The sequence below is a fragment of the Triticum aestivum genome, chromosome 3B (genome assembly GCF_018294505.1).
Source record: "Triticum aestivum cultivar Chinese Spring chromosome 3B, IWGSC CS RefSeq v2.1, whole genome shotgun sequence".
Taxonomy (NCBI): Eukaryota; Viridiplantae; Streptophyta; class Magnoliopsida; order Poales; family Poaceae; genus Triticum; species Triticum aestivum.
In genome coordinates this window covers 645,168,798-645,240,886 of record NC_057801.1, presented here as the reverse complement: position 1 = coordinate 645,240,886, position 72,089 = coordinate 645,168,798, and the positions used below count along the sequence as shown (strand labels likewise).

At 46.2% G+C, this 72,089-nt stretch overlaps 2 protein-coding genes across 9 annotated transcripts; one reads left to right on the top strand and one right to left on the bottom strand.

The window, feature by feature from the left end:
* Nucleotides 1–25,464: 25,464 nt before the first annotated feature.
* Nucleotides 25,465–36,109, bottom strand: LOC123071445 (pentatricopeptide repeat-containing protein At3g09060). Of its 8 annotated transcripts, XM_044495006.1 has the most exons (9): nt 33,873–36,109; nt 33,055–33,139; nt 31,155–31,279; nt 30,496–30,634; nt 28,137–28,303; nt 27,177–27,334; nt 26,645–26,795; nt 26,201–26,420; nt 25,465–26,026 (listed from the first exon to the last, which is right to left on the bottom strand). In XM_044495006.1, the coding sequence occupies exon 1, from the start codon at nt 36,025–36,027 to the stop codon at nt 33,892–33,894; it is 2,136 nt and encodes a 711-aa protein (XP_044350941.1). In that variant the 5' UTR covers nt 36,028–36,109; the 3' UTR covers nt 25,465–26,026; nt 26,201–26,420; nt 26,645–26,795; nt 27,177–27,334; nt 28,137–28,303; nt 30,496–30,634; nt 31,155–31,279; nt 33,055–33,139; nt 33,873–33,891. The 8 variants fall into 8 exon arrangements, with proteins under 8 accessions (XP_044350941.1, XP_044350936.1, XP_044350938.1 ...); XM_044495001.1 differs by having other exon boundaries at nt 25,465–26,420; nt 30,736–31,279; XM_044495003.1 differs by having other exon boundaries at nt 25,465–26,420; nt 30,491–30,634.
* Nucleotides 25,838–27,100, top strand: LOC123071446 (uncharacterized). The gene is made up of 2 exons (XM_044495007.1): nt 25,838–26,287; nt 26,375–27,100. Exons 1-2 carry the CDS (start codon nt 25,838–25,840, stop codon nt 26,822–26,824), a joined length of 900 nt encoding a protein of 299 aa, XP_044350942.1. The 3' UTR covers nt 26,825–27,100.
* Nucleotides 36,110–72,089: the final 35,980 nt, after the last annotated feature.

Genomic DNA, 72,089 nt, shown 5'->3' with positions numbered 1-72,089 from the left:
TATGGTGTGATCTATGATGTCTCTTATCGGTTTACCAGTATCGTTTTGGGGTTATGCATTAAAAGACAACTGCATTCACTTTAAACAGGGTACCATCAAAATCCGTTGAGACGACGCCTTATGAACTGTGGTTTGGCAAGAAACCAAAGTTGTCGTTTCTTAAAGTTTGGGGCTACGATGCTTATGTGAAAAAGTTTCAACCTGATAAGCTCGAACCCAAATCGGAGAAGTGCGTCTTCATAGAATACCCAAAGGTAACTATTGGGTACACCTTCTATCACAGATCCGAAGGCAAGTTATTCGTTGCTAAGATGGATCCTTTCTAGAGAAGGAGTTTCTCTTGGAAGAAGTGAGTGGGAGGAAAGTAGAACTTGATGAGGTAATTGTACCTTCTCCCTTATTGGAAAGTAGTTCATCACAAAAGACAGTTCTAGTGATTCCTACACCAATTAGTGAGGAAATTAATGATGATGATCATGAAACTTCAGATCAAGTTACTACCGAACCTCGTAGGTCTTCGAGAGTAAGATCCGCACCAGAGTGGTACGGTAATCCTGTTCTGGAAGTCATGTTACTAGACCATGATGAACCTACGAACTATGAGGAAGCGATGATGAGCCCAGATTCCGCGAAATGGCTTGAAGGCCATGAAATCTGAGATGGGATCCATGTATGAGAACAAAGTGTGGACTTTGGTTGTCTTGCTCGATGATCGGCAAGCCATAGAAAATAAATGGATCTTTAAAGAGGAAGACGGACACTGATAGTAGTGTTACTATCTACAAAGCTAGACTTGTCGAAAAATGTTTTTGACAAAGTTCAAGGTGTTGAATACAGTGAGATTTTCTCACTCGTATCGATGCTTAAGTCTGTCCGAATCATGTTAGCAATTGCCACATTTTATGAAATCTGGCAAATGGATGTCAAAAACTGTATTCCCTAATAGTTTATTAAAGAAAAGTTGTATATGATGCAACCAGAAGGTTTTGTCAATCCTAAAAGTGCTAACAAAGTGTGCAAGCTCCAGCAATCCATTTATGGACTGGTACAAGCCTCTCGGAGTTGGAATAAATGTTTTGATAGTGTGATCAAAGCATATGGTTTTGTGCAGACTTTTGGAGAAGCCTGTATTTACAAATAGGTGAGCGGGAGCTCTGTAGCATTTCTAATACTATATGTAGATGACATATTGTTGATTGGAAATGATATAGAAATTCTGGTTAGCGTAAAAGGATACTTGAATAAGAGTTTTTAAAAGAAAGACCTCAGTAAAGCTACTTACATATTGAGCTTCAAGATCTATTGAGATAGATCAAGATGCTTGATAAGATTTTCAATCAGTACATACCTTGACAAGATTTTGAAGTAGTTCAAAATGGAACAGTCAAAGAAAGAGTTGTTGCCTGTGATGCAAAGGTATGAAGTTGAGTAAGCCTCAAAACCCGACCATGGCAGGAAATACAAAGAGAATGAAAAGTCATTCCCTATGCCTCAGTCATAGGTTCTATAAAGTATGTTATGCTGTGTACCAGATCTATTGTATACCTTGCTCCGAGTCTGGCAAAGGAATACAATTTTGATCTAAGAGTATATCACTGGACAGTGATCAAGAATATCCTTAGTGGGGACTAAGGAGAAGTTTCTCAATTATGGAGGTGATAAAAGAGTTTGTCGTAAAGAATTACATCGATGCAAGCTTTTACACCGATCCAAATGACTCTAAGTCTCAATCTGGATACATATTGAAAGTGGGAGCAATTAGCTAGAGTAGCTCCATGCAGAGCATTGTAAACATAGAATATTTGTAAAATACATACGGCTATGAATTTGACACACCCGTTGACTAAACTTCTCTCACGAGCAAAACATGATCATACCTTAGTACTCTTTGGGTGTTAATCACATATTAATGTGAACTAGATTATTGACTCTAGTAAACCCTTTGGGTGTTGATCACATGATGATGTGAACTATGGGTATTAATCACATACAGATGTGAATATTGGTGTTAAATCACATGGTGATGTGAACTAGATTATTGACTCTAGTGCAAGTGGGAGACTGAAGGAAATATGCCCTAGAGGCCATAATAAAGTTATTATTTATTTCCTTATTTCATGATAAATGTTTATTATTCATGCTAGAATTGTATTAACCGGAAACATGATACATGTGTGAATACATAGACAAACTGAGTGTCACTAGTATGCCTCTACTTGACTAGCTCATTAATCAAAGATGGTTATGTTTCCTAGCCATGGACAAAGAGTTGTCATTTGATTAACGGGATCACATCACTAGGAGAATGATGTGATTGACTTGACCCATTGCGTTAGCTTAGCACTTGACCGTTTAGTGTGTTGCTATTGCTTTCTTCATGACTTATACATGTTCCTATGACTGTGAGATTATGTAACTTCCGTTTACCGGAGGAACACTTTGTGTACAACCAAACGTCACAATGTAACTGGGTGATTATAAAGGTGCTCTAGAGGTGTCTCCGAAGGTACTTGTTGAGTTGACGTATTTCGAGATTAGGATTTGTCACTCCGATTGTCGGAGAGGTAACTCTGAGCCCTCTTGGTAATGCACATCACTATAAGCCTTGCAAGCAATATGACTAATGAGTTAGTTGCAAGATGATGTATTACATAACGAGTAAAGAGACTTGCCGGTAACGAGATTGAACTAAGTATTGAGATACCGACGATCGAATCTCGGGCAAGTAACATACCGATGACAAAGGGAACAACGTATGTTGTTATGCGGTTTGACCGATAAATATCTTCGTAGAATATGTGGGAGCCAATATGAGCATCCAGGTTCCGCTATTGGTTATTGATCGGAGACGTGTCTCGATCATGTCTACATTGTTCTCGAACCCGTAGGGTCCGCACGCTTAAAGTTAGATGACGGTTGTATTATGAGTTTATGTGTTTTTGATGTACCGAAGGAGTTCGGAGTCCTGGATGAGATCGGGGACATGACGAGGAGTCTTGAAATGGTTGAGACGTAAAGATCGATATATTGGACGACTATATTGAGACATCGGAAAGGTTCCGAGTGATTCGGGTATTTTCCGGAGTACGGGAGAGTTACGGGAATTCGTATTGGGCCTTAATGGGCCATACGGGAAAGGAGAGAAAGGCCCCAAAGGGTGGCCGCACCCCTCCCCATGGACTAGTCCGAATTGGACTAGGGAGGGGGGCGCCCCCTTCCTTCCTTCTCCTTCTCCCTTCCCTTCTTCCACTCCAACAAGGGAAGGAGGAGTCCTACTCCCCAGTCTCTTGTTACCATTAGCCTTAGACGCACAGTTCGGGACCCCCTACCCAAGATCCGCCGGTTTTGACACCGACATTGGTGCTTTCATTGAGAGTTTCTCTGTGTCGTTGATGTAAGGCTCGATGGCTCCCTCAACCTTCAACAACACAGTCCAGGGTGAGACTTTCTTCCCCAGACAGATATTCGTGTTCGGCGGCTTCGCACTGCGGGCCAATTCGCTTGGCCATCTAGAGCAGATCGACAGCTACGCCCCTGGCCATCAGGTCAGGCTCGGAAACTTGAATTACATGGCCGGTGTCCACAGAGACTTGATATTTGATGGATTCGGGTCTACATCGAGAGGGCCGGACAGTCACGACGAGCACGACTTAAATCTGCTGTTGGACAGTATTCGGGATATCGCCCCTGCAGCTGCTCCGGACCTAAACCCGGGACAAATCGCGTCATCCGAGGATGGGTGGATGGACCCCGCCACGGAGGCTGGATACTCTTCGGTGGTAGAGCCGAACACAGATTCCGCTGTTAAGGGAATCTACGTCACCGGATCCCCGGACTTGTGCCCAGATGTGGGTTCCGAACCGCACGCGCCCGGCCCCATCGAGTCCGATTGGGCTCCGGTAATGGAGTTCACCGCCGCGGATATCTTTCAGCACTCCCCCTTTGGTGATGTGGTAAATTCATTAAGGTCTCTCTCTCTGTCAGGAGATTCCTGGCCGAACTATGTCTGGCGAGTGGGATACGGACGACGAAGAAAATCGTGATCCACCCACCACCCACTTCATAGCCACTGTCGATGACCTAACATACATGATTGATTTCGACTCCGACGACATCGACGGTATGAACGTCGATGCAGGGGATGATCTGGAACCACCGCCCATGGGGCACTGGACCGCCACTTCATCATATGACATCTACATGGTGGACACGCCTAAGGAGGACAACGGTGACAAAAAGGACACAACGGAGGATAAACCCCCCGGACAAAAGCCAAAACGACGGCGCAGGCGGCGCTCTAAGTCCAGTCATAGTAAGAATAGCGATAACAGCGCAAGAAAAAAATGACACTCCGGTTGACTCCAAAGGCAACAATATGAACCCAGCAATGGAGCAAGAAGAGCCAGGCCACGCTGAACAGATGCCCGATCACAGCGATCCCGAGGGCCAAACTCATCAAACTGCCTCCGGAGAGGAGGACAGTCCAGTTGACGATGCATTCATCATCCCGGAAAAACATTTGGAACAAGATAACCTCCACAGAAGGCTTATGGCCACAGCGAGGAGCCTAAAGAAGCAGAAGCAAAGGCTTAAAGCCGTGCAGGATACGCTCAACCAAAGATGGAATAAGGTGCTAGACACTGAAGGAAAATGTGGCGACGATCGCCACACAAAGAGCTACCTAAAACGCAAGCTGCTGCCCGAATTTGACGATGAGGCTGCATAGCCTATTCCGCCAAAAAAACAATACGACCAATCGGCCGGACCAACCATTTCACGGCCGTGATGGAGCATCCACTGACACCGCACACGATTTGCGTGAGCTCCTGGACAAAAAGGCCGATGCGGCCAGGTCCATCTACGGATCCAGGGGACATGCTCCGACGCGGGATTATGGTCACCAAAACGATCACACTGATCGAATACTAGTTCGGAATCCACACCGGACACAACAACAACCGACAGCATGCCGCAGCTTGTCCAGATACAGAGGGGCTGTGCACCCCGTGTGCTTCACCAATGAGGTGCTGGATCACGAATTTCCACAGGGATTCAAACCCGTGAACATAGAGGCATATGACGGCACGACAGACCCTGGGGTCTGGATTGAAGATTTTATCCTCCACATTCACATGGCTCGTGGGGATGACCTCCACGCCATCAAGTACCTTCCCCTCAAGTTGAAAGGGCCAGCTCGGCACTGGTTGAAAAGCCTCCCTGAAAATTCAATCGGAAGCTGGGAGGAACTTGAGGACGCTTTCAGGGCCAATTTTCAAGGGACCTATGTCCGACCTCCGGACACAGACGATTTAAGTCACATAATACAATAGCCTGCAGAGTCAGCCCGCAAGCTTTGGAACAGATTTCTCACTAAGAAGAATCAAATTGTCGACTATCCGAATGTCGAAGCCCTAGCGGCCTTTAAGCACAGTATCCGGGACGAGTGGCTGGCCAGACACCTCAGCCAAGAAAAGCTAAGGACGATGGCGGCCTTAACAAGCCTTATGACCCACTTTTGTGTGGGCGAGGATAGTTGGTTGACCCATAGAGGCACCAGTGACCCAGGCACATCCGAAATTCGAGATGGCAATGGGAAGCCACGGCGCAATAAGAACAAGCGTCGGAACAATGAGGAAAGTCTAGACAACACGGCGGTCAATGCCAGATTCAGGGGCTCTCAACCCGGTCAAAAAAAGAAGCCATTTAAAGGCAGCAAAGAGGGGTCGTCCGGCCTGAATAAAGTCCTGGACAGATTGTGCCAAATCCATGGCACCCCCGAAAAACCTGCAAATCATACTCACAGAGAATGTTGAGTCTTCAAGTAGGCCGACAAGTTAAACGCCGAACACAAGAGAAGGGAAACACCAAGCGAAGACGAGGATGAGCCTCGCCAGCCGAACACTGGGGGACAAAAAAAATTCCCACTAGAAGTCAAAACAGTAAACATGGTCCACGCAACTCACATAGAGTCCGTCGCCCCCAAATTCAACCCCTGGTCGGCCTACCCGATCACCTTTGATCACAAGGACCACCCGGCCAGTGTCCGGCACGGAGGATCGGCTGCCTTGGTGCTTGACCCAATAATTGACGGATACCATCTCACTCGAGTCCTAATGGACGTCGGCAGTAGTCTTAATCTGATATATTAGGACACCGTCCGCAAGATGGGGATAGACCCATCCAGAATAAGCCAAAGTAACAGAACCTTTAAAGGAGTGATACTAGGCATTGAGGCCCGCTGTTGGGGCTCCCTCGTATTAGAGGTGACATTCGGTTCTCCTGACAACTTCAGAAGCGAGGAACTACTCTTCGACATTGCTCCCTTCAGCAGTGGTTATAATGCATTGCTCGGAAGAATGGCCTTCGCTTGCTTTAACGCAGTACCGAACTATGCCTGCCTTAAACTTAAGATGCCCGGTCCACGTGGCGTCATAACAGTTAGCGGAAACACAGAGCGCTCCTTATGTGTGGAAGAGTATGTGGCGGCTCTTGTAGCCGGACACTAAGCGGCTTCTCCCACTAGGACGCATGATCGGTCGTTAAGACCACGGACACGGTTAGACGAGTCCAGTGCACCACCGTCAACAATAGCCCGGATAAACCTGAGCTGGGTGCTATACATACATCCCCATAAATGGTACCAGGGGCTGTAAAACATGTAACAAATCCCACAATTCTGCTTGCCTTATTAATAGGCCAATATCTCATATTTCTAATATCCATTGAGAATAACCAACTTCCTGCACACTTACTCTTTTACATGAGTTTTGGTTTTTACAGACATTATTCGTGAGACACCCTTCCAGGATATGGCACAACGGAGACAAAGGCGCAGACGTGCAGCAGGGCCCCGCTCAAAGGTTTCTATTTAGATTAAGCCCCTGCGTAAACCTTCTTTACTGTCTTTTGTTGCTTGACATCCCATGGGTATTCAATACACCCATAGGGGATACTGGCGTTATAGGCATTTCGCCACGATAGATCAATGCACGTACCTAGAAATATAGGGTTCATAATCAAGGACGTTGCTCAGCCCAGTATATGTTATAAAGTCCGAATACCTTCAGGAGTGTTCGACGTCGCGAGTTTGGCCTTATATGCATCAACTTCGAATCATGTCTTTGGTATAATGTTGGGTTTGCCCGGCTCCTGGGTTTGGTGCCTTACGTTCCGTTCTATCGGCTAAGGCGGCCAAAGGGGAACTTGCGATTGTGCCCTGGTTATTCCGGATGAGCACCTCAGTAGAGAAAGCCGAAAACTGACTGTCATGATATAGCGAGAGACTGGTCAACCACTCGAGGACTCATCGGAACCTATAGGATTCCTCCGCATTAACGAAGGACCGTTTCCCGGTCACGTACATACGTGCCCATATCCGGATGCACGCGGAAGTACTAGGGGCTACATAGTAGCCCCACCGTTAAACTCCTATGGCTAAGTGAAAGTGTTACAGCTATATAGTCTGGTTGCCTGGTTCGACATGCCATCACCTCCTTAATGGACCAAGATGTTGGATCAAGTATGATTACGCATATTTTTTCGAACACCCCCGCATTATATGCGTGGGGGCTAAAGCCAACGACTGCTAACTTTCAAGTTATATGAATACATAAGCGGCCGCACAAGAGGCATTATAACACTTTCACGCGAAAATATAAACACAACCTCTGTAATTAACACATAATTGTTTACAATTAATCGATTTGTCACTCGAACATGACATTCTTCAAGCACTGAGCCTCTATCATATGGGGACCTTCTATGACCTGCTCAAAATAGTGCTCGGCTGGGACCTGTCTTCCTGCCGGACTCTGGGTTGCAATGACGGTGGCCTCCATATCTGCCCAATATCCGCGCACCCTCTATGCACGCTGACCTCCTCATGGCATCGATTCTCGATACAGCGCCAAGGAATTGTTGCACTAAACCAAAATAACTGCCCGGTCTTGGTCCCTTCGGCCATAGATGGTCTTGTACCGACCTCATGGCAAGATTGGACAACCTATGGAGCTCGGCCATAGCAGCCATCCTCTCACTCAATGGTAGCGGGCGCATCGGAGCATCAAATTGTGACCAGAACAGCCTTTCTATGTCATTATCTTTTTGACCCTTGAAAAACTTGGTCGCATCAGCCACGCTTTTCGCCAGATCCGCATACGCATCCGCAACGCTCATAAGCTGATCCAGAGGAGCATACTTGGGGTCTCCAAACTTCATCCGCAACAAATAGGGGCTTCCAGCCGCTATGTCTCCGGCTTGTCGAAGCTCCTCCCGCGCAGCTCTAATCTCAGAGCGCGTCTCCTTGGCCACATCCAGGGCCTTCTTCAGGCCAGCCGCCTTTGCCTGATTCTCCTTCTCGAGAAGCTCGTACCGGCCGGCGGCGTCCCTCAGCTCCACAGCCATCTCGGCTATCTTTTCTTCGCTTCAGCGATGAGCAGCCTGTTCAGCTCTCAAGTCTTCGGCTGCCTTTAGGGTAGCCGCATTGCTAGCCCGGGCTTGTTCCTTGGCTAGGGCAAGTTTCGCCCGCAGGGCCTCAATGGCAGCAGCTCCGCCTGCAGCCACATCATACCATATTAATATTACTATCCTCTTAATATTTCCTAAACAAATGAGGAAAAAACGAGCGCATACTCTGTGACTCGTCAAATCGCTTGTTTACAAGTGTGATGTCAGCATCCACCACATCAATCTGTCGCCTCAGTTCGGCAAATTCAGAGGACTGGTCTACCGCCGAACCCTTAGCCACCTGCGCATGAATGCAGTATGAGCATTACCTGAGAGTGTGATCCTCCGTTTGCCGCCTAGGGCTGGCAACCAGAGTCTCAAGGGCTACTATCTATACGGACCACACCTAGCGCGTGCGGTACAACCAAAAATTACATATTTATCACGTACCTCGAAGCCTTTCAGCAAGCTTCCAAAAGCTTCATTTAACCCGCTTGTGGCGGATGAAATCTTCTCCAACACCGTACCCATTAGCGTACGATGATCCTCAGAAAGAGCAACTTGATCCAGGAGGCCCGTTAGTATGTTCGGCCGGGCACCAGACTGTCCCGGACCCTTCTCATTTCCCTCCATGGGAGCCGAACGCGCCGGGCTCGGGGCGGCCGAAGTGTTAGCTTCCGGCCTCAGCGGATCTGGACTCCTCCGTGATGACACCTCGGGGTCGCCTGCCCCATGGGGCGGAGAGGCAGATGGGGTTTCACTCTCCATCATCTCCGGAAGAAGATCCCCCGAAGACGAACCCTCTTGAGACGAGCTACTAGCCGGACTGCAAAAAAATAGATCCTGATTATTGTTCTCAGAGGAAAAAGCAATAACTTCTTGTTTATTAACTTACAGCTCGGTGGAGGGCTGGCCCGTTTATGGGCATGGTGTGGTGAGCACGCCCTTCAGGGCAGGGCCCCCTAGTGAAGCTTTCTTCCCTTGCTTAGGCACCTCCGTCTCCAAGTCTTCGGAGGCAGCCCTTTTCTTCCCGCGGGGGGAGGGAACCTCAGAAAAACCTCCCCGATTATCCTCCTTCATGGAGACAGTAATTCCCCCAGTTTGGATGTGCAATGTGTCGAGTTCGGCTTCTCTACTCTTCTCTTCCCCTTTCCCTGAGGGCACTTGGCTTAGTGCACGTCTAAGCATCCTTGCTATTGCAGGACTAGGCGAGCCTTCGGGAAGTGGGGCCGGACACCTGATCCTCTCCGCCTTGTTGAGCCAATCCTGGCCGTGGACAACTTTTCAGAATAATGTTGTGTTAAGCATAAACGAGGTGTTCGGTTACAGGGTTATTTACTTGGGTATCTGAGCGGTTGCAGCTCAGGCCCGCATCCTTGGTGGTGTCCGGACACCTTACTTGTGGTCCGAAGAATAACTTATACATCCTTTCGATCGCGCCGAAGAAGTGCTGAATGGTTCGCGGACCTTCCGGATTGAACTCCCACATCCGGAGAGGCCGACATTTGCATGGCAGGATCCGCCGAACTAGCATTACCTGAATGATTCTGACAAGATCGATATCCCTCTCAAGAAGCTCCCGAATACGGCTCTGCAATGTCGGTACGTCATTAGCAGGCCCCCAGTCCAGTCCCACATTGGCCCACGATGCCAGTTGAGGTGGAGGACCCGGGCGGAAGGCAGGGGCAGCCACCCACGTTGTCCCTCGGGGAGCTATGACGTAGAACCACATCCGTTGCCATAGATCGGACACCTCTGGGAAGGAACCTTCTGGCCATGGAACATCGGTGTTTCTGCTTATTGCAGCGCCTCCGCACTCCGCGTGTCGCCCCTCAATCACCTTCGGCTTCACATTGAAGGTCTTGAGCCATAGGCCAAAGTGTGGGGTGATGTGGAGGAAGGCTTCACACACGACGATAAATGACAAGATGTGGAGGATGGAATCTGGAGCTAGATCGTGAAAATCTAGCCCATAATAGAACATGAGCCCTCTCACGAAGGGATCAAGAGTCAAGCCCAAGCCTCGAAGGAAGTGAGAAACAAATACGACACTCTTGTTGGGTTCGGGAGTAGGGATGACCTGCCCAGGCGTGGGAAGCCTGTGCTTGAGATCGGCGGTCAAATATCTGGCCTCCCTGAGCTTCGCAATGTCCTCCTCTGTGACAGAGGAGGCCATCCACCGACCTTGAAGGTTGGATCCGGACATGATTGAAGATCCAAAGTGCCTAAGCTTGAGCTTCGGGTGTTGGAACTCGAGAAGCGGGAAGGCGCAAGCGTGGTAAGAAAGGGACATGCCTTGACCCCTCTATAAAGGGGGAGAATATCAAGCGTCCCCAGCGTAACCATTTGGGACTTGACTAAAAACATGGAGTCATGCCAATAGGCGTGGTGGGGTTACCCATACCTGTATTGATGAGGATCCCATGATAAGGGGGACACGATCTCTGCTTCGACAAGACGTGCCAAGGAAACCGCCTCGTGATGTGTGCGGTAGCTGGTTGTAAAAAACGGTTCGAATAATGGCCAGATCGTGGCATGATGACACGCTACGAAGGATTGTCAGCAGATTAGATTTGTGAACTATGTTCTCTCTATAGTGGTGTGTGAAATTTGTCTTGCAGAGCCGGACACGACTTAAGTGTTCGAAAATTATCTTGGAGTATTCGGAGATGGAGCCCGCCTTGCAATGCCGAAGACAATCTGCGCGCCGGACTCATCGTCATTGAAGCCTGGTTCAGGGGCTACTGAGGGAGTCCTGGATAAGGGGGTATCCGCACAGCCGGACTATATGCTTTGGCCGGACTGTTGGACTATGAAGATACAAGATTGAAGACTTCGTCCCGTGTGCGGATGGGACTCTCCTTTGCATGGAAGGCAAGCTTGGTGATTCGGATGATAGATCTCCTTCTCTATAACCGACTCTGTGTAACCCTAGCCCCCTCCGGTGTCTATATAAACCAGAGGGTTTAGTCCGTAGGACGAGAACAATCATAATCATAGGCTAGCTTCTAGGGTTTGGCCTCTACGATCTCGTGGTAGATCAACTCTTGTAATACTCATATCATCAAGATCAATCAAGCAGGAAGTAGGGTATTACCTCCATCGAGAGGGCCCGAACCTGGGTAAACATCGTGTCCCCAGTCTCCTGTTACCATTAGCCTTAGACGCACAGTTTGGGACCCCCTACCCGAGATCCGCCGATTTTGACACCGACAACAGCCTCTCGGCGCCGATGCGCCCTACGCCAAGGGTTTGCTCAACCCTGGCAATAACATGCAGCACAACGTAGTCTGGTGCATTGTTGCCTCAGCCTCAAGGGGCAGTTGCGCCTACACCGGATCATTTTTCTCGTCAAGGGAGGTTGATGGTAGAGGCGGCATTCAGTGATTTGGCATGCTTTGGAAATTGTAGAAGAACTATAGGTTGCACTAGCTGTGCCTCCGCGAGTGTCGCGCGCCGCCTAGGCTTATGCCCAATCACTGGTGGAGAGAAACCGATTTGGAAGTGACGGGAAATGATGGCGTGTTCGCAAAATGCCATCAATGAAAAAATTAGGAAATAAGGAAGCTCAACGCCATTAATGAAAACTTAGGAAAGAAAGAAGCTCGAGCTAGCACGACGCGTGCGCACACAGTGCTTACCCACGGGTGTGATTGATATACTCGTGTGCCCGATAAGGCACACAATTCACACCAACGAATCGGCTATTTTTTTTAATAATACATCTTTTTTATTAAATTGCACAAATATTACGTTGATATTTTTATTTTCAAAAATATTACCCAATCGGCCAGCAGCAGGCCGACTGCGCCTAGTCAGCCCACAGCAGGCCGACTGGAGGCCTATCGGCTTGTTGCTGGCCGATAGACCTATCGGCCACAATTTCAGGTCCAGTCGGCCTGCTGTGGGCTGATAGGCTTGCTATGGGCCGATAGGCCTGCTGCTGGCTGGCTGCTGCATGCATTTTTGCCCCCATTCTCGCGCAACCCTTTCCCCTCGATATTTCCCGCCATATGTTCCCGCCAACCCTCCCCCCTCAATATTTTCCCGCCATATGTTCCCGCCAACCCTTCCCCCTCAACTTCTTCCCGCCACCTTTTTCCCGCCACCCGTTTCCCGCCATATGTTCCCGCCAACCCTTTCCCGCCATAGCGCAGTCGTTCTTTCCCGCCATTTTCTCCTCTCTACCTATAAAACCCCCTTCAGGCGGAGGTGGATAAGCATTCCATTGTAGTGTAGTTGAGATGTCCCATTATCCTTTCGATCGTAGTTTTCACCCTGGGATGAGCAGGACTCTTCTGAGGCTAGCTACCGATTTCAGGATTGACAATAGGATAGTTCCATGGGACGAACTCACCGGTAGTGACACCATAATGAATGAGTTGGCTCACGAATTATGTAGGTCTGGGTGGCCTGAAAGGACCTATGAGGAGGTACGTAAAGAACTTCTTAGGTTGCATGAAAGGTGGAAGAAGGTAGTGGTGCCGAAGAGTGAAACTTTCAGAAGGACTGCAGGAAATAATCCATCTTTATGGACTGAGGAGAGCGAGGACGAAGATGATATCTTCATGGCGCCGCTTCCGGGTTCTGCATCATCGAAGGGCAAGAGTTCTGCATCGTCGAAGGGCAAGAGTTCCTCATCATCGAAGGGCAAGAGTTCTTCATCGTTGAAGGGCAAGAGTTCTGCATAGATGGAGGATGACGATGATGACTTCATGTAGTTTTTATTATGTATGTTGTAAGTTCAGTCGTACGTACCGTTTAATTCAGATGTTCTTCAATGTAGTTGTTTGTACTGTCTTGTTGTACGAGCATTCTGTTCTATCTAAATATGATGTTGTAGTTCGGATAACAGAGTACTAAAATAGATAGGCATATGTCTCATACATAAGTACATAGTCATTTGTCTCATACATAGAATAGACATAGGTCTCATACATAAGTAGATGTTCATGTCTCTACTGATAGATAGAAGCGTCAATGACGACGTCTGGCCTGGCGGGGTGGCGGATCTACAGGAGGCGTCCATCCGCACCTATCGGGTGGCCTAATGTTACGAGGAGGAATCTCAGACTCTCCCTGGTCATGTTATGTATCCTATGTGGGGCCTGGTAGAGGAGTCGAAAACATGTTCATCCAGTGGGTTTGCTGCGACATCGGAGCCTGTATGTTCTCCTCGGGATGCTGATCACTCCCCCACATATCATGTGATGCCGACATAGACGCATGATATCCATAGGCTCCTGCACGACGGGACTTTAAGTCATGAAGAATGATGTGGCCTCAACTAATATTGAAAACAATAAATATGAAGACACACACCTGCTGGCTGTGATGGCTAATCTGGCTCAAACACAAAGCTCGATGAGGGACCGTGGTGCTGTGGCTGTGGAGAAAATACGAAGCTCGATGTGGGACCATAGTGATGTGGATGCTGCCACGATGAACTGCCAGGTTGTTCAGGATGGGGTGGCCTGGTCGTCGGCTGATGTGCTAGACGTGGACGTGGTTGATGTCGGTGCATGGAGGGACACGACTGCTGTAGCTGGTGTTGAACGACGTCGCTTCTCCGGGTGCACGTGATAGCCTCGTAGACAGCCCGTATTTTGTTCTGCATCCGTTCCAAGAAGGGTTGTATGACAGGACGGTGGTGAAGAAGAGGTCCTGACGACAATGGTCGTCCAAAGGTGGTCATGTCGTTGTAGAGTTCGTGTGTCAAGGTAGCCTGCACATTTTCAGGACGATTATTAAGTATGCACGCGAATATATGTGACAACATTGCTTAAAAAAATATTTCTTACTGCGTACTGCCTAGAGCCCGAAGTATCATAGCTCGGGTACGTATCCGTCGGAGTAGGATCAGGTATCTCCTCTGGATGAGAGTGCTCAACGATGTGTAACCGTGTTCCGGTCATGTAGCGCCGCAAATAGAGATTGGAAGCATTGAGTTCAAAATTGTGATTCTCGTGCCATAGATTTGTGTTTGCTGTCTCCCATTCTATAACATACGGCTCTAGTCTAACTAGCCACTTAGTAGTTGTCCTAGTCATGCCCTTCCTTGTCGTCCTAAAATTATGGTGTGTGTTCAGCAATTATGAAAGATAATTGTGGTGTCATGCCCTTCGAATTGAGCACTATGAAAGAAAATGCAACATTGTAAAACTGGTTAATACTTGTGGATGTGTGTTGTCACTGGGTTCTCTGTAAGGGGAGGTACCTCCAACTACCAGATGACCCCAGTGTACATATCGAACTGCTCTTTCAGTGCCGTGTATGCCTTTCCGGTCTGATCACTAGCAAAGCGTCTCTACAGAAAACAAATGTTAGTAGCCGCTAGCATTGAACTATCTATGGTGCACACAAAAAATGCATTAAACTATAACACGATACATACCTCGCGACGTGTCCAACACAGACCAAAAGTAGGCATGTCGATGCCATCAGCATCAAATATGGCGTCTATAGGTTGATTAACACGTACATCTGGTCGCCCTATAGAGAACCTCTCCCACGACCACAGCTATAGGAATTGAGGGCATCCAAGAAGGGCTGGCTTTCTCGATATAAGTTGGCAACCATTGCACATACCTCAGTATGTAGCTGCTAAGACCGCCGAACCCCAACTCCTCTGTCGGTTCTGATCTGCCGTCTGAGCACTCTCTATCTCGAGTGCCATAGGGATTTAGAGCGCGCTAATAGTGCTGGCATGGTTCTCTGTGAACATCACCTTGCCGAAAAGCCACATTAAGTAGGCCTCCAGGCTCCGAGTGATCTGTTCCGCACTCAATGGCGCCTGAAACTTCTGGATCTGCATTAAGCAAACATAAAGTTTTAATAAGTAAGCCGTAGGTATTTTCTGTAAAACCATATGCACGATAATTGAAGATAAGAGGTAGGGGAAATAACCTGGAAATTGAGCAACCAATCATACTTAGGTCCATGATGCTCCCATACCGGATCCGGAACATCCGGAAAAACACCACGAAAACGTTGTGTAAGACCTTGCTCCCAACCAGCCGGTGCGTCCAATGGTCCTATGGCATGACCTGCCAACGGTAGTCCCAGCAAAAGTGACACATCCTCGAGAGTAGGAGCCATCTCTCCCCATCTGAAGTGAAACGTGTGGGTCTCTGGCCTCCAACGGTCCACTAAGCAGCTCAACAAGGAGGAGTCGATGGCGAGGCGTTTGCAGCCCGGGATGGACTCAACCAGACGCGCGAAAGGTAATAGGCCAGTCCATTTCAACCTTCATGACAGAACTTTTTAGTTAGTGTCTCCCATTAATATTCATGTCAGTGTGCAAATTAATAAAGCACATACCGCTGAACCCATCCTTGGTGTATCATCCAGTTCTCCTTAGGAGTGCGAGTGACCAGAGGCTCAACCTTGCGCTCATGCCATATTGCAGCACGATGACCCCTATCAATGTCCCTATTCAGCAATCACATTCCCGACATTCCTGCACATAAAAATTCAGAACAGAGTGCCACACTTAATAAAAATTCAGAACATAGTGCCACACTTAATAAAAATTCAGAACAGAGTGCCACACTAAATACAAATTCAGAACATAGTGCCACACTTAATAAAAATTCAGAACAGAGTGCCACAATTAATAAAAAATCAAAACATAGTGCCACACTTAATACAAATTCAGAACATAGTGCCACACTTAATACAAATTCAGAACAGAGTGCCACACTAAATACAAATTCAGAATATAGTGCCACACTTAATACAAATTCAGAACAGAGTAACGCACTTAATACAAATTCAGAACATAGTGCCACACTTAATACAAATTCAGAACAGAGTGACACACTTAATACAAATTCAGAACATAGTGCCACACTTAATAGTACTGCTAGCTTATCTTCTTCCTCTCCCTGTTACTCCTCTAGTTCCTCTACCTCCTCTTCATCCCCGGTTGCCTCGTCCACGCCCAGTGATGAAAGTGGGACAATTAGTGTCCCTATGGCCAAATTCATTGCATAGAATGCATTGCCTAGTCGGACGTCCTGCTTCAGATTCATCCATATCATTCCAGATGCGCTGACACTGCCATCTGCCTCTACTTGTACGCATATGCTCTGGGTTTGGAATGTAACGCCTTTCAGCGGGATTGACGCTGTTGACGTTACCCATTGATTAAAAACCCATCAGCTCACCTGTCCAGGTATTGATGACATACTCTTTTAGTAGAAATGGAGACACAAAGGATATTGCGTCCATTCCAAGCTATCCGCGAGCAGCAAGTACATGTGAGCAAGGTAGGTGAAGCAATTTCGGTTTGTTGCATGTGCACTCACACGTTGGCCAGGCTTCATTACCAATTCTCACCTCATGCGTCCTCAGCTCATTTGCACATCTGAATTTGTTGTTGGCTAAGCGGACCTCAAACCTTCTTTCTTGGTTACTGATGGCGACTACAGTGTGTGACCTAGCTTTTTGCATCTTGTTGTCCATGTACTTCGTGACTCTTTCACAATAATGTGTATTCGGGTTGTTCAAAATATGTTGCTCTGCTTTTTGGCATCTATCTCTGAAATACTTCACGGTGCCATAGAAAATACACTCAACAATGGCTGTAAGTGGCAATGCCCGGTTTCCTCTAAGGACAAAGTTGTATGTTTCCGCGAGGTTCATTGTCATGACACCGTACCTTGCTCCAAATGTGTCATGTAGCAAAGACCACCTCTCAAGAGGCTCATGCTCTATCCACTGCTCGAAAGTTTTAATCATCCTCCCGAGCCTTCTCCTGGTACCAGGTGGGTCAAAGCCTGGAGGGTCACATAGCCCAACAGGCTCCTCCTCCACGGCCATTGTTCCTGTTGCCAACTGTACAGCTACTGCTTCAACATGTGCCCTCACCGCTGCATCTCTTGCAGCTCTCCTGTCCCTCACGTGTCTCTGCGTGCACACATTAAGTCTGTCACGTATCAAATTGTACTTCCATAACTGATTCTGCTTGCAGAGTTTTTTGAACAGATTCATCAGGTTCTTATTTCTAAACTGCGAGAAGAAATTAGCCCCCAGATGGCGCATGCACCAACGACTCTGCAAGTCCAGCCATGGAGTTTGTTCCTCAGGGCCTGGGTTTGTCAGTGTCCTTATCGCACTGAGTATACCTGCGTGTCTGTCATGAAGGATGCACACATTGGGCTTCTCCTTCACAACTGCTATTTTCAACTGCCTGAAGAACCATGTACAACTTTCAATGTTCTCACTCTCCACAAAAGCAAATGCGAGTGGGACAACTTGATTTTGGTCGTCTTGACCTATGGGTGTCAGGATCTGACCCTTGTACTTGCCTGTGAGAAATGTACCATCAACACATATCACCGGTCAGCAATGCCTGAAAGCTTCGATGCATACACCGAAAGAGAAGAAGAGACGATGCAGCACCCTCACAGGTGGGAACTCTGGCATGAACAGGTCTTGGATATCGATATAGGTGCCTGGATTCCGCTGCTGCAGGGTGTGGAGGAGCTGGACAACAAAGTCATATGCATCAAAATAAGTACCAAATCTCCTCTCAAGCGTCGCATGCTTAGCCCTCCAAACCTTGCCATAAGAAATTCTGTACTTGAACCTGGCGAAGACTTTTGTCTGCACTGTCTTCACTTCCATAGCTTTGCCCTGCACTATCTCATCGTAAAACAACCGAGCAATAAGCATCGATGAAAGGTTGGCATGATCTTGAGGGATGCAGGGAATAAGACAAGTGTGATTAACTAAGTCACTGATCACCCAACTTGTGCCATATTTAGGGAGAAAGCCGTGCACCCTGGCGGGACAATCTGCATTTTTGCATACCATTGTCAGGTATTTCTGACTGGACACCTGAGCAATGAAAACCCTTTGCGTGGACATTACCCAATTAATTATTGCATCCTTCAGGGCTTGCTTGTTCGGATACATAGCACCCGTCGCAATATTGTTTTGGTGATATTGCCAGGCTGAATCATGTCCATCATTCACGGTCATTGCAGATGACAAGTCATGATTCCACGATGCAGGATTTGGGACCTCCTCTGCATTTTCTTCTTCATCTGACTCGTCAGAATCATCGGCATGACCCCTTTCAACATCATTGTCTTCTTCTTCCATCTGGTCCTGCATGTGCCCATCTACCTCGTCAGCGTCCACCTCGCCATTGTAATCACCATCGATATTTGCTCCTTCTACCTGACTACTCTGCCCTGGTTCATAACCATAAGCATTTCCTCCTTCTACCTGACTACTCTGCCCTGGTTCATAACCATAAGCATTTCCTCCTTCTACCTGACTACTCTGTCCTTGTTCGTAACCATCATCTCCAGCATTTGACATAGATAACTGCCTCCCTACACTACTATGACCAGCATCGTAGCCACCCTCACCTTCATGTGCAGTGACCTCCTTCACGACGGGAAGCACTAAAGCAATAGGATTGCATCCCCTTCGTTCACAACCATGTAACCACCACCCAATCGGAGTCTCGCTCTATTGGCCTCAAATAAAAGTAAATTATTGAACTTGACCGTGTCCACAATGCATGAACACCGACGGTGTGTGTTTCAGTATCAAGACCTAAACTTGCCGCAATCCATTCTTTCAACTGACTGACAGACCATGTTTGAGGTGCGCTCATTGGCACCTCTATGTGAGTAAATTCACTCAGATATGCTCCCATCTCATTTGTTTGCACAGTACCAGGACCATAGTAAAATCTGAACTTCACTACATCGGACATCTCGGCTCACCTATTTTTTTTCAACAACGAAATACAAGTATTAAGCAACAACTTAAAATACCCCCACTAACAAATATTAGACATGTCTATATATTAGCTAGCTATATATTACAGAATATTAACGGAGCAACTAATACAATTCACACACCTACAAATATATTACGAATATTTGTCGGACTAACTACAAATATTGACAGATTTTAATATTTGACTGGACTGCCTATAATACGGATTTTACCAGAGCAACTACAAATACTGGCACTCCTAAATACTACACATCCACATATAGTCCGGAATATTACCGGAGCAACTACACATTTTTACGCAACTAATTAGTTGGCATCTAAATAAAATGCTCACCGAAACCGGAATGGGAAAATAAAATGCTCACCACGACCACCTAAATATTTACGTTTACTACTGGAGAAAATAACAATAATTGCACGCAACTTTGAAAAATAAATGTTTGTTGAAATATACCCTTGAAGCGTGCGCGCGAACGACGAACGGCGGCCTTCAATCACGGGAACCGGAGCCGGAAACTCCACCGAACTCCCGCAGCTTCACCTCCACCACCACCTCCACCTCCACCGCCGCCACAACCTCCACCACCGCCTCCACAACCTCCACAAATGAGCTGAAAAAATGCTCCAACAAAATCCTCACCACGACCACCACAAGCTACCCCATCAGTAGACCGAGGTCTCTTTTGGCTCCCCTAACTAAGTAGAACCCATTCACGGTGCCAAATCCGCAAAAAACCGGGTCATTTTGGTGTATTAATTGGAGCTATTTCGTGTTGGAGAGAGAAGGAAGGAAGAAGAACAGAGAGATGCTGCGTGCGGTGGGGAAAGGAAAGGAGAAGGAGAAGGGAAAGGAGAAAGGAGGCAGCGCTGCGGGGCCCGCTCCCTGTCGGCCTGCAGCTGGCCGATCGGTCGGCAGCTGGCCGACTGGGGCACCCGTGACCCAGCCCACGCCGACAGCCAGCGGAGCGACATGGCCCGGCCAATAGTCAGCCCGCACGTGGCCGGTTGACGGACTCTCAGCCCGCAGTAGGCTGATAAGGCCCTGTCGGCCTGCTGTGGGCTGACTAGGCGTAGTCGGCCTGCTGCAACCTGATTGGATAATATTTTTGAAAATAAAAATATCAGCGTAATATTTGTGCAAATTAATAAAAATGTATTATTTAAAAAAAATTAGCCGAATCGTATATGATGTCACGAGTTAACTCTGTGAAATGCGCGTGCAACTTTCAAATCATCACACATGAGTATTCATGTCACTAATCATGTGCATTGCTCCCAGCCATCACAAACATTCCGTGTTTGTACATCGTTTGCAACGAACACACACGGAAATGTATGCCAAAACATATGCATTATGAACACATATTGCACACGCAGAACAATAGATAGTTGTGTGCCCACTATCACACACAGTCTTAATCCCCAAATCGTGGCCGATGGATTGGTCGTCCCACATGTTTCATTTTCTGGCACATGATTAGCATATGTGATTTGTCAACGCACACAGTTTAGCCAAATGGTCTCCAATACATGTGTCGTCTTAGGACCTTCCTGCGGAAGTGTAGGTACAAGTCAAGATGTATGCAACCTTTGGGTGGTTTTTTTTTTGGAGCAAATGAGGAACTCACCTCCTAGCGGTGTCACCATTGTCGAATATGTGAGCACTCTTGTTATATTTTTCAACGTCACAACTGCTTATAATTTTGAGTATTAAATCAATGTCCATTTGTATGTTGTGGGATGAGATAGTCAAAGAAAGGTAGACGCAAATGCCCATGGCGAAGAGTAAAGCATTTAACCTCCAACATTGTTGAAAATAATTACACGACAATAAGAAGTAGAAAACGAGGAATGAGTAGGCTCCAATAAACTTGAGGTCATGTACCCCTTCCTCCCTAGAGTTTGATGATGGCGAGTAAGTAATGATGATGGAGATGAGAGGAGGCCTAGAAATTCTATTTTGGCATCAAGGATGGGGCAGCCTGACAAGAGGAAGAGGCTAAAGGCGTTGGTAAAGAGATGAGGAGATGTGCAGGCGATGAATGATAGTGATGAGTTTATCAAGTCGGTGGAGATGAAAAAAAATAAGAAAAGTTGGAGTTGGAGGGAGACTAACAGAGAAGATGGCACGATGGGAACAAATGCACGAAAGTAAAAGGCAGAGATGGAGTCACCGAGGAGAACCGGTTTGATGATGTTGTATCCAAATGCCATTGATGAGACGTCAACATCATTTTTTTAGAGAGACATCAATAACATTTTTGGAGGGAGATGGCGAGAGCGCCGATCATGCGTTAAAGGATGACATAGCGCCAATACACCGAAGTAGCGGGCAGTGCACCTACTGGAGGATGTGGCGCCCTCGGCGACATGTGATTATACATGTGGATAGGATGTGAGCACGGTGCTTCATTTCTTTTCATGTGTGATTATACATGTCGATAGAATGTGAGCACGGCGCTTCATTTTTTTCATGCGTTTGGAACCTAGAATTATTGCTTTTAGCTGAAGTTCATGTTATGTTTAAATTTAGGGTTTGAAACTTGAAATATGGTTTGTTTTCAATTGTTGTAAAGTGTGTGATGTTATAGACCAAAATTTTGACTTCTGTATATGCAAGTTGAGAACCAACTATGATGTACATGCACAAATATAAGAGAAATAGGACAGAGAACATTACAAAGAATGCACTTTTGGCGACTCTGTGTTTGAACTCCAAAAACATTTTGAAGGTTACTGATTTGACGGCTCCGCATGAACTGCACTGATCATTAACGCCACCCTCTCTCCTCCCTCCCTCGTCTCATCATAGTTGCGTGAAGAAGTCGTTTGCGCACAAAGTCTAAGGTGCGGTGTCGAGCCCTAGCAACATTCAAGTTTCTTTTAAATGTAACCATGATGGTGCCATGCTCGTTTAGAGCACGGCTAATATATAGCCAAGAGCCGGCTATATGGAGCTGACATGTCACTTATAGCCAACCTAATAGTCCACACATAAAAATAATTAGTCATACTAATATGCCATACCATTAATATATTAGCCACATGTTTCTTTCACAATGGTTATTGGGGCTCGTACTGTAGCCGGCTGTAAGCTGTGACCCGCTTCTCTCCTCTCTCTTCTCCTCTCTCCTCCAAGTAGACACAAATCTGAGGTGACATCTCTTATAACCCGCTTACGTCACTCTATTGTAGTACTTGCTACTTGCTTTTAAAAGATATGAAAATTAAATCAAATCTCGTGTAAAATTCCACAGAGTCGCCAAAAGTGCATTCTTTGTAATGTTCTTTGCCAGTTGTGAAATTCCACGAAGTTCGTACTTCCAAACAAGTGTTAACTTCAGTTAACTCCGCCAGATTCTAAACTGATTGCTTGGTTCCAGACTAAAGCACCTTTAAAAATTAAAATCCCAACTGATCAATCATCATTCGTTGGATGAAGCATAGATACCGAAAACCAAAGAAAGCAGTCCTACTAGCAGTCCTAGCCGGGGCCGGTGAAGGGCGAGGCAGTTGAGCTCGTGACCGCGCACCCAGACCGACGGTACGCGAGAGCGACAGCGGTTCGCAGCTGTTACGTCTGTTTCCCAACCTTGGAGGCTACGGAGAGATGCCTAGTACTTAGCAGTAGTACCACCACTGTACTGCCCCATCAAAATCGTCTGCATCAGCGTCGCGATAAGTTAAGAGCAAGTGCACTGAATTCGTAGACAGTGGCCGGCGCCATCAGGGAGAATCATTGACCTTTTCGAGGCACAGCACAGGCTCGTAGAACAAAAGAAATTGCCACCGCCTAATACTAGTATAATAATTCACTCCAGATATTTGCCGTGATCTTAATCTCGTCGGAGTAGTAGATTCCACAGCAAGTTCTTTCTGAACGTGTGGACGGCTGCAGTTGGACAAGCAGATCGCAGCGGCACGTCCGTCAAGAAACTGCACAGTGGGTTCAGATATTTCAGTGTACACAAAAACTGGATTACGACGCAACCTTTCTATACGATGCACGTACCGTACCTTGGGGGCGGAGACAAATATCTTGTGCAGTGTGGGCTGTGCCGGAGCCGGATCTCGACCGGGGGAATCCGGACCAGCGCAGGCAGCGGCACGTACTGCTCAGGTGCACCCTCCACCTGGAGGTAAGGTCCCCGTCGGTATACAACCGCTGCACATGGGCCCACGTGGCCCCCCGGGGATGAGGTCCCACGGAGGCCGACATGCGGGCCACGGTCCGCAGTCCGTCAGAGAGCTCGGCCGTACTAGTACAGTACGTATGGACGCACATAATTAAATTTGGCGAGAGATACGGGTACTGCACCGAGTTAATTCGCGTCTGTTGGTCGCTGGCAGTGGCTGAGAGATTTAAATCCCATCGTTCAAACTCGGAAGATTTACAGGGATTTGACCTCTTGGGCATCGTCACTCTTCTGAAACGGAAACCAAATCGGCTCGTCTACACTTCGGAAAATTAGCTAGTGGCAAGAAAAATAATGAAGCGTGCCGACAGTGCGTAAACAGCACGCGTGTTCCAGGAGATACGCATTGCCTTGATGCAGTGTATGCCGCCTGGAACGAGGGAATAGATTACTGGATCGCGTGTTAAACCACTAGTACCAATTCCTGTGGCGGAAAGTCTACGCAGGGTTGTGCGTCCGTACTCGGCTCGCCCCTACGTACGTGTAGACCTCCCTGAATGTGACATTCTGGAGCCATCATCGTCGAATAACAGTGCACAAGACCGTGACCTCTGGCTCTCGATATAGGACACATTACTTCTAGAAGCTGCACCGCTGCAACAACCGGCTTGCACTGCTGTACAAAACACAATTGGAGTACTAGTAATAAGGACGTAAGGTGACTTGTTCTCGCGCTCCCGATGGCGGCACGCACGTATCACCGCTCCATTAGCGTGGAACGGCCAAAGGGATAAGATCGGTGCGAATACGTTGCACCACTGCGGGAGGAGAGATGACGACGAGGCCTCACAGCTGAGGAACCGAATCGATTACTTAATTGTTATTACCCGGCCGTCCATGACTCCTGCGGCATCAAGTTGGACAAGGTGCAGTGCTGGGAGGCTCCATCGACGCGGTCCAGAGCCCGGAGCCGGAGCGAGAGCGGACAGCGACGCGTCGAGCGAGCCAAGCCGCCGCTGCGAATGCATGGGTGCTTAGATGAGTTACATTAAATAGCTTAACAACTATAGTCTTTAATGGTGCTTAGCTTATGGTTGTTAAACTTGCTTCATTTAATGATTTAGTAACTAAAGCTCTTCATGTATTGGTGGGCTTTCTTTTTTTAAATGTTTTGCCTAGATTCACGCGCTTAGCATTGTTTCTTTCTGGATCATCATACACATTTCTCTCCTTCTAAATAACTTGCCACATCAATTTTTTTTATCTACATGAAAAGTTTAGCACATGCACAAGGTGGTGCATTGGGAGGGGGCCTTAACGACGCAGCCGGGGATTTCGATTTTGGAGGTGTACCGAAAGCGTCTCCTGATGATAAGATTAAATACGGGCCTAGTTGCGGCACAAGCCCCCGGCATCTGCATGTTCGTTTGCTTCGCGTCATTACTGCTGTAGGCAGATAGGTACAGGTGGTATGTATGGGCGCAAGGCCGGGTCTCATGATCGTGCAGGCCATTTCTGCGCTTTCGACCACACGGCGCATGTGGTGGGGCGGACGGAAGGGTACAGCTCATGAGCACTCAGACGCGTAACTCTACTCTGGGAATTTGCTCGACAAAAGTAACTGCTTGATGTGGATTACTCGGAGAGAGAAGTTCTGGCATTAAAAGTTTCAAGGACAGCATCTTCTTCAGCTCTTGCTCGATTGCCTCATTGATGCAACCGATAGCTGTGGAATAGCGGGACCAAGTACGGATAAGGTTCCAAGCTTGATGGGCAGATTAAAAAGCACCATCCACCAGCAGCTCCCGTTTCCATTTCACAGGTGAATGCGAGAACGCACTACTGGTAGTTAGGTGCTCAAAGCATTTTCAGTCTATAATTGCAGAATAAATAAAAAGGATGAAACAAATCACACATGTGGTCGTTTGTGTTGTCCCGTGCAAATTTCTGAGAGCATCGTGTAGGTATATCTAGATATAAGGATGTATGCTGTCGTTTTTGGTGCTGCAGTTTGTTGCATCAGTTAAGTGTATAGTTGTCGAGTTGTCGGCTGGATGATGTATAACTCGATTTTCGTAAGGAAAATGGGGGCCGTGTGGCCCCTTCTATCGAAAAAATTTAACTCCAAGAGGCCACATGGATTCATCAACTAATAATTCGTGTCTGTGGAACATGGCCGTAGCTTCGTAGGGCGAATGATAAGTTGTAGGTGGCCATTCATTGTAGGCTAGCCCAGCTCTTCGTTGTAGTACAAAAAAACAAGTAGGCGCGGCCCAGCTAGCAGCTATATTTCAGCCCAGTTCATGATTGCACGGCTGCTAGTGGGGCTCCATCAATTTCACGGTGGCTACACACAGAGCACTACTTGGCTCAATGGATAGGAACCAAAACGAGGCAGGGTCCCATTCCCCGGGAAAGTGGCATGGGTTGAAATGGACCTGAGTGAACACGCAGCACGCAAGGGGCAACTTGGTCTTGTCATGTAGCACAGCAGCATGGCTTCGTGGATATCGTTCCCAGCTCCAGGCAACGAGAGGTGCAGAAACAAACTCCGCCACGGTTATTCTGCAGACCAAAAGCAGCAGCATACCAAAGACCCAGAGAATCAAGAGGAGATGCTTACTCTTCACACCGTTCAGACATCCCTTCCCTCGCCGCGCAGATCCTCTCTGCGCCAACATGCCCTGCAACTAAGCAGGAGATTTTCCATCTGTAAGAGCAGCTCCGAAGATGCTGGATCCGATGCTCCCCTGCCGCACGGCGGTGACCAACGCCAGCAGGAGGTGCTTGCGAAAATCGCCATGCTTCAGACGCAGAAGGTCCGCATCACAAACTTCCTGGATGAGCGGTCTGCTTACCTGACCAAGTTCACCAAGGACGCCGACACCGAGTTTGATATGATTGGGCAGAACGCCATGAAAGAGCTCGATCAAATTGGGGACCAGGTGAGCATCCCTTGTCATGGACGGATTAAACAGTATATTGCTTCTTCATTTAGTGTCTGACAGAGAATTGCATTTCTGATGTGGTAGATAATGGAGCGTCTTGACAGCAAGATGCAGTCCTACGAGGAGACAGCTGAAATGCAAAGGCAGGAGATAGAAATGAACGAGAGGGTGTTAGAAGACTTCGAAGATTGGATTGAAGAGGAGAAAAACGAAGGCATGTTCTTCAAAAGCCTTGGGAAGGTCCAAAAACCTCAAAACAATGAGGAAATCAAGGTGAAGGCTAGGATCGAAGCACAGAAGGTCACAGAGATAACAAAGGAGAGTGCAGGGTCAAAAGCTCGGATGAATATTTACCTTGCACTGATGGCGATACTCAGTCTTACAATCGCAAATGCCGTCTTTGCAACGCCAGAGGTGGAATGGAGGAAGGTTGCTGCTCTGGGTTTAATTTTCATTGGCCTGGTTGCTCAGGTCATCTATGAGAAAGATATATCCCCACCAGCAGCTGACAAGAATGAAAAAAGAGAAGAATGAAAGAGCTGTGCACCGAGTGAAACATCAAAAAGCAGCAAGAGCTTCATCGATATAGATGTAGGCTGTATAAAATCAAGATATAGATTGTGTAATCTTAGTTATCATTTAAGGTGTAGCTTGGCCTATAAACCACAGGTTTCTTACACCTGAGGTCTGATAAACTCAAGCTGTCTTCAATCTTGCATCAAAGATATGTTTCAGCAATGTAACCTTCAAAGCCAAACCAATGTAACAAAGTTACAATTTTGATGCACCCAACACGTCAACTTACTCAAATTTTGATTCGAAGAGGTTAAGAGTATAGAAGACAGCAAAAGAGAAGTGCAGGGTCAATGCCCAAATGAGCATTTACCTTGGGCTGGTGCCATTGCCAATGCCTTAAGTCTTACATTTCCAGATGCTGCCTTTGAAACAACTGGGTAGAGTGACAGAAGGTTGCTGCTCTGGGTTAATTTTTTGATCGCCTGGTTGCTCAAGCCATCCACGAGAAGGACATATCAGCACCAGAAGCTGAGAAAAAAAAAAAGAATGAAGGTCTGTGCACTTGAGGGTTAAAGGGTAGAAAGTTTAAGTAGCACTGCAGTTCAGTTAATATAACCAAGATAAAAGTGCATAAAATTGACATGAATGTACTATGTAGTTTTACAGATCAAGGATACCATTTATGGTATAGCTTAGCGTATAAACACAGAATTCCAAATGCACACAAATTTTGATTGAAAGAGAGTATCAAACTATTGTTAAATAAAAAGCACAAGTTCAAAAATGGATAATCAAGAAAATATACAATATTAGAAGAAGATAATTCTTGGTGAAGGAGATGGGGATAAAGTTATGGGAGGCCATTCTCTGCTGAGTACTCCCTCCGTCCGAAAAAGCTTGTCCCTCAAATGGATGTATCTATACTAACTTGGTACTAGATACATCCATTTGAGGGACAAGCTTTTTCGGACGGAGGGAGTATCATGTTAACTGGAAGACTATGTGTTGACCTTGAAAAATCCAGGCAGTTATGGTATTCATGAACAGATTGAAAAAGGACATGGTCCGGAAAAAAAAGTAAACTGCCACAACTACACATTAGTTCAACAGTGATGACTACAAGATGGAGATCTAGTTCTCAAGATGAATACAAATAGAAGCACATTTACTGCTGAACAAAAACAGAACAGGGGAAAAGGGATAGAAACCAACAACTAGATGGATGCTAACATGAAATTCGCAACATCTGACAATTTTGAAGAGCTAGTGAACTACTGGCATGCACACTGTAGCTTGTACATAGTTGTTGAAAATCTGAATCACCATTTACCTAGGGCTGATGGCAACACCCCATTACAATTGTGAGTGCAGTCTTTGCAACATCTGAGGTGAATTGGAGGAATGTTGCTCCAATTTTCACTCGCCTGGTTCCTCAGGTCATTTATGAACAGGGTATACATCACCACCAGAGGCTGAAAAGAGAGTAATGAAAGAGCTCTGCAGTTGATAAAACATGAAAAGGTAACAAGAGAGTTCAATCAATACTTTTCACTAGCAATGACAGCTACTAAAATTAATATGATGGTATAATCTTTATAACGAAACATGTTGTTGAAGATGTAGCTTGGCCTATAAATCACAGGTTTCTTAAGCCTGAGATCTGCTAAACACAGTCTGTCTTTAATATTGCATAAAAATGTTCCAGCAATACTACTTTCAAATGCGAAAACAAAGTAAGAGGTTACAATCTGATGAACTAGAATACAAACATGATACTAAAAAAAAGATACAGCCTGACACACTACTACAACCATGTTTCCAAAAAAATCAAAGATATGGTTAAGCAATACTCCCTCCTTTCCGGTTTATAGGGCTTATCTTAAAATTTTAGTTTTTCCATTTTATAAGGCTCAATTTGGTTGTTCCCCATCACATGTTCAGATTCCAAGGTGCATTAAATCATTGCATGCAAGTATTAAGAGAAAATTGACCAATGCATGTACTTTATGCATGCATGCATTGCAATTAATGCATTGGTAAACATAATATTTTAAGGAAAACAAGAACATTAATTGCGTGCTTTTGCAAACTACAAAAAATATTCCACCACTCACCATCTACCTTGGTTGGTGAGATTTTTGAATTGGGCCCTATAAACCGGAAAGGAGGGAGTACAACTTTCAAAAGCCAAAACAAGGTAAACGGATTATAGTCCTGACGTGCTCACAAAATCATGTTTCTCAGTTTCGATTGCAAGCGTGTATGAAAGAGATTGCAAAATATACTCCAGGGATAAAAACTCAAAACAACATCTAACTTGGTCTGGTGCCAATACTTGGTCTTACGAATCACAAATGTAAATGCAGTTTTCCAACGTCTTGGGTAGAGTGCAGAAATGTTACTCCAGGTCTAATTTTTCATGGCCTGGTTGGTCAGGTAATTTGTGGACAGAAATACCACCACCAGAAGCTGGCGAGCGGGATGAATTATATTTTATTATAACATTTGCAGTGTGGCTTGGCCTATAAACCATAGGTTTCTCGAACCTGAGATCTGATAAACTCAAGCTGTCTTCACTATTGCATCAGAGATGTTTCAGCAATTACAACTTTCAAAAGCCAAAACAGTGTAACATAGTTACAATTCTGATGCACCTAACACGTCGAGTTAGTCAAATTTTGATTCAAAGTGAGTATAGAAAAGATAGCAAAAATAGAGTGCAGGGTCAATACATTTCTGGATGCTATCTTTGCAACAAACCGGATAAAGTAGATGGAAGGTTGCCTGGTTGCTCAGGTCATCCATAAGCAGCATATATAAGTACCAGAGGTTGGAAAAAAAGAAAATGAAGATCTGTATACTCAAGACCTAAAAGTTGAAGAGTAGAAAGTTTAAGTAGCTCTGGAGTTATATTAATATTTTCGGTAGCAATAGAAAAGTGCATACATTTGATATGAATGCATGCAGTTTTTTGTAACCAAAGATACCATTTATGATGTAGCTTGGCATATAAACCACAAGTTTCTCAAACCTGAGATCTGATAAACTCAAGCTGTCCTCGCTCTTGCATCAGAGATATGTTTCACCAATTACAACTTTTAAAAGCCAAAACAGGTAACAGGATTACAATCCAGATGCACTAGAAATCCATGTTCACAAATTTTGATCGAAAGAGGGTATCAAACTATTGCCAAATAAAAAGTTCAGGTTCAAATGAATAATCAAGAAAATAGACAGCATTTGAAGAAAAATAATATTTTTTATCTCAAGAAAAAAATCTTGGTGAAGGAGAAGATGGGATAAAGTTAAGGGATGTCATTCTCTGCTGAGTATCTTGTCAACTGGAAGACTATATATTGACCTTGAAGTAATCAGCCAGTGTTACACTTTAGGCGGTTCTGGTATTCGAGTATATAGATTAAAAAAGGGCATGGCCGGGAATGACGTAACCCTGCCACAGAGGACACACAGAAACGCTCTCATGTTCAATGCCTCCACATTAGTTGGACAATGGGTGCAAGATGGAGCCGAACAATAAGAGAATGCGCAGAAACCAGAAAGAGAAAGAAAACAATAACTGGGTGAATGCTAACATGAAATTCACAACATCTAACAACTTTGGAGTGCTAGTGAAGTACTGGCAAGTAGACTAGCTTGTATATAGTTGCTGAAAGTCTGAACTACCTTACCTAGGCCGATGGTAACACTCCATGATACAATTGTGAGTGCCGACTTTAAAACGCCAAGGCGAAATGGAGGGGATTGCTCTAACTTTCACTTGCCTGGTTGCTCAGGTCATTTATGGATAGGGTACATCACCACCAAAAGCTGAAAAAGAGAAGAATGAAAGACATGCGCACTTGGTAAAACATGAAAAGGTAGCAATAGAGTTTAATCAGTACTTTCCACTAGCAATGACCACTGCTCACATTAATTTTAATGGATATAATCTTTACAATAGACCATATTATTGAAGGTGTAGCTTGGCCTATAAAAAACAGGTTTCTTAAATCTGAGATCTGATCAACACTGGCCGCCTTTAATCTTGCAAAAAATTAATCCAGCAATACTACTTTCAGATGCCAAAACAAGGTGAAAGCCCAACAGGTTACAATCTGATGCACTAAAAAACAACCATGTTTCTTGATGTGAATACTAGTGATGATGTCCTGTCATTAGACACTAGCTCTAGTTCTGCCTCTGCTACCATGTCACATGTTCATAAACTGGCAGGTGATAAGAAGAAAGGACTAAAGTTGAAGGCAAGTTCAAATACACTAGGCACTATTGCATGTGCTACACCGCAGAAGGAAGAAAACATGGGTGCTTCTGATTATTGCATGCTGACCAAGTTGATGGAGGCCCCCATTACTTTTAATGGAGAAATTGCAATTCAACTTGTAGTTCCGCAGGAAGTGAAGCCGGCGTTTAGAACGCCATGCAGATGGATCATGGTTGGTTCACTGCCAATTCCTGTTACGTAAGGATCATATCAATATTCGTTTTTATTTATTGGAAGCTTTTCTAAGTCTGTCAACCAACATGGAGAAGTTGAGATCCGAAGGCAATGTGCACCATATAAAAGGCAATGTAAATTTATTTTTCTTTAATCATAGGAGGAGAAACGTTTATGTTTTTGGTAGGTTGAGGTCGTATCATGCAAGGACTCCTAAACTAGTTTGTGTACGTACGTGCCTATGTGCAGCATATAAAAGGCCAGGAGTTCGGCCATGTAAAAGGAGATTAGACTATTTTTCTAGAGTTTAGACAATCTATAGTACCGACTATGAAGCGGCCCTCTTTGGGTGTCGTCACTATTTATTTCGCGTGATTTTTCTGTGTGAAAGTTGCGCTTCGCTCGAGGTTTGTCGTCATCGACGGGTTGCGCGCTCGTAACGTCTACTACGGCAGGAGGTTTCTCGTGTGTCGAGGGATTGTCCGTTGGTGGCCGTCACCCCATCTTCAGGTTACGTGTACTCGTTCGCGTAATTGGGAGATTTTATCGTGGATATTGGAGGAGTTCGTTGCATCGTAAAAGATCGGGACAAATCATCGGCACGTTCGAGGTCGTGCCCTCATCATTTCTCAAAAAAACAAAGACACAATCTGATGTGCTAAAACAATCATGTTTCCAAGAAACCAAGATGTGCTAAAAAATAAGGTAACCAGGTTGTAGTCCTGATGTGCAAAAAAATACAGGTTTCTCAGTTTCAATTCAAAGTGAGTATCAAAGAGATTGCAAAATAGACTGTATGGTCAAAAACTCAAATAAATGTTGTTTTCCAACGAAATAGGTAGAGCAGGGGAACGTTACCCCGTGACTAATTTTTCATGGTCCTTGTTGCTCAGGCCATATGCCGACAGGAATACCACCATCAGAAGCTGAGTGTGGTATGAATGGTCGTATATTTTGTAAAAGAAGATAATATTTACACTGTAGCTTGGCCTATAAATCACAGGTTTCTCGAACCTGAGATCTGATAAACTCAAGCTGTCTTCACTATTGCATCAGAGATATGTTTCAGCAATTACAACTTAAAAAAGCCAAAACAAGGTAACAACAGGGTTACAGTCCAGATGCACTTAAAAAAAATCATGTTTCTCAAATCTGGCGGCAGAGCTCAACCAGTTGTGGCGGTAAGGGAACAGAACTGATCAAAATAACAGAAGTGAAAGGATCTAAGAGGTCATGCAATGCTAGGGAAGGCCATGCTGAGATCGGGAACTCATCAGAGGAGACAAAATCAAGGTGCGGCAGTAGGCTGGACTTGGGGAAGAAGTGGATCTCACAATTACCATGTTTGGTGCGTCAAGGAACAGAGCAGAGTGGAAAGAGATGGCCAGAGATCAGAGAAGATGGATTGCAGTTGGAGGGAGGGTAGAAAAGAGGAGAGAGAAAGTAGTCTTTGGGCACATGTGGGTCATATTGTATAATTTTATTTCTGTCATTCTATCTGGTGACCATGTATGTTCCCATTCGATGGCAGACATGGATGGGGTCTGAGGGGTGCAAAGCAAACAGTTTTAGTACCTGAAAAGCGGTCATTTTTTTTCTTTAAAAAAATGCAATATAAAATAAAATTGGTTCGACGTTTACCTTAGAAGATGGTAATACTATGTCTTACTCCCTCCGTCCCAAAATATAAGAGCGTTTTTAACACTAGTGTAGTGTCAAAAACGCTCTTATATTATGGGATGGAGGGAGTAGATGTCATTGAGATGCCTCGAGGGTAATGTAGAAAGCTTGCCTGGTTTGTTCAGGTGCTCTGAGTCGAATTTCCATTAGCCTGATTTGTTAAGGTCATCTTTGAACAGGATATATGACCACTGAAGCTGAGAAGATAAAAAAGAAAAATGAAATAGATGTACACTTGAAGTAAAACAGGAAAAGTACAGTAGATTTGATTCGACATTATCACTAACAAAGTAAAAAATATATAATTATTACGAATTGACATAGCTTTTGTAATTCAAGATATATATATACCATCATACAGCACATTTCTCAAGCTGTAGGAGTTTGGTGTCCATATTTGTGGCATGTATGTATACTATGGTCACTTCTCAACTCTTATCATAAACAAAATAAAACAAGCACAAGATACGAAACTGAAATGGACAATCAATATTGTAAGCCCACTTAGATCATCAGTTACTATTGTACTTGACCTGGTTACTGCATCATCATAGAAGAAAGAAGAGACAGGCAAGGACAGACTAGTCTGCACGAATCAAAATAACCATCCTAAGCCTATGAAACAAGATTTAGCAAATTTCAGTACTTCCATCCATTATTTAGTTGAAAAGGTGCCATTTTATCTTAGAAAGCATACTGCTGGGAACCTTGGACGCAGTTGAAAGTATGAAAGAAGCTGGTATCACTGAAATTCTAAACATCAGAGTTAATCTGCAATTCTTGATTATGATGCCCTCAAGCAAACACTACGGTTGGCATGAGAGAAACTACATGATTGCTATTATAGTAAGATCAAACAAAATCAGGTGAAAAATATAGGCCATGGAAACAGAAATCTATCGTGCGGAATTAAGGCAAAGAAGATATTACCAAGAGAAATTCTAAAAGATCATATTTGAATAGGTCCATATTTGATGACAGCTCTGACCAGTATATTCCACGTGATGGCTGTTGGTACAATTCCTTGTGCAAGCACCTCATCCAATAATTGGACACCCTCAGGTGTTCTGTGACAAGAGCATAGACCCTTAATTCTTGTATTATATGAAATTATATCAGGTACCAGACCATTTTCTAAAATAGCTGTCCACAGAGACGCTGCTTTGTCAAAACAACCCATTTCATAAAATCCATCCATGAGTGTGTTATAGGTCACTAGATTTGGGCGGCAGTTATTCTTCTCTTTCATCTCAGAGAGAAAACGTGAAGCTTCATCTACTTTCCCAGCAGAACAAAGACCATGGATTAAAATGTTGTGCATCATGACATCTGCCTGAAGACCCTTATCAAGAATTTGATTCCACAGAGCAAGGGCAGCATCAACCTTTTTGTCTCTACAAAGGCCACAAATCAATGAAGCATAAGTATTGACATCTAGTTTACAACCTTTCTCCAACATTTCTTTTGTAAAGCTTGAAGCATCTTGATACTTTTCAGCCTTACATAGTCCATCTATTAGAGTGTTGTAAGTGATGACAGTAGGAGAACAACCATTGTTTGCCATCTCGCCGTATATTCTTACAGCATCACTAAACTTAGATGCTTGGCAGAACCCTTTTATTAGTGCATTGTAAATATGAGGATTCAGTTTGCAGCCATCCATAGATATCTTTTCATATAACTTAACTGCATCGTCTAGTCTCCCATCATTGCACAGTCCACTTATCATGGATGAATATGAGAATGCATCTAATTTTTTACCACTGGTCTGTGCTTCCACTAAGATTTGAAGTGCCTTGTTAGCAAAGCCTTTCTCACATAACCCATGGATCATAGTGCCAAAACTCACCATGTCAGGAGAGGACGAAGTGTCTTTCTCCAATAGCTCCCACAATTCTCTAGCTTCATCGACCATGCCACCATCAAAGAGCCCCTTCAGCATTATATTATACGTTATCACATTACGGATGCCAGAAACACTGGTAGAGTCCCAGAATTTCCAAGCCTCTCCTACTCTCCCAGCTTGGCAGAACCCCTTGATGAGTGAATTATATATGGCAACATCAGGAACAAGCCCAGTCTTGATCATCTCTGAATATACCCTTGCTGCACCATCCACATCCCGTGACCGGCACAAACCGTGAATCAGAATCCCATAGGTAATCATGCCGACTTGGTGATTATTTGCAATCATCCTCTCCCATACCTCACCCGCCTCCTTAAACCTCCCAAGTTTACACAAGCCATCAAGCATCGCATTGTAAGTGGAGGGGTTGGGACTTGAACCAGGATCTCTCACCAGCTGCTCCCACACCCGCATAGCTTTCTCAAACTCACCATTCCTGAAACACCCTCGGAGCACTGCATTGTAACAAACCGCATCAGGCTGCACTTCATAGGTCGGCATTTCGTCGAGCAGGTAAAGTGCCATGTCCAAGCGGCTGTGTTTGACAAGCCCAGACATGAGAGTGGAGTAGGTGACGCGGTCTGGAGCAACTCCGCGGCGGCGAACGGAGTCAAAGAGCATCAGAGCTCGGTCTAGGTCCCCACGTCCGCAGAGGGAGCGGAGGATGATGTTGTAAGTCTGGAGGTTGGGGGCAATGCGGCGCCCGAAGGCGCCATGGGAGAGGGACGCGAAGAAGGCGTCAGCGTCGGAGAAGCGACGGGCCCGCACGAGAGCGTCGAGGAGGGCGTTATGGGAGCGGACGCCCGGGTTGCAGCCGAGGAAGGCAGGGAGGCGGCGGAAGGCGGCGAGCGCGGCGTCGGGCATGAGCGCGCGGGAGAAGGCGGAGAGGACGACGAGCGCGGCGGGCTCGGAGAAGCGCGGGCGGTGGCGGAGGCTCGGGAGGAGGCCGAGGAGGCGCGGGAGGCGGGCCGGGGCGGAGGTGGCGAGGCGGCGCAGCAGGTGGAAGAGGAGCGGCTGGGGCGGCGTGTAGGCCGGCCAGGTGGAGACGAGGAGCTCCAGGTGGGCGAGCGCGGAGGCTGGGTCGGGCTCGGACTTGATCAGCTCGAGGAGGCGGTGGATGGGCGGCGTCTCGCCGCCGGGCTGCGGCGGCTCGGGCTCGGGCTGCGCCGGCCGCGGCATCGGGTTGAGCGGACCGTGGCCGCGCGCGGCGGCTGCACGCACGGGCGCGCCAGGCGTCTGGTGGTATTGCGGTTTGGCTTGTGAGTTGACGGCGGGGGCTAGGGTTTTTGGGTTGGCTCATTCATGATCGCATCCTGGCCCTGCGGCCTGCCAAGAATGTCGGGGGGAAGTTCTGAAACGACTGGGCCTCCATTTGAATTGAATGGGCTTCCTAACTAATCTAGCCGCAAGGCCGTTTCCGTTGGCGGAAATGGTGCAGAACCTGGCCCAGCCATTTGAGTGTGTGTTTTTTAAAGAAAGAAGTCCGTTTTTCACCCCAAAATGTAGCTTGAGGGACAAATACCTCCCTGAACTCAAATTTGGTACGATTTTAACCCCCAAAATATTAAAACCGGGTAAATCTCCCCCTCAGATGGTTTTGCCTCAATTTTTGGTTTTGCCTCAATTTTAGGCGGTTCTGTGGCCAGAAGTGTGACGTGGCATGGTATTTGGGTGTGCAGACATAGATAGTTAGCGACGGCGGCGATCTTCATGGTCTAGGAATAGATCGACGTGCGGTGGGACGGGCTGCCGGCGCCCCTAATGCTTTGCCACCTGTCGTTCCTCTCCCACCGGTTGTCGCTCTGGTCTGTGGCTGCAGGTAGGCGGCTCATCCTCGTCGTGGGGTTCACGTAGCCGCTCGTATTCGACCCGGCCGCAACGCCCGTGCCGTGTTGGATGGCGGACTCGCGGGTTCTACTCGCTCAACGCAGGTGATGGACAGCGGGCGCAGCTGCTTGTTCGTCGGGGGCGTCGGCTGCAACCTCGTTTTCGCGTGCGCCGGGGAGATATGGGACTCCGCCACGCCGTCTACACCATGGGAGCCACCCCCTCCGCTGCGGGACGGGGCGGTTCATCCGGGATGCCACACATGTCGTCTGCTCGGGCGGAAGACCTATATGGTCAACCTACGCGGCAGCTACCGGAACCGGAGCACAACATCACGGAGAAGAAACTCGGGGTCGATGGGCTTGCCGAGGAGGCGTCAGCAGCGCCACGAACACTAGAGGGATCTCAAGGGAGGCAGCAGAGGCGTCGGGGCTCCACAGAGCTAGGGAATCAGGCGCGCCGGCGGCAGATCCAAAACGAGGAAGACGACGTTCCCACTGTAATTCAGGGGGCGACTCGCACAAATGACTTTGCCAAAGTAGGCAAGGGAGGCGTGGCGGAGATGCTTGACATGGTAGTGTGGCTCAAGGTGGCCAGTGGACGCATGGGCGGCAACGGCGGCGGTGCTGGCTGCAGCACGGGCGCATGCGGGGCATGCGATTCCCGTCATGAGAGGGTGTCAGAAGGGTGGGGGGAATGGGAAGGAGGGGCTGGGGCATCTGGGGCGACGTTGTGGCACCCCGGTGGGGGGCATCGAGGGCCATGGCTGTCGATGAACGACACATAGGAGAGATGGAGGGAGGAAGAAGATGACGTCTTCTCCCAATACCACCAAAATTATAACAAAACCGCTCTAGGGTCAGATTTATCCGGTTTTGAGAATTTCAGGATTAAAATCGTACCAAAATAGACTTTGGGGTGGTATTTGTCCATTGAGGCACATTTGAGGGTGAAAATGAACTTCTTTCTTTTTAAAACTTTGTTTGAGTTGGTGACTGATGGATCGACCTGCGCCTATGGAACGTTTGGGCTTTCAACGATGGTTTTTTTTTTTTTGCGGGAAAGGCTTTCAACGATGTTGGGATTGTGTTTGTACTGGTGGCAGCAAATTTAACTTATTTCTTATCTTGAGTTCATTTCTTTCTTTCATGATTCCATTATAAATATGTATGTTTGTTCTATTCACGGTTATCGGACGTGACGTGTCCTGTATTTTTGTTCGTTCTCTACCATCTTGTGCATAAAAAAATGGAGAGTTGCTGTTCGATGCTCGTGTCACACGCCGCGACTACGAGGCTGGACGCCCGAACAACTCGAGCTTTCTTTACTTTGTTCCGATCTCCATCAATTTGCCATGTCCTGCCTTGTGCGGCACGTGCTGTTGCGTAATAGTGCTCCATGTCACCTTCGAACGCTTTGCTGCTGGTGCTGCTGATGCGGACGGCCCGGCCACCTTCGACGGTCGCGTTTGCGGAGGGAACCCCACGGCCGACAGCGTACGCAGCCAGCGAGCAGGAATAGATTCGAACCGGCCGGGCAGCACCATCTGCAAGAGTAAATACGTTCGTTTCCTCTCTTTTTTTCACGTGCGTTGGGCGAGCATATTTCTTCATTTTACTGTCCTTTAATTATTTATCCCATCTATGATTTTCTGAGAGAACTGAGTAGAGTCCGCCAGCAGCAACCACACATGTAAATTATCGTGTGCGTGGTATGCACCTACATTTTTATAGACAGGGATGTGTATTTTCCTGTCAAAATATAACAATCAAGGATGCATATTTCTTCCCCTAAAAAAGATGCACATTTCTTTTTTGCAAAAAAAGATGCATGTTTCTCACATTCTCAACACGTCACGACTACTAGGATGCACCAATTGCACGAAACGGAGAAGATGCGCTCCGAACCTTCGAGCCGTTTCCGCGAATACGCTAGATGCGTGTCATTGCATTGATGGGTAGAAAGATTACCATCGTTTCCATGATTCAAATGTGCGTCTCAAGCACGCGAATGAGAGGACTCCCCAACGTTTTAATTGTATAGTTCCGCGCTACAAATTGATTAGATTCCGTAGGAGGAAACTGATGTCGTGGGGCGAAAAAGTGGACCGCTTTGTTGGAGCATGGTTAATATTATAGCTTCTTTTTTTGGTTAATATTATAGCCAACAGCTGGTTATATGGACCCCGTAAAAAAGGGTTATATGAAGTTGTTGCATCGCCTATAGTCAACATGTATAGTACCTAGTCACTAAGAAATACTTTGAACTAAAATCATGGCAAGAATTATGAAATGGACGGAGTACCACTTTATTAATACTATAGTTGTATGCTCGTGCGCTGCCATGAAACGGCAATACATTGAGTCGGAAAGACGGGGGGCTTTCGTAAATTCCTAACCCCCGGATCTAGGCGAGGTGATGGCGGGGAACTCCAACAGGTTTTGGTTTCCTCCTCACTGATTGATGGAGCCCAAGACTGCTTGACGACCGCGAGGCTGGCGAAGTCGGCACAAGAAGTAGGTGGAGTAGAGGCAGCAGTTGCGGGCTCAGGTGCGGCTATATCGCAATCAATATTCCCGCTCAATGTCTACCCACATACCTTTCCTTTCTGAATCAGGAATAGCCGAAATTCCACTCTCCTCTGTCTCGCTCAAGTGAATTGGTTTCGAGAGCATAATCAGTTGTGCATGTCCGTGCTGCTGCCGCCCCAGGACAAGTGAAGTGCCCCCGTCGACTATGGAGGAGCTTTCGACGTCCGTGCCGCGCGATCGGTCGGGATCGGTGGCCTTCAGTTCCTGTCGGATTTCCCTTGTGACGTTAGTCCTCGCAGCAGCAGCTGCAGCCTTGATCACGTTGTTGTTCTGATACATGCTTGTCTGACCTCGCTCTTGAACTTGTGCATGTCTGCTTCGTCTTTCTTGATCAGTTCCTCGTGTTGCATACAATGAAGTGGTGTCATGGGACGCTGGGCATAATCTCTGAAAACTCCTGACTGGTTCGGTGTGGTTTTGTTTATTCAACACCAATTGCCTTAGCTTTCTTTTTCTGAAGGAGACAGAGAAGAGAGTAGCTAGATTTCTTTTTCTATTTTGATTTACAAATGGTCCGGTTTTATTTCAAAATGGTCCGTACTTTTCGATCTTTGGGCTTATTAAGCTTAAGAATCTTACTTAATAGGAGAAAATAGCCTCCTAAACATATGGCTAGCAACTGGTTCACCAGGAGTACGCAAGAAAGGTAGTGGACTGGTCATGTCATAGCGGAAGGTCAGAGGTGGGAAACAAGGAAACAGAGGAAATGCTTACTAGGACATAGCCTTCGGTACGAGTTGAAGGGAAGAGGTTTGATTGCTCCAATCAAAAACTTCTCCGTTTCGTTGGTAGAACCCACGCCACACCGTGATGTGCATTGGTAGCTTCAAGACGAAGGCATTTTCCATATGTAAGCCACAATTTAAGTATCTTATTCTTCTGAACCAGGAAAAGCGTTCTGGTAAGGAGGATGAAAGAAGAGTACGAAAAAGGAAGTCCAAAGTCGTAGTCTTTAACAAGGCTTTCCCTAAAAGAAAAAGAGGAGACTGACTCTGACCTTTCAAAGCCCTATCTCATCTGGTTGATAGTAGAAGGTACCTAGTTCACTCGCTAAAGCATCCATGGCTGAATGGTGAAAGCGCCCACCAACCTAGAAAGGCAAAATGGGTCAAAAAGTAGGTTCGATTCCTGCCGGATGCACTGCCTCTTAAAGATAGAAACAGAGGAGGGAAAGAAGGTAGTATAGGGAACTTGCAGATGTCTAGAATTTGAGGACGGTCAAGATGATATGGATCATAGCGTGTTGAAGCTAGAAGGACATTGGTGTCCCATCTTGTATAAAGTGCTCCGATTTCTGAGGCCTTATTTAGCTTGGGTACCCCTTTAAATTGAATTTCTATTTTCACAAATGGGGTTTACCAAATTTTTAATGACTCTGATGTTCAACCCAATCCATCTTTTCTTTCTTTTTCCTTCCGATACTAAAAAAAGATTGAAAAGGGCCAACTTCGCCTGCCTTTCTATCTGAGTTCTTCCCTTTTGATGCTTTCGAACGACTCCTAAATTTCACCCTATTCATGGTAAACACGTTCCCCCGGGACTTCCTCTGCTCGAGATCTTAGAACCCCAGGATATCCGAAATATAATTGCTCACTCGCACAAGCAGTGGAAGCGGGAATGGGAGCAAATGAGGAGGCATTGAGTCGAAGAAATGAATTGTTGGCCTCCAGCTCCTTCTGTCCCTCAATCCTCTTCTCTGCCCTTTTTTGGAAAAGGGAGACTAGTTGCTGCAATAAATCAAGAAGAAAGCGGGCGCAAAAGAGAAGCTCAATGAGAGAGATTCTAGACCGGTCATGGTCGGGGCTGATCGATCGCTCTTTACTCTCGTCCAAAGAACGGTACTGAAGGCGCTTATTATTGTGGAGTTTTTTATCGTCATATTTTTCCCATGTCTTTTTTTGCTGAGAAATCTTGGATCAAGACATACAAGGCAGCATTGGTCAAACATAGGACTACCTAGGCTAGGTCATTCATTGCTTGGTCCGCTATATTCGTTTTGTCTTATAGTTCTCCACAGGGACTTCCTACTACTCTGCCGAATCTCTCATCTGAGAAAGTAGGTCACCTGGGTCGGGTAAAGCAGCGTAGATAAGGCTGGAGTTTATGAACAAGTTGATGTCTACTAGGGAATTGACCGTACAAGAGGTTGAGCTCTATCCACTGGAATGGAATCCATCGATGCGGTAAAGGACAGAGCAGAAACGTAGCTGAAATGGCGGATTCACCTGCTACATTACAATACCTTGCTCATTATACGGGAGCAGCCCTGGCTGAGTATTTTATGTACCGCGAACGGCAGTCCGTCATTGAATTGAAGTGGTAGAGTGGTAAGTGGGCGTACGTCGCTCATCTGGTCTGCCTGGTCAAATCAGCGATCATGCCCCCCTTATTCTAGCGGAGGAACAACTTCATCAGATTCATTCCCTTGCTAATCCGCCTTCAAGCCTTGTTCCTTCTTCCGCTTCATCTATCGTAACTATCCTTTTGAAATTCTTGGTCCTCAGATCTGATACCATAACCAGCATCTTGAGTGCCAACATGAGACCTATTTGTTAGCTTTGAACCGAGAAGGTCCCTCAACGTACGAGCGTGGCGTAGAAAGCGAAATGTTTTGCAGTGAGTCAAGCGTAATACGATCAAAAGGAAATGGGGTCGATGCTAAAACTCAAACAGTTCCCTAGAGGGGGCCCAATACTCCGACTCGCGTAACCCCGAATGGCAATGTTGTTCACGGAGCAACCCGGTACCTTTTCTTAGGCGAGCGACTGAGACGAGAGCTTTCAATTATGCCATTTTGGTCAAATCCCAGGGCTCTTTCTGATTTGATGAGAGACGCTTTGTACAGTTTTTATTGTTAAATCAAAATTTTCCATCTCCAGGTAACTCCATCTTTTTCAGCTCTGCTCCCGAAAAGAGAAAGGAAAGGAGACTGAGATAGGGGTTGTCCACAAACAACTCTCCTGAACCTGTCCACGCTCGTGGCGACTGTTTCACAACACTATAGGCAATGAACCACCACTAACGGCCCATAACGTTAGCTGATAGCCGCTGACCATGGAGTACTTGCCGATCCATCAGCGAGGACTGTATCATTTAGCAAGCTAAAAACATTCAATCAGGATGGTCGGTTAGCTCTTATCTTCGAACGAGTAGTTAAAACAACCACCCCCTGATCCGAAAGGAATGGGTGTTCCTGAGGCTTATTCAAAGGGCTTTCTAGGTTTTTCTTATCACTGTGGCGAGACCAGATGAGAGAATGGCGCTCTCCGAATAAATAAGTAGATACAGGCGGGTTGCTTTGATGAAAAGAGTGTAGCCATGATGGCAAGTCAAGGTGGGGCCCTGTGAAGGCAAGCCCATTCATAATGATACCATGAGTGCTTTAGGCCGTCCACAAGATATGTTTTCGAGGGATCCTGAACACCACGAAAGAAAGCGTACTACTTTTCAATAAGGTCCGACTTCAGAGAGGAGAGACATGAACTTGACGCTTAGCCTTTGCTCCTCTTTGATAGAAGTAGCCGGTCTCGTTCTGGATCTCTTTCCTTGCGCCCTAGTCCATTCCATCTATCTTGACTGCAACTTGGATTCTAGCATTAACCGGTTTGGAATTAGGTGTAGCTATATCACAAGCTCATGTTTCTACGATCTCAATTTGTATTTACTTGAATGATGCTACAAATCTCCATCAAAATGAGTCATTTCATAATTGAATAAAAACGAGGAGCCGAAGTCAAGCCTGCCTATAAATGAAATAAATGAAAGTGAAAGTTCAGTACGAACTGGTAGAGCGAGAGCAGCTAGTTTAGAAGGAAAATAAAAAGGGCGCCTACTCAGATCTAAAAGCCTAATCTAGAAAAGGGTTTTTCTCATAGCCATAAGTGGAAAAGCTCGTTTGCACCTTGCATCGAATTAAACCACTCCTTTCACCGTGAATAAAGACTTGGTGGGTGGGGATGAGACGCTAAGGTAGGGTTCGGTCTAGATGGGTAAGCAAGCTACTTGTTATGTAGGCGCCAACTCCCAGTTCTTTCTCTTCTTTCTTTTTGATTTTTTATTCTCGTTTTTTACTGAGCGAGCATTCGGCATTCCTAGTATGCTCCACTCATTCTATGCCAAGCACCCAATCACGGAATACATAAAGTTGAACATAATAAAATGAGAAATGGGAGGTGGCGACACCAGTCTGAGCTGAGGGAAGCCAGCCAATTGAGTCACTAAAACGACCGCAGGAGGCGCACCCACTCACCTTCCTCACTGTCCAAACCATAGTAAGCAATATGAAACGCCGAGCCGGAATTCTTTATTAGAACGTCGGCAGGCAAAGCCCGAAGGAAGGCTGCTATCCCCTCGGCCTTCTTCCTTTTCGAAAAACGTAGCTATTTCATCAAATCCCGATTGTGTGGCCTGCAATTCAGAGGCCATGACCTCTGGTCTTTTAGTAACACTATTTCCTTAACTGGTCTTGAGTTGTACCGAAACAACAGAAATATGGTCTCTCATAAATTGATTTCTTTCATCACTGTGTGAGACTTCCGCATCATACGGATCCGTCCCGAGCTTCCGGCGTCGACCCTTGTCGTCTTTGCTTTCTGTCTTTAGTATTACTATCATTTATAGAAAGGCATAAAAAAAGAGCAATATTGCTATAGAAAAATAATGCTCTGTTTGGATGTTTGCATTGAGAGCCTTGGCATTGCATTAGATTGAATACCAATATCACAAGATATTGGTATTGACATTGAATGCCAAAATTTTTGTTTGGATGCTTAGGTATTCGGAACATAGACTTGATATTGAGGTCGAATGTCAAATGTTGTTTGGATGGTCCAAACAAGGAATTGAGTTGTACTACCTCTGTCCTGATTTATTAGTCCCCTTTGTATTACGTGCCAAATTTTGACCTTAAATTTAACTAACAAAATATTAATGCATGTCTAAAAACATAATTGGAAACTATGTTCAAATACAAATCCAACAATATAATTTTTGGTGACACGGATTAATATTTTCTTAGTTAAATCTCTAGTCAAAATTTGGCACAAAATACAAAGGGACTTATAATCCAGGACGGAGATTGTATGTGAAAGGACATGCGGTGCCCCCATATGTGGTTTTGCTAATTGATGGCATTCTCTGTGGACTAATGTTGCATTGAGTTGTATTTGAAGGATTTGTCCATAAGGTTTTCTTGAAGTCCATGTGTTGGTTTCAAGGAGTTTATGAGTTAACCAAGGTGCTATTAAGGAATTATGCAAAGATTGGTCATGTGAGTGTTGAGCTTATTGCAAGCATGTCTTGAAGAAGAAGATTGTGTGATCATTCATGTTTATCTTCAAGACATCATCCAAATGAAGATAGTTGGAAAGATTCAAGGTTGATCAAGACTATGTACAAAGAGTGATTCAAGTTGATCAACACACAAAGTGTAGAAGATGTACCAAGTGGGATCAAGTGATCTCATGGTATGGTAAGCATTGTCCATTACGCTTTGTATACTAACCCATGGTCTATGTGAGAGTTCTATGTGGGGTTAGGTATGGTTCCATGGGCTTGCATCAAGAAGAAGATATCATACAACCCATGGAGGATGACATCAAGTGGTGATCGTCATAAAGATTGTTGTGTGCAAGTTCAAGTGGAGCATCACGAAGAGATCAAGTGCTTGAAGCTTGCCGTCCATTGTGGTGACAATGAACTTGTGAAGATGTGCCAAAGAGTGGCTCACCCATAGTGGAGTATGGGGGAGCAATCAACTAGTCTTCATCGACCCAACGCAATCAAGAAAGGTGGTCCATCTTGAGGAGGACAAGATAGTCATCATCTAGCTCAAGTGGATCATGCGCAAGGCAACGGTTTGCCCTTGGTAGGTTTTCTATTTTACCGGTCTCATGGTGGTAGTTGGGAGACCTGGTTATAGGATCGATTGTCGTACTATCGAGGGGCTCTCTCAAGTTGGTGGCTTGATCGTATCGTTAGTAGAGAGCTCAAACCATTGCATCCTTGCATCATCTTTCTTGGTTCTTGTTTGGTGTTTCTCTTTGTGAGTTCTAGAGATTGGTCATCTTCATGACAAGCTTGAGTTCATCAAAAGCGGAGTTCACATGCATCTTCTATGATGTTTTCGTGTTGGAGGTTATGTCGGTTCTTCTTTGTTGGAGGGTTCACTCCTCTATTTGTTAGGCATACCTCCCCTGTCTCTTCTTACTATAACTAGTTGTTGTTTGGATGCTTCTCGATGTCATCTATCCAACAAACTTGAGTTTGCTCAATTTGGAGTTCATTTGCAAAAGTTGTGGCAGTTTAGGCTTTATTGCATCGTATGTTTTCTCTGTTGTGTTCCTAAAAGCCTCAAGCGGTAGTACTGCTCTCTCGAGCGGTAGTACCTCTGCATCTAGGGATGCATTTTTTCTCGTGTCGAGTTTCGCGGTAGTAGAGAGGTAGTACCTCTTATAAGCGGTAAGCGGTACTACCTCTCCCCATGAGCGGTACTACCTCTTCGGGCGGTACTACCTCTCCACCCGAGCGGTACTACCTTTGTGGGCGGTACTACCTCTCCCTAGAGCGGTACTATCTCTCTGGCAGAACTACATCTCGTGTTTTTCTCTCTCGTTGGGCTGTTTTGACTGTGCTAAGCGGTAGTACCGCTCCCCCGGGTGGTAGTACCGCTTGTGCATGACCTGAGTGCATAACTGTTGGATTCGGGTGTCCCTACAAAAGGGGGTCTTCTTCCCCAATGAACCTTATCCTTTGAGCTTGTGTTCTTCCCCCATTGTTGACCTTCTTCAAGCTTGCTATCTCTCAATCCCTCCATGGATTCTTGCTAGTTTTTTTTGGGGGGGGGGGGAGAGAGAGGAGATCTAGATCCACATTTCCACCAATCACTTTCTCCTCTATGTGAGGGGAACCCCTTGGATCTAGATCTTGAGTTCTTGGTGTTCTCCTTCTTGTTCTTCCTCTCATTTTCTTCCATAGCATTAGTTGCTTTGGTGGGATTTGGGAGACAAGGACTTGGGCACTCTGTGTGCCCTTGCCATTGCATTTGGTGCATCGGTTTGAGTTCTCTATGGTGATACGTGGAAGTTACAAGTTGAGAAGCTTATTACTCTTGGGTGATTGGTACCCTTGAGCTTGTTCCTCTTGGGTGCTTGGGCGCCCTAGACGGTTGGTGGTGTTCGAAGCTCAATCATTATGGTGTAAAGCTCCGGGCAAGCATCGGGGTCTCCAATTAGGTTGTGGAGATCGCCCCAAGCAATTTGACACGTACCAATGACCGTCCCCAAGGGTTGCCAAAGTGTACAGGTTCGGTGACTGATACGTCTCCAATGCATCTATAATTTTTTATTGTTCCATGCTATTATTTTATCTGTTTTGGATGTTCTATATGCATTAATATGCTATTTTATATTAATTTTGGGACTAACCTATTAACCAAGAGCCCGGTGCTAGTTTCTGTTTTTTCTATTTTAGAGTTTCGTAGAAAAGGAATACCAAATGGAGTCCAAACGGAATGAAACTTTCGCGATGATCTTTCTTGGACCAGAAGGAAACCAGAAGACTTGGAGATGAAGTCATAGACGCAACGAGGCGGCCACAAAGCAGGAGGGCGTTGTCGGTGTCAAAATCGGCAGATCTCGGGTAGGGGGGCCCAAGCTGTGCGTCTGAGGATCAATGGTAACTATGGAGAAGGGACACATTGTTTACCCAGGTTCGGGCCCTCTTGATGGAGGTAAAACCCTACTCCTGCTTGATTATATTTGAGGGTATAGGGGTTACAAGAGTTGGGCTACCTCGAGATCGATTCGGCTAACCCTAGATAGCTAGCCTAGCAATGTTGTGATCCTGCCTCCGATCTACCATCCGGTTTATATAGACACCAGAGGGGCTTAGGGTTGTACAAAGTTGGTTTTACAGAAAGAAATAACATATCCGGACACCTATACTTGCCATCCACGCATACGGGAGTCCCCACCGGACACGAGTGGTGATCTTCTGTCTTGTACCTTGATGACACATCAGTTTGGCCCACATTAATAGACCGGACGCCCGAGGACCCCCTAGTCCAGGACTCCCGCAGTAGCCCCTGAACCAGCCTTCAATGATGATGTATTCGGCTTTCAGGTTGTCTTCGGCATTGCAAGGCGGGTTCCTCAAAGAATACACCTGTAAAAGAATTGTATCCATCTTTTCATAATAAACACAACCCTTAGCCGCGAAGGCAGGACATATATGAAAAATAGGAATAGTGTCTTTTACTGACAACTTTTTTCGACGAAGCGTCAGACTTGACCCTTCGGTATTTTGAATCGTTTTCACACCCCGCGTTCCGTGTTTCGAGGCCACGCCTCATTGGCACGTCCTGCCAAAACAGAGATCATGCCCACTTAATACAAGATTGCATAATGATATCTGGGTAATCCAACCGTTTGCGGCGCATGCCTTCATTGGGAATAGGCGAGATTCAAGGCTCGAGTGGGGGGCGGTTGGTATTTTTACTGCCTATAAGAGGGCAATGGACCCCCACTTTCCTCCCCACGCCTTCACATCTCCTCAGCCTTCCAATCTCCGAAGCTCTCTACGCCCGCAAAGTCTATGTCTTTCTCACCACCATCACCACCTACTCCGACCATGGCCGGAGCTGGCTCCAAAGGCAAGTGGGAGGCCTCCTCCGTGACGGAGAAGGAGATAACAGATCTCCGAAGTGCAGGGTACCTCGCCGCCGATATCAAGCACCGGCTTCCCCCTGAAGATCAAGTCATTCCCACTCCAAAGCCCGATGAATGGGTCGTCTTCCTTCCCCACTTCCTTAGATGGTTAGGTTTTACACTCCACCCATTCGTCCACGGACTCATGTACTACTACGGGCTAGATTTCCACGATCTAGCCGTGAACTCATTCCTCCACATATCGGCGTTCATAGTCATGTGTGAGGCTCTCCTCAGCGTCCGCCCACACTTCGGCCTATGGCTCAAGGTCTTCAACACGAAGCCGAAGGTGGTCGACGGGCAACACGTGGACTGCGGCGGAGCTATGATTAGCAAGCCATCGAACACCACTTGGCCAAAGGGGGCCTTTGTGGAGACCATGAAGATCTGGCAACAAGAGTGGTTCTATATCATCGAGCTGCGCCGCACTAATTGGGCGGCCATTTCGGAGTTCAGATCCAGACCCCCCATGAGGCTCACTGTAACACCCCGGATTTGATGCGCCAGGTGTCTGCCAGTTATTCGCCGTCATTGCCATATCATTTGCTTGCGTGTTGCATTTTATCATGTCATCATGTGCATTGCATTGCATACGTGTTCGTCTCATGCATCCGAGCTTTTTCCCCGTTGTCCGTTTTGCAATCCGGCACTCCTATGTCATCCGGCGTCCCCCTTTTGTCTCTTGTCATGAGCGGGTGTTAAAACATTCTCGGAATGGAACGAGGTTTGCCAAGCGGCCTTGGTATAGCACCGGTAGACCGCCTGTCAAGTTTCGTGCCATTTGAAGTCCATTTGATACCCCAACGGTTAACCGCGTAGCCCGAAACCCCTCTCTCTTTGCAGCCCAGCCCCTTTTCACCATGGCCCAATAACCCAGCAAACTCCCCTCCATGCTCTCCGTCGTTCGATCACGATCGCGTGGCCGAAAACCGCACCTTATTTGGACTCTCCTAGCTCCCTTACCTATAAATAGGTGTCTCCCAGGAATTTTCGCGCAGATGAACCCTAGCCTAGCCCCTCTCCGCCGCCGGACACGTCCGGATCAGATCGGACGCGTCCACGTCACCTCCCGCGCCTCCGCACACCTTCCCGCCGCCCGTGCTCCGCCGGCCGCGGTCCCGCGCCGCCGCCCGCGCCGCCGGCGCCGCCATCCGCCGCCGGCCTCCGCGTCCCTCCGCCTCAGCTCCCCGTCGCCGCGCCTCCAGCCGCCGCCGCCAAAGCGCCTCCTCCGCCTGTCCGCCTACCCCGCCGGCCCTCGCCTCGCCCCTCGCCTCGAAGCTCTCCGCCGCCGGAGCCCATGATCGCCGCCGCCCCTGCTCGGGTCAGATCCGGGCATGGTGCCCTCGGATCCGGCCAACTCCGGCCCCGCTCCGGCGACTTCCCCTTCCCCGGATCCACCATCTCCGCTCCTCTCCGGAGAGCATCTCCGGCCATCATCGAAATCCGTGCAGATCTGAAGGTTGACCCCGGATTTCCGCAAGTCCCGAAATTATTTGCATTCTGGTTCCCTGTTCATTGCATCATAACTTGTTGCATACTGCTCCGTTTCGTGCGTGTAATATATCAAAATGTTCGCCATGAGATGCTCTACATTTCATTACCTTGTTCAATGCTTGTTTGAGACAATACTGATGCCTGAATCATCATTGCAAGAGTGTTATATGATGTTAATCTGCTGAAACTGTTATAACTTGGTGATTTGTCATTTTTGTTGCATTTGATGTGTGCATCCTATGAGTATGAGCTCTACATGTGTTTTGAACTAAATCATGCCATCTTTGTAGGGGTGCAATCCATGTATTTTTGTGAGTCTTGTACTGAGTGCATCAAGCTTGTTAAGTAGGGTACTTGCTGTTGTTGTTTTGCTAGGCTGAATCTGTTATTTTGTGATGCTATGTAAACCTGCTGCTACAAGTCATTCTATGCATAATCTGGAGATGTTCACTAAGGATGTTTTGTTATACATGTCTTGCTCTATCCATCCATTCCCCTGGTTGCATTTATAGCTTGCTGTAGGTTGTTGTAATCTTGCTCCAAAGTTGCTAAATAATATTGCTGTCAGCCTGTTAACATTAAGTTCAGTTTTGCCATGTGATTTGCTAGTGATCCATGCACCCTATGAACTTGCTCTTGCCATGCTTAGCTTCATAAATATGTCTTCTTACTTCTGGTTGCCTTGTCATGCCATGAATTGCTCTGTGGTGAGTTGTACAAGCTCCCCAACATGCCTACTTATTGTTGTTCCTGCCATGTATGAATCTGTCATATCTTTTGCCATGTTTACATGGGTGCCATCATATCTTCTGATCCTTTTTGGCTCATGGTCAGTAAAGGACTTTTGTTCTATGCAATTAGTAGATTCAATCCATGCCTTTGTTTGCCATGTTAAGTTCCTGTAACATGTTGTTTGATAGCTCTAAACATTGCAACCTGATGTTATTTCTGCAAAGTCCGAAACTGTTATTATATGCAATCTTGCCATGTGTTTTGGAGCATGTTCTAGTGATTTTTGGAGATAGCTCAGTATTCATGTTTTGTCATGCTTTACCTGTAAATCATGTCCATGCCTTTTTTTATGTTAAGGTGCTGTAGCATGTTGTTTCGATGCTTGCAAGATGCCTAGTTGCTGTTTTGGACAGATTGTTGTTATGACTTGTAGTGTGTGTGTGTGTGTTGAACCGTTGCTCCACTTTGAGTGTGCTCTATATGAAACTTGCTTGATTTTGCATGTAGCTTCATCTTATCATGTTGCATCCTTGTTTTGGTGTGTTTCTTGATGTTTGAATGCATTTTGCATCAATGCCATGTTTAACTTATTTTGCTCATATCTTCTAGGCCGTAGCTCCGAACTAAATGAACTTTATATGTAACTTGACTAGAATCTCGTGTAGATCATCTTGGTGCTTCTTAACTTGCTGTTTAACAACTTGAACATAAGGTTTATTCAGATCTGGACCAATTTCTAAACTTGCATATGAGGACTTACTAGCATTGCTATATGTTGCTTCCGGCCTCATTTAAACTTGCTTTGATGTGTTGCTCGTGTATGCATCATCTCTTGCCATGAGTAGCTTCATGTAGCCTTGTCATGCATCATGCTTGGTTGTGCATCATGTCTTGTATATGTGTGGTGTGTTTACCATGTTGTGTGCTTCTCTCGATAGTTCCTGTTTCGTTGCGATCGTGAGGATTCGTTCGTCTATGCTTGGTTCGGCTTCATCCGTTCGTCTTCTTCATGGACTCGTTCTTCTTCCTTGAGGGATTTCAGGCAAGATGACCGCTACCCTGGATCTCACTACTATCATTGCTATGCTAGTTGCTTCATTCTATCGCTTTGCTGCACTACCTATCAACTGTTTATCAAGCCTCCCAAATTGCCATGTCAGCCTCTAACCTTTTTCACCCTTCCTAGCAAACCGTTGTTTGGCTATGTTTCCGCTTTTGCTCAGCCCCTCTTATAGCGTTGTTAGTTGCAGGTGAAGTTGAAGATTGCTCCATGATGGACAGGATTATGTTGGGATATCACAATATCTCTTATTTTAATTAATGCATCTATATACTTGGTAAAGGGTGGAAGACTCGGCCTTATGCCTGGCGTTTTGTTCCACTCTTGCCGCCCTAGTTTCCGTCATACCAGTGTTATGTTCCCGGATTTTGCGTTCCTTACGCGGTTGGGTGATTTATGGGACCCCCTTGACAGTTCGCTTTGAATAAAACTCCTCCAGCAAGGCCCAACCTTGGTTTTACCATTTGCCTCACCTAGCCCTTTTTCCCTTGGGTTTCCGGAGCCCGAGGGTCATCTTTATTTTAACCCCCCTGGGCCAGTGCTCCTTCGAGTGTTGGTCCGAACCGAGCTGCCTGCGGGGCCACCTCAGGGAAACTCGAAGTCTGGTTTTACTCGTAGCTAGTCTCATCCGGTGTTGCCCTGAGAACGAGATATGTGCAGCTCCTATCGGGATTTGTCGGCACATCGGGTGGCTTTGCTGGTCTTGTTTTACCATTGTCGAAATGTCTTGTAAACCGGGTTTCCGAGTCTGATCGGGTCTTCCTGGGAGAAGGTATATCCTTCGTTGATCATGAGAGCTTATCATGGGCTAAGTTGGGACACCCCTGCAGGGTATAAACTTTCGAAAGCTGTGCTCGCGGTTATGTGGCAGATGGGAATTTGTGAATGTCAGGTTGTAGATAACTTGACACCATATACGAATTAAAACGCATCAACCACGTGTGTAGCCGTGATGGTCTCTTCTCGGTGGAGTCCGGGAAGTGAACATGGTTTTGGGTTATGTTTGATGTAAGTAGGAGTTCAGGATCACTTCTTGATCATTGCTAGCTTCACGACCGTTCCGCTTGCTCTCTTCTCGCTCTTATTTGCGTAATTTAGCCACCATATATGCTTAGTCACTGCTGCAACCTCACCACTTTACCCCTTCCTTCCCATTAAGCCTTGCTAGTCTTGATACCCATGGTAATGGGATTGTTGAGTCCTTGTGGCTCACGGATTACTATAACAACAGTTGCAGGTACAGGTTTTGCGATGATCATGACGCGAGAGCGATGTTATTTGTTCTGGAGTTCTTCTTCTGCTTCTTCTTCGATCAGGGGATAGGTTCCAGGTCGGCACCCTGGGCTAGCAGGGTGGATGTCATTTGAGTTTCTGTTTGTGTTTCATCCGTAGTCGGATGGTGCTCTTATGCAAGATGATGTTGTATTCGAGTGGCATTGTATGCCTTATGTATGTATCCCTACCTATTATGTAATGTTGATGTAATGATATCCACCTTGCAAAAGCGTTTCAATATGCGGGTCTATCCTTGGTGGGACCTTCGAGTTCCTTTTGGATAGGGTCGCATATTGGGCGTGACAAGTTGGTATCATAGCCTCGACCGACCTTAGGAGCCCCCTTGTTTGATCGTGTAGTTTGGCCGTTGTTGAGTCTAGAAGAAAACTGTTTTCGTAGTCTAGTTATATCAGAGAGTAGGAATTCTTTTTACTCCTCAGCCCCCGTCGTCGCTCTGGTGAGGAATCTTGACGTAGGTGTTTTGAATTACTCCTCTTCCCCTTCAAATTTTATTTAGGATCACGCAGTTGGTTTTCCGATCGTTGTTCCTCAGCTCTTTTCATCCGATGCATTTATCGTCAAGTCGACTCGAGCCTCTTCGCCTTTGCCAAGTTCAATCCTCAGTTCGCTCTCAACGAAGTTATTTCTCTATCCTCAGTTGTTTTCTTTTCCCACCCGCCCACCCTTTTTCTCCTTGGAGCCGGAGTCCGTAATCGAGTATCCATCCTACTCGCGTGAAGTCTTTGCTTTCTTTCCTCAATGATTTCAACCGGTGTTTTCTCTTCAAGATATTCGTCGGTTTCCCCTTCCAAGTTGCCTTTGTTTTCCCGCCCTCCCACCCTTTCTTCTTCCCGGAGTCTGAGTCTATTTCGAGCATCAATTTCATTCTTGTGGAGCCTCTTCAGTCTTTCGTTAATTGTTTCAACCGGTGAATTCTCGTCTCAGTGGACATTCTTCATCTCTTTATCTTCTCCGGTGGATTCAATTCCATTTTTCGGTAGTGATTATATTCTTTCTCTCGGCTCAAGTGTTTTCCTTGCTCGTTCGCCTCTCGCCAGTTATCCTTCCGGAGTGTGCAAGACATCTCAGGAGATTCACCTGTGTTCGAGTTAATTCGAGGTTGTCACCTCATTCAAATATTTCAATTGTTCCGGTGCTTCACCTATCTGTTCAACATCCCTTTTCCAACGGTGTTAGCTCTTCAGTGGGCCCTAACCCACACGTCTTTTCCCAGGATCTTACCTGACTCTTCTAATTATTCCGGAGCCATCCCTAATTCTTTTCAAAGTGTGACGTAAGTATGGATTTCATCAGTCACATGCCTTTTCCAAGATCGTTTTCAAACTCTTTTCATTGTTGGTTCAACGCTTCCTCTTTTTCATTCTCCGGAGTATCTTAGCAATTTTGGTGTTGTTTCTTGTCGTCATTCTTAACATTTGAAGACCGAAGAAGAGTTTTCCTCTAAATCTTGGCCGTTCTCTCAAAGCTTTGTGGTTCTAGCTTCATGTTATCCTCGCGAATTATTCCATTTGTCAGATATTATTTTCTTAACCATCCGGAGTATTTCAGGAGTTGATTTCTGTTTCTTTTCACCAGAGGCCATCGTTCCAGAAGAATTCTTCGTCCTCACATTTCAGCTACCATTATCCAATTATCCCGGTGCTTCGTTCAAGTATTCTTCAATCAGGTCATGATCTCTTTGTTCTCTTGCATTTTAATTCCCTCAAGTATCTTCGTGCTTCTCTAATTCTTCCCGGTGATTCATTCTCTTTCATCAGTCATTTTGAATTCTTATGGTGGTTCCTTCAGATTCTTTTTCCTTTGTCATCATATTAATTCATTCGTTCTTTTCAATCCTACCGGTGGTTCATGAAGACTTTCTCAAGTTTTGCGCTATACCCCCCCTTAATCCTTTCAAGAAGAATAAGTAGTATGCAAAATCCATTGCTTGTCATCAATTTAATTTGATGAAGGATGAGCATACAATAAATCTTATTCTTATTTCATCCAAGTAAGTAATCCCTTCCTCCGGAGTTTGTTCATGATGAGTAAATTCTTGATTCCAAGTGATTCATCTTTCTCTTTCAGAGTTCAAATTTCCTCGACCATCTCGTCGGAACCTCCATCTAAATCATCGCAAGCTTTAATCTTATTCCTTTCATCCTTCAATTCTATATCTTCATCCTTTTGTCACCGGAGTTCTTCATGGTGGTTCTTCATGATTTAGTTCATTCTTCAAGTGTTCATCAAGATTTAGTCGGAGGAGTTCAAGTAGCTTTTCTTCTCGCATTCGAAGTGCAAAATTCTCCTTATTCTTTTGAAGTGGAGTTTTGCATTTCTTCTTTCTTCTCAGCTATCCAATCATTTCCGTTTGTGGCCAGTAATCACCTTATGATCTTGAGATGTTACCTATAAGACCACAACAAGCTTATTCTTTCATTGTTGATTTTCTCAACAACTCCGTTCAATCCTTCCTTCTAAGTTCTTTTCTTTCAATTCTTTCAATTCTTCCGGAGGTTTTGTGTTGTTCCTCTCATCAAGTGTCATTCCATCCACTCAAGCTCGTGTTCTATTCCTCCATGTTTCAGCCGGAGTGCTGCCTAAATCCTTTCAGTCTTATTTGTTTCTTATCTCGTTCTAACCGGAGTGGTTTCATAGTCTATCTGTTTCCATGAGCATTTGATTCTCGTCATTCTCGTCGTTCCTTTCTTCTTATCGAGTGCTCTCGATTTTTTGCTTCTTCTCTTGAGTTCTTGTTTCACATCATCCCTTTTTCCCTTCCGTCTCGGTCCTAAGATCTCGGGACAAGATCTCTTGTTAGTGGAGGAGTGTTGTAACGCCCCGGATTCGATGCGCCAAGTGTCTGCCAGTTATTCGCCATCATTGCCATGTCATTTTCTTGTGTGTTGCATTTTATCATGTCATCATGTGCATTGCATTGCATACGTGTTCGTCTCATGCATCCGAGCTTTTTCCCCGTTGTCCGTTTTGCAATCCGGCACTCCTATGTCATCCGGCGTCCCCCTTTTGTCTCTTGTCGTGAGCGGGTGTAAAACATTCTCGGAATGGAACGAGGTTTGCCAAGCGGCCTTGGTATAGCACCGGTAGACCGCCTGTCAAGTTTCGTGCCATTTGGAGTCCGTTTGATACCCCAATGGTTAACCGCGTAGCCCGAAACCCCTCTCTCTTTGCAGCCCAGCCCCTTTTCACCATGGACCAATAACCCAGCAAACTCCCCTCCATGCTCTCCGCCGTTCGATCATGATCGCGTGGCCGAAAACCGCACCTCGTTTGGACTCTCCTAGCTCCCTCTACCTATTAATAGGTGTCTCCCCCTGAATTTTCGCACAGATGAACCCTAGCCTAGCCCCTCTCCGCCGCCGGACACGTCCAGATCAGATCGGACGCGTCCACGTCGCCGCCCTGCGCCTCCGCACGCCTCCCCTCCGCCCGTGCTCCACCGGCGCCGCCGCGGGGCATCCCGCCGCCGCCGCCGCCCGCGGTCCCACGCCGCCGCCCGCGCCCGCCCGCGCCGCCATCCGCCGCCGGCCTCCGCGTCCCTCCGCCTCAGCTCCCCATTGCCGCGCCTCCAGCCGCCGCCGCCAAAGCGCCTCCTCCGCCCATCCGCCTGCCCCGCCGGCCCACGCCTCGCCCCTCACCTTGAAGCTCTCCGCCGCCGGAGCCCATGATCGCCGCTGCCCCTGCTCGGGTCAGATCCGGGCATGGTGCCCCCGGATCCGGCCAACTCCGGCCCCGCTCCGGCGACCACCCCTTCCCCGGTTCCGCCATCTCCGCTCCTCTCCGGCGAGCATCTCCGGCCATCATCGAAATCCGTGCAGATCTGAAGGTTGACCCCGAATTTCCCCAAGTCCCGAAATTATTTGCATTCTGGCCCCATGTTCATTGCATCATAACTTGTTGCATACTGCTCTGTTTCATGTGTGTAATATATCAAAATGTTCGTCATGAGATGATCTACATGTCATTCCATTGTGCCATGCTTGTTTGAGACCATCATGATGCCTGAATCATCATTGCAAGAGTGCTATATGATGTTAATCTGCTTAAACTGTTATAACTTGGTGATTTGTCATTTTTGTTGCATTTGATGTGTGCATCCTATGAGTATGATCTCTACATGTGTTTTGAACTACATCATGCCATCTTTACAGGGGTGCAATCCATGTATTTTTGTGAGTCTTGTACTGAGTGCATCAAGCTTGTTAAGTAGGGTACTTGCTGTTGTTGTTTTGCTAGGCTGAATCTGTTATTTTGTGATGCTATGGAAACCTGCTGCTACAAGTCATTCTATGCATAATCTGGAGATGTTCACTAAGGATGTTTTGTTATACATGTCTTGCTCTATCTGTCCATGCCCCCGGTTGCATTTATAGCTTGCTGTAGGTTGTTGTAATCTTGCTCCAAAGATGCTAAATAATATTGTTGTCAGCCTGTTAACATTAAGTTCAGTTTTGCCATGTGATTTGCTAGTGATCCATGCACCCTATTAACTTGCTCTTGCCATGCTTAGGTTCATAAATATATCTTCTTACTGCTGGTTGCCTTGTCATGCCATGTATTGCTCTGTGGTGAGTTGTACAAGCTCCCCAACATGCCTACTTATTGTTGTTCCTGCCATGTATGAATCTGTCATATATTTTGCCATGTTTACATGGGTGCCATCATATCTTCTGATCCTTTTTGGCTCATGGTCAGTAAAGGACTTTTGTTCTATGCAATTAGTAGATTCATTTCGTGCCTCTGTTTGCGATGTTAAGTTCCTGTAACATGTTGTTTGATAGCTCTAAACATTGCAACCTGATGTTATTTCTGCAAAGTCCGAGACTGTTATTATATGCAATCTTGCCATGTGTTTTGGAGCATGTTCTAGTGATTTTTGGAGATAGCTCAGTGTTCATGTTTTGTCATGCTTTACCTGTACATCATGTCCATGCCTTTTGTTTTCATGTTAAGGTGCTGTAGCATGTTGTTTTGATGTTTGCAAGATGCCTAGTTACTGTTTTGGACAGATTGTTATGACTTGTATAGTGTGTGTGTTGAACCGTTGCTCCGTTTTGAGTGTGCTCTATATGAAACTTGCTTGATTTTGCATGTAGCTTCATATTATCATGTTGCATCCTTGTTTTGGTGTGTTTCCTTGGTGTTTGAATGCATTTTGCATCAATGCCATGTTTAACTTGTTTTGCTCATATCTTCTAGGCCGTAGCTCCGAACTAAATGAACTTTATATGTAACTTGACTAGAATCTCGTGTAGATCATCTTGGTGCTTCTTAAATTGCTGTTTAACAACTTGAACATAAGGTTTATTCAGATCTGGACCAATTTCGAAACTTGCATATGAGGACTTACCGGAATTGTTATATGTTGCTTCCGGCCTCATTTAAACTTGCTTTGATGTGTTGCTCGTGTATGCATCATCTCTTGCCATGAGTAGCTTCATGTAGCCTTGTCATGCATCATGCTTGGTTGTGCATCATGTCTTGTATATGTGTGGTGTGTTTACCATGTTGTGTGCTTCTCTCGATAGTTCCTGTTTCGTTGCGATCGTGAGGATTCGTTCGTCTATGCTTGGTTCGACTTCATCTGTTCGTCTTCTTCATGGACTCGTTCTTCTTCCTTGCGTGATTTCAGGCAAGATGACCGCTACCCTGGATCTCACTACTATCATTGCTATACTAGTTGCTTCGTTCTATCGCTTTGCTGCGCTACCTATCAACTGTTTATCAAGCCTCCCAAATTGCCATGTCAGCCTCTAACCTTTTTCACCCTTCCTAGCAAACCGTTGTTAGTTAGTTGCAGGTGAAGTTGAAGATTGCTCCATGATGGACATGATTATGTTGGGATATCACAATATCTCTTATTTTAATTGATGCATCTATATACTTGGTAAAGGGATGAAGACTCGGCCTTATGCCTGGTGTTTTGTTCCACTCTTGCTGCCCTAGTTTCCGTCATACTGGTGTTATGTTCCTGGATTTTGCGTTCCTTATGCGGTTGGGTGATTTATGGGACCCCCTTGACAGTTCGCTTTGAATAAAACTCCTCCAGCAAGGCCCAACCTTGGTTTTACCATTTGCCTCACCTAGCTCTTTTTCCCTTGGGTTTCCGGAGCCCGAGGGTCATCTTTATTTTAACCCCCCGGGCCAGTGCTCCTTCGAGTGTTGGTCCGAACCGAGCTGCCTACGGGGCCACCTCAGGGAAACTCGAAGTCTAGTTTTACTCGTAGCTAGTCTCATCCGGTGTTGCCCTGAGAACAAGATATGTGCAGCTCCTGTCAGGATTTGTCGGCACATCGGGCGGCTTTGCTGGTCTTGTTTTACCATTGTTGAAATGTCTTGTAAACCGGGATTCCGAGTCTGATCGGGTCTTCCTGGGAGAAGGTATATCCTTCATTGATCGCGAGAGCTTATCATGGGCTAAGTTGGGACACCCCTGCAGGGTATAAACTTTCGAAAGCCGTGCCCGCGGTTATGTGGCGGATGGGAATTTGTTAATGTCCGGTTGTAGATAACTTGACACCAGATACGAATTAAAATGCATCAACCGCGTGTGTAGCCCTGGTCTCTTCTTGGCGGAGTCCGGGAAGTGAACATGGTTTTGGGTTATGTTTGACGTAAGTAGGAGTTCAGGATCACTTCTTGATCATTGCTAGCTTCACGACTGTTCCGCTTGCTCTCTTCTCGCTCTTATTTGCATATGTTAGCCACCATATATGCTTAGTCGCTGCTGCAACCTCACCACTTTACCCCTTCCTTCCCATTAAGCCTTGCTAGTCTTGATACCCATGGTAATGGGATTGCTGAGTCTCGTGGCTCACAGATTACTACAACAACAGTTGCAGGTACAGGTTTTGCGATGATCATGACGTGAGAGCGATGTTATTTGTTCTGGAGTTCTTCTTCTGCTTCTTCTTAGATCAGGGGATAGGTTCCAGGTCGGCAGCCTGGGCTAGCAGGGTGGATGTCATTTGAGTTTCTGTTTGTGTTTCATCCGTAGTCGGATGGTGCTCTTATGCAAGATGATGTTGTATTCGTGTGGCATTGTATGCCTTATGTATGTATCCCTACCTATTATGTAATGTTGATGTAATGATATCCACCTTGCAAAAGCGTTCCAATATGCGGGTCTATCCTTGGCGGGACCTTCGAGTTCCTTTTGGATAGGGTCGCATATTGGGCGTGACACTCACCTCCTAGAACGCGAAGGGCCTCGACTGGGGGTCCCAGACGGAGGTGCTGGCGCTGCAGACGCGCATTAGCAACGTGTTGGGGAAGAACGTTAGTCTAACCAATGTGGTCGAGATCATGCTCTTCCGACGCATTCTCCCCTGCCAGCGCCGGGCTTCCCCCATTTGGGAATTCAAGCCGGAGGATCCGTGAACGCTACAACACTTCCTCGGCACCACACACGAGGGAATGTGGAAACTGCTTTTCAAGGCGCAGAATAACAGCTGGCCTATGGAGACTGAAGACATCAGCGTCAACGTCATGTATCCGGCCTCTCCAGTAAGTATTCGATACCTCCAAAGACATACATAGTTATATATATATATATATATATATATATTCGATCTATGTCGAACTCATCAACCCATCTTTTGTTACACGGCTGGACCAAGAAGTCGGAGCAGATCAAGTGTCCGGCTCCACTGCCCGAAAACCCAGTCACTCCTCAGCTGGAGGAGATGTTGGTCCCGGCGCCTTATCAGCCGCTAGAGAAGAAGGCCAAGAAAAAGAGCAAGGGGCCCAAGAACAGGCCCCGCCGCAAAGACCCTCCGGAAGCTGTGTCCAGAGAAACCGAGCCTGTCTCCTCCCATGAGGAAGATGAGGACGAAGAGGAGGAGGAAGAGGAGGAAGAGGACGTGGAGAGCGACTCCCCCCTCAATACGAGGAGGGGGAAGAGGACAGCCTCCGAGAACCTAGAGGGGGCGACGCAAAAGAAGGGGCGGATGGTTCTCTCTGATAGTTCTCAGACTCTGTGTCCGAACACAGCCCGGAGAGGGTCCAAAGGGAGAAGCCCCTGGCCGAAACGTAAGTGTCAGCAACTCACTCGTTTAATTATTGCTTTAATCTGCCTCTTTAATGCCCAATCCTTTTATGCTTTTTAGCCCTCCGCGCGAGATCCCGATCCCTTCTTCTTTGACGGGGAACTCTGTAGCCCCTAGGGAGGCGGAGAGTGACGACCCATCTCACGCCCTTTCTCCTCCTGCCATGGAGGACACCGAGGTGCCATCCCAAAGACCATCTCCTGGACGGGAAGGGGCGGATGAGACCGTCCAAAAGGCACCCAAGGACAACACCTCGGACGTTGTAGAGCGGGGCACGGCGACCCCCATGACCACTGAGGGTGGGGGGCTTCAACAGTCCGGGCCTCCACAGAACACCGTCCCGGAGCCTAGTATGGCTCCGGGTTCCGACCATGACCCCCCTTCGAAAGAGGGAGGAGGACAGGAGCTCCGTCGGTGGCCTCTGTTAATCCGAAGGCCGCTGATACTATGCGGGAGACACTGGAATGTGCCTCCATCACCGCACCATTATGGGTGCGGCTATGGAGAATGTCCAGTCCGCAAAGAGCGGACTGACCGAAGCTTTCCACAACCTACTGACGGGCTTCGAGGTAAGCGGCGTAATATTCTTCACAAGTATTCTATATATATATGTGTGGGTCGAAGCCCATGTGTAGATAGTAGCCCCTGAGACTCTGTCCGGATTAGAACAGTCCAAACAAAGGATCATCAATAGGTACATAATGCACTATATTTTGTATTTGATAGGCTTCTAAGCTGGCGGCTATTGCCTAGGCCGTAGAAATTGCCGAGCTCAATCAGAAGCTTTAGCTATCCGATGAGGAACTCGACCGTACCAACAAGCGGTTCAACGAAACCCAAGGTATGCAGTATTTCAGTATATCCAGAAATTACATTCGTGTGTAGTTGGTTTTAAACTGACTAAGAATGTTATGAATATACTCGCAGTTGGCGCAGCCGAGGTCGAGTCCCTCAAGAGCGCCCTTGCCAAAGACAAGAAGGAAGTAGAGGCGAGCAAGGTGGCCACGGACAAGGCGGCCAAGGCTTTAGAGGAAGAGCAAACCACCCGCCAAAAACACGAGGCACGAGTGGGTGAAGTAGAGCAGGAGCTCAAGGACACCATCGCAAGGTGTGATTCCTTGGAGTAGAAGAGTTCAGAGCAGGCCTCCGAGCTCACCAAAGCTCTTGAGAACCTGAAGGAGGCCTGGGTTGATGCCCAGGGTGCTGGCCAGGAGATATAATAGGCGAAGCAGATTGCGGCTGGTAAGGCCTTTATCATGCAGAGTAGATATAGTAGTAAGAGGTATATTTTACTGACCAGAGTTTGGAGTTCTCCAGGAGCCTTTGCTGATCCGCCGAAGAGTATTGCGGATGCCGCCGCATTCTTCCGAGCCAAAGAGGGGAGCTCGATGGAGAAGTTGTTTTGGTCGCAGTACCTTGCGCCAGAACTTCCCGTGCCCCTAAGCAACCAGCTGAAGCAGTTGTCCGAGATGCCCAGGGTGGCCGGACTGGCCATGAAGGATGTTATAGTCTGCTTGTGGCCGGCCGAATCCATCCCTAACAGTCACTTTGGACTCGTGAAGAGGCTAGTGGAGGTGCTTCCTTAGATCGACACCCTCAAGCGGTCGTCCTGCATTGAAGGTGCCCGGATGGCCTTTGCCCGTGTCAAGGTGCAGTAGGCAAAGATGAAGGCCACCGAAATTGCTACCATAGGGCCGCCTGAAGGGAAAGAGCACCGGCGGATGGAGAAGTACTTTGACGAGGTCATCGAGGGAGCACGCATTTGTGGAGGGCCAGCGTTCGAAGGACGTCAACTATGAGTAGTTGAGTCCGGTTTGTAAGAGTCATGTGACGAACTCATGGTGTATGATAATTATGATTATGCTTTATTATTAGTTTATCCTCATACTTTGCTGTTTATATGTCTGAAAGTTTACTAGTCGTCGGCTTCAGCCCCCACGTAGATATTATAGGGGTGTTCGGGAACGCATGACCGCACTTTATACAACGTCTTGGTCCGATGTAGGAGGCGTCTTGTGAGGTGAACTAGGCAATCAGACTATGCGGCTTTAGTACTTTCACTTAGCCATAAGAGTCCATTAGTGGCACTAAGTACTAGCCCCTTGTTGCATGATTGGCAATTCGGAGTGCGACGCCTTTGCAATGCGGCTAGTCAAAAAACCCAGCCCCTCGTATAACACGACATAAATCACGAACGATTCATAGTGTAACACTAAGTCACTGGATTGCTGACCTACTCTCGCCTATCATGATAGCCAGTTCTCGGCTTTCTCTACTGAGGTACTTAACCGGACAAACTGGGAATACAATCGCAGTAGTTCTTCCTTTACTACCTTAGCCGAACTTGCGGAACGTAAGGTGGCAAACACAGGAGCCGGGCAACCCAACTATAGACCAAAGACATGATTCAGAGCTGATGCATATAATGCAATATCTGGGACGCCGAAGAGTTCCCTATGGGTGTTCGAATTTTAAGAATTTTGCGGGGCCGAATATAGCCCCTGGTATGAAGACCGTGTCAAGCCACGTATGGTAGTCCAATGTAAGGAAGAGCGCAGATGACAAGGGAAAATCCAAAACCCAACCAAGAAGGTGATAATCATCTGTGCCCTTTGTATCTTTATTGATATGTCGATGACAAGCAATGCCGTTCAATATTAAGGTCATATTACATGCCCAAAGAAAAAAAGAAAAGATTTTATATAAGGGAAAGTCTAACACATGGCCTAAAAATCATAGTTCGGAAAAGAAACTCCAATGATGCCCTGCCGCACATCTGCGCCTTTTCTCCTCAGTAGTGAGTCCTTTAAGAGGAGTATTTGTTGGTTCGAAATGCGCCAGCCTTAAAAGGATCTCCTGTGACAACCATCTTATAAGTAGGGCTCTTGATGAACCTGTATTAAGAGGAAAAAAAAGATATATGCGGTCCAACTATGGTCAAGCCATGCAATTGATTTCTTCAGCAGTGTGCCTCCGGCCTCGCCCAAGGTATTTTTAGTGCGTAATTCTGTACACGCGGCACATAAGCCGCAACCTGGTGGGGCGAGCATCGGAGACCAAACTGCTAATCAGTGTCTGGATCCGCTAATTTATCGCTATTATGCACGGACCAGACTCGTTTGGATGCGTTGTTGGCTTTATTGGCCGGTGAACTATTCGACTTGATAAGGCCGCTATACACTTCGGCTGCAAGGGCCACGGTGTGCTCTTCAGTACAGAGTGAGCGCTCCATATTACCATTGACTGTAATAATGCCACGATGTCCAGGCATTTTGAGCTTCAAGTAAGCATAGTGCAGGGCTGCACTAAAGCGGGCGAAAGCAGTTCATCCGAGCAGTGTGTGGTAACCACAACGAAAAGGGACGATGTCGAAGATTAACTCCTCACTGCGAAAGTTATCTGGGGAGCCGAATACTACCTCTAGTGCGATTGAGCCTGTACAATGGGCCTCCACTCCTGGTATCACACCTTTAAAGGTAGTGTTACTAGGCTTGATTCGTGATGGGTCGATCCCCATCTTACGGACAGTATCTTGATAAATCAAGTTGAGACTGCTTCCTCCGTCCATAAGGACTCTAGTGAGTTGGTATCCGTCAATAATTGGATCAAGAACCAGGGTGGCCGAACCCCCGTGATGGATACTGGTTGGGTGATACCTGCAATCAAAAGTGATCAGACAGGCTGACCACGGGTTAAACTTGGGGGCGACAGGCTCTACAGCGTAGACGTCCCGAAGTGCGCACTTGCGCTCCCTTTTGGGAATGTGAGTGACGTAGATCATTTTTACTGTCTTCACCTCGGGGGAAACTGCTTCTAACCCTCGGTGTTCAGCTGACGGGGCTCGTCATCGTCTTCGCTTGGAGGCCATTTTCCCTTGTGTTCGGTATTTAACTTACCGGCCTGTTTGAAAACCCAACAATTCCTGTTGGTATGATTTGTAGGCTTATCGGGTGTACCATGAATCTGACAGGGCCTCTCAGGGATTTTATCTAAGCTGGATGGCCCGCCTTTGTTTCCTTTGAAAGGTTTCTTCCACTGATCGGACTTAGGACCGCTAAATCTGGCATTGATTGTCGTATTGTCTGCGTCATCGTTGTTGTTGTTCCGACGTTTGTTTTTATTTCGACGAGGTTTACCATTGCCATCCCACACTTCGGAGGTGCCGGGGTCGCCTGAGTTGTTACTTCTACGAGCCAACCAACTGTCTTCACCCGCACAGAAGCGGGTCATGAGTGCTGTTAAGGCTGCCATCGTCTTCGGCTTTTCCTGCCCAAGGTGACGAGCGATCCATTCACCGCGGATGGTGTGCTTAAAGGCTGCTGAGGCTTCGGCGTCCGGACAGTCTATGATCTAGTTCTTTTTAGTTAAGAACCGATTCCAAAGCTTGTGAGCTGATTCGCCTGGCTGCTGAATTATGTGACTCAAGTCGTCAGCATCCGGTGGCCAGACATAAGTGCCCTGAAAGTTAGCCCTAAAAGCATCTTCCAAGTCTTCCCAGGTTCCAATGGAGTTTTCTGGGAGGCTGTTTAGCTAGTGTCATGCTGGTCCTTTCAGCTTTAGAGGAAGATATTTAATGGTGTGGAGATCATCTCCTCGAGCCATATGAATGTGGAGAAGGAAATCTTCAATCCAGACGACCGGATCCGTCGTTCCATCATATTGTTCGATGTTTACGGGTTTAAACCCCTCCGGATATTGATGCTCCATGACCTCATCGGTGAAGCATAGGGGGTCTGCGACCCCTCTATATCGCACAATGTCACGACGGAGATTGGTTGACATCTGAGTTTGGTTCTGATCCCGAACATAGTAGTGGTCGTCACGCCGAGCATCATAGCCATTGTCTCACGCCGGAGCACGGCCCCTTGATCCGTAGATTGGTCTAGTCTGACCAGCTTTATTGTCTAGGTCGTGTTGCAAATCATACGTGTATTCTGCAGCTGCCGTCTCCTTGCCTCTTCGGCGAGGGGGTGCGGGTTGGTGTTCGGCTTGATGAAAGTGAAACTATCCCTGGGTGGTTTTGGTAATTCCTAACAACATATATCTCATTGAGCTAATGCCATTTCAAGATAAATATTTCAGGAAAGCTCAATGTTTCACATGGCATGGATGAGAAACGTGGACTCCTCAAAATGCTAAGGACAAAAGGATTGGCTCAATCTCAAAGCACACGACTCTACATTTTACTTTTAGTGATCCAAGATCACATTGAGTCTATAGGAAAGTCAATACTATTAAGAGGGGATGAGGTGTTGCTTAATGAGTTACTTGCTCAAAGTGCTTAGTGATATGCTCCAGAGCCCTCAACTACTTTCTCACATCCACATATGTCCCAAACCAAAATTCAAACTCGGCCCCATCGAATCTTTCAATCCGGCGCCAGCGAGTTCTATTGACATAGCCACTGCCAGAAACCCTAGTCTTTTTGGTCTCACCGATAGGGATCTCGGTCTCACCGAGATGGGATTGCAAACTCTCGGTTTCCCTTCATAACATTTCGGTCCAACCGAGATGAGCGATCGGTCCCACCGAGATTGCAATGCAAACTCTCTGTTTCCCTTTCGTAACGTTTCAGTCCAACCGAGTTTGCCTGACCAACTCTCTGGTTAGCTTATTACCAAAATCGGTCTCACCGAGTTTGTGTAATCGGTCTCACCAAGATTACGTTATGCCCTAACCCTAATGATATCGGTCCCACCGAGTTGACATGTCGGTCCCACCGAAATACCTAACGGTCACATTATGAACTAAATCGGTCTGACCGAGTTTAATAATTCGGTCCCACCGAGTTTGGTAAGTTGTGTGTAACGGTTAGAATTTGTTTGGAGGCTATATATACCCCTCCACCCACTCTTCATTCATGGAGAGAGCCATCAGAACATGCCTACACTTCCAACATATATTTTCTGAGAGAGAACCACCTACACTTGTGTTGAGATCAAGATATACCATTCCTACCACATGAATCTTGATCTCTAGCCTTCCCCAAGTTGCTTTCCACTCAAATCTTCTTTCCACCAAATCCATATCTTATGAGAGAGAGTTGAGTGTTGGGGAGACTATCATTTGAAGCACAAGAGCAAGGAGTTCATCATCAACACACCATGTATTACCGTCTGGAGAGTGGTGTCTCCTAGATTGGTTAGGTGTCACTTGGGAGCCTCCGTCAAGATTGTGGAGTTGAACCATGGAGTTTGTAATGGCAAGGAGATCGCCTACTTCGTGAAGGTCTACCCTAGTGAGGCAAGTCCTTTGTGGGCGACAGCCATGGTGGGATAGACAAGGTTGCTTCTTCATGGACCCTTCATGGGTGGAGCCCTCCGTGGACTCGCCCAGCCGTTACCCTTCGTGGGTTGAAGTCTCCATCAACGTGGATGTACGATAGCACCACCTATCGGAACCACGACAAAAACATCCGTGTCTCCTATTGTGTTTGCACTCTCCAAACCCCTCCCTTTACATTCTTGCAAGCTGCATGCTTTACATTCCGCTGCTTATATACTCTTTCCATGCTTGCTTGAATTGTGTTAAGAATGCTTGACTTGTGCTAAGTTGTTAAAATGTGCCAAGAACTAAAATTGGGAAAAGGCTAGATTTTTATTTGGTCAAGTAGTCTAATCACCCCCCCCCTCTAGACATACTTTCGATCCTACAATTGGTATCAGAGCTTTGGTCTCCATTTGCTTTGATTTCCATAGCTTTTAGTGGTCATAGCCTTGGTCTTACAACCTAGGAGAGTATGGCGTCTAGCGAGGGAAGTTACCACCATAGAGGTCCTTACTTTAATGGTACTAATTTTGCTAGTTGGAAGCATAAGATGAAAATGCATATTCTTGGACATAACCCCGCCGTTTGGGCTATTGTTTGTGTTGGCTTGCAAGGTGAATTCTTTGATGGGAGAGAACCGATTCGTGAAGCTACCGCAGAAGAGTTGAAGATGCTGTAATACAATGCTCAAGCTTGTGATATTCTCTCAATGGATTGTGCCCCGAAGAATTCAACAAAATCAGCTGTCTTGAGAATGCAAAGGAAATTTGGGATACTTTGATTGACATGCACGAAGGTACCGACTCCGTCAAGGAATCCAAATTGGATGTGCTTCAAAGTCAACTTGACAAGTTCAAAATGAAGGATGGTGAAGGCATCGCTGAAATGTACTCTAGGCTTGCTCTCATCACAAATGAGATTGCCGGCTTAGGAAGTGAAGAGATGACCGACAAATTCATCATCAAGAAGATCCTAAGAGCCTTGGATGGAAAATATGATACCGTGTGCACATTGATCCAAATGATGCCCAATTACAAAGATCTCAAGCCAATGGAAGTCATTGGAAGAATTGTTGCTCATGAGATGTCACTCAAGGATAAGGAAGAGCTCCACAACAAGTCAAGTGGTGCTTACAAAGCCTCATGTGAAGCTCCCACATCATCAAGTGAGAAACAAGCCTTCAATGAAGAATTGAGCCTAATGGTGAAGAACTTCAACAAGTTCTTCAAGAGTAGAAGCAAGGAAAGAAGTTCCAAGTCAAGGTCCTACAATGACAAGAGGTGTTCTAGTCGTGAGTATAATTGCTACAATTGTGGAAGACCCGGACACTATTCCAATGAGTGTACGACTCCCTACAAAAGAAGAGAAGATTCTCCAAAAAGAATAAGTAGAAAAGAAGAATCACCACCAAGAGAAAGAAAGAGTAGAGATGATCGTTATGAACGAAGAACATCCCGGAGAAGCAAGGATTCGGAAAGGAAGGACAAATCATCAAAGAGGTACACAAAACAAAGACATCAAGCTCATGTTGATGAATGGGTATCCGGCTCCGACCATCACTCCGAGAGAAGCTATCACTCCGACTCCGAATATACTCAAGGTGAAGGTGTTGCCGGTCTAGCACTTGTGTCAACCAACTCCCATGACATATTTGACTCACCAAATGAAGGAATTGGAAGATGCTTCATGGCTAAAGGCCCAAAGGTATCACACCCCAAGTATGTTGATTTCAATAGTGATGAAGATGACTTGTTAGGTGATGATGATTTACTTGTTGACAACTCTAGTGATGAATACTATGATGAAACGTCAATTAATCATGCTAATCAAGATAAAATGAATGACAATGATAAGGACAAGATTGAGATCCTAACTAAAGAATTAAACACTCTTAAGTTAGCTCATGAAACTATCTTGGATGATCATCGAAAACTTTTAAAGACTCATGAGAAGTTACGCTTTGAAAAGCTCAACTTTGAGCAAGAGCATGAGTTTTTAAAGGCAGTCAATGATGATCTTCGCAAGAAAAGTTCTTCTTACATTGCCAAGCGTTTACTCTTATCTACTTACATGCCACAAGTCAAGTCTAGTAACAAGAACAAGAAAGATTCTTCTTCTAGTAGTAACAATAATCATGCTAAATCCAATGATGTTGCTTCTAGTAGTTCTCTTGATTCCACTAATGATTCTCTTAGCCAAGTTACACTTGAGCAAGAAAATAGCTTATTGAAGGGAATTATAGAGAAAGACGTTTACAAGAGCCTTGCGGGAAGTAAGAAATCGAGGAGATTGTACGCAAGCAAGGAAGGCACCAGAAGAATCAAGGTGTTGGTTTTGAACGAAAGTTCAATGCCAATGGAGTTGAGTGGGAAGAAGATCAATACCCCAAGACAAAGTTTGTTCCTCAACAAGAGAAGTACGATCCTACTTCTTTCAAAGGAACACAAGCTCAAGATGATCTTCCACCACAAGACCACAAGCAAAAAGGCAAGGACAAGCTTCAAGAGGAGATTGATGCATTTGAAGAAGCTCTTGGTCAAGTGGGTTCCCAAGACTACATCAAGTTCTACTTCATCAAGTATGACTACAACTCCAAGGATTCCCATCAAGATGATGTGGATCCCAAAGAAGAAGAACTAGAGAGTTCTTGAGGGCGACTCCGCCAACATACTTCACTCTTATCATCTTGGCAAGGACAAGTGCAAACAACTTCCATATCGTGCACTAGTTCAAGGAGTCACAAACCCTCTTGTTGGTAAGACGAGGAACAAGGTAACCTAATGCTTTCATGGACATCATCTTGTGTGTGCATCACTCTATGTCTATGGATATCCTTGCTTGTTCCTTGTGGGACTAACTCGTGTAGGTATTGAAAGTGCAACTCACTCCAATGGATTGCTCCAAATGATCTACATCAACATTGAGCATCCACATCTTCAACACCTACATGAAGTCATCATCGACAGAACCCAAGGTTAGTTCATCCCTCTTAGGGGGGATATCACATCTAGGGGGAGCTTTACTCTAAAGAATTGAGCTAAAGCAACTCTAATGGTGTGAACACAACAATGCCTTATGTAAAAGTGGTAACCCCACTTGTGCTTAAACGATGAGTATGACCTATGATCAAATGTTCTCATTTGACTCATAAGTCAATATACTCATATATAGATGACTTAGTCATCGCCAATTGTTTGATAGATGCTAGAATTGGTTGTGCATACTTTGTCACATATTTCATTTGCCATTTTATTGTGTGAGCATGTCGTTTGCATATTTTACTCATTCAAGGACATCCACTTGTTGTTTTGAATGTTTGGCTTCCTTTTCTTTGACCAAGTGGATGGACAAGAATGCCTAAGAACCTTCTCTAGCTATCTATGATTTTGTCATCTCAAAATCTATTCATTCTACATCACAAAGTTTGATCAAATCAGATTCAAACCACTCTGTGTGAGGAGCACTCGGAGTCCCCGATTTGTCATAGACTTAAACTTCCAAAACCTCTTTGTGCATTTTGGTCTGACCGAGAAATCCATTTCGGTCACACCGAGTTCACTAAGTTGATCTAGGTTTTCATCTCGGTGCAACCGATTAGAACCTTTCGGTCACACCGAGTTGCAGTAACTGCTCGCAGTTTTGCATCTCGGTGCCACCGAGTTGTTCCACTCGGTCACACCGACAGGGTTAGGTTATATATACCGACGGGTCAAAATTTGGATTTTTTTTCTGAAACCTTTCGCCCGCGCGTAACCTGCTTTGCCTCCTCGGGTCTCCGATTGTCTTCTCGCCGCCAGCAACCTCCCGTCGCTGGTCTCCGCCACCATCAACGGTAATCTGCCCCGCCGTTGCCGCTGTAGCAAGTTCACCGCCGAAATAGGGTATGAACTTGACACTTTGTGCTATTCTTTAACTTCGATTCCTAGCACATTGCTTTGCCATGAATCTTACCAATTATGAAATCATCCTGTCCAGTTAAAACCTCCAGTAGATTAGATTTGATTTGAAAATTTAGGGTTAGGTTTCCGCCGAACTCATCTCGGACCGACCGAGTTGTTGAAATCGGTCTCACCGATTTGGCTTAGGCCATTGCACATGTGATTTTTGGTCCGACCGAGAATTGCAAATTGGTGTGACCGAGTTTGATTCTTTGTGAAACCCTAACAGTCTCGGTGCCACCAAACTATGACTCGGTCTGACCGAGTTCACTAGTTTAGGTTCCAAAAGCTGCTTCGGTATCACCGAGTTTACAAATCGGTAGCTCCGAAATGCTTTCCGTGGAAAACTAAAACTAAGTTTTTTGAGTCAATTGTTTTGCAAAACCTCTGTACTTTGTGATGCTCATCTACTCTACCTCATCTACAACCTATTCACAGGGTCTGCTGACAGTTGTTTGCCTAAAGATGTCTGATCAAAGTGACAGCCAGAACAAGTCAGAGGAACATGTTCAGTTTGAGTGAGGGCACTAGTCCCTCGAGCAGCTATGATGAGGGTAGCAGGAGCACACCTAGTAACTTGCCCAAGGAAGCTACTAGGACAAGGAAGAAGAGAACATCTGATTCAGAGGATGAGGACTATATTGCAGCTGAGGATGAGGCCACTTCCAAGAAGAAAGTGGTGAAGAAAGAATTTGGCACTGCTGCTTCAACAAAGCCAGGGATGAACAGAAAAGCTCCAGCCAAGAGAGTTCCAATGCTAAAGGTCAGAGCATCCACTCAAGAAATTTTGGGATCTGCACCCAAAGAACCAGTTGTGGCTGAGAAGAAGAGGAAATAAAGGGTCAAGAAGACCATGGCCATAGTTATTGGAAAGCCCTCCATGATGAGTGAGGCAGATGAAGAGGAAGAGGATGCTGCACCAGCACCTAAAGCTCAGAAGCTGATGGGAGATGCAATCATATCAGGGGCTGCTCCTAAGCCCAAAGATGCTCCCAAGGCTGCCGCTCCTAAGCCCAAGTCAGCACCCAAGAGGAACACCGGGAGTATTCCAGCTGAAGAGAAGAGCAAGGCCCCAGTGCGTGAAGCCGCCGAAGAAGATGATACACTTGTTTTGAGAAAATTGAAGCCCAAGATTCCAGATCACAATGATGCACATCCAGTTGCAGAGAACATGAAGCTCAGAAAGGATGCTGGACTGAGACAGTGGATAAAGTATAATCCCTATGCTGTCAGGAGGAGAAATGTTGTGGACTACAGGTTCCACACTAAGGAACAACAAGACT

Excerpts from the sequence above, each read along its gene's own strand:
- LOC123071446 (XM_044495007.1), top strand. The coding sequence starts at position 25,838 with ATGGCTTCGTGGATATCGTTCCCAGCTCCAGGCAACGAGAGGTGCAGA. Across the intron at positions 26,288-26,374 it reads TCGATCAAATTGGGGACCAG|ATAATGGAGCGTCTTGACAG; the intron begins GTGAGCATCCCT and ends CTGATGTGGTAG.
- LOC123071445 (XM_044495001.1), bottom strand. The coding sequence starts at position 36,027 with ATGCCGCGGCCGGCGCAGCCCGAGCCCGAGCCGCCGCAGCCCGGCGGC.